Source organism: Nycticebus coucang, chromosome 5 (assembly GCF_027406575.1).
Source record: "Nycticebus coucang isolate mNycCou1 chromosome 5, mNycCou1.pri, whole genome shotgun sequence".
In the NCBI taxonomy this organism is placed as follows: Eukaryota; Metazoa; Chordata; class Mammalia; order Primates; family Lorisidae; genus Nycticebus; species Nycticebus coucang.
In genome coordinates, this window is record NC_069784.1 from 40,207,240 (window position 1) to 40,278,413 (window position 71,174).

A 71,174-nucleotide genomic window follows, 5' to 3' on the forward strand; every position below is an offset into this window, starting at 1 on the left:
AAGCGAGACCGGAAAAACTCTGCATCAGCTGAACGGGATAGGAAGCACCGGACAGCTGCTCCCACTGAGGGAAAAAGCCCTCTGAAAAAAGAAGAGCGGTCTGATGGGAGTGCACCTACCACCAGCACTGCTTCATCGAAGCTGAAGTCCCCTTCCCAGAAGCAGGATGGGGGGACAACCACTGCAGCTGCAGCAGCAGCCTCTCCTAAACTCTGTTTGGCCTGGCAAGGCATGCTTCTACTGAAGAACAGCAACTTTCCTTCTAACATGCATCTGTTGCAGGGTGACCTCCAAGTGGCTAGTAGTCTTCTTGTGGAGGGTTCAACTGGAGGCAAAGTGGCCCAACTCAAGATTACTCAGCGTCTTCGCTTGGACCAGCCCAAGTTAGATGAAGTAACTCGGCGCATCAAAGTGGCAGGGCCCAATGGTTATGCCATTCTTCTAGCTGTGCCTGGAAGTTCTGACGGCCGGTCTTCTTCCTCGGCTACATCAGACACTGCCACCTCTACTCAGAGGCCACTTAGGAACCTTGTGTCCTATTTAAAGCAAAAGCAGGCAGCCGGGGTGATAAGCCTCCCTGTGGGGGGCAACAAAGACAAGGAAAACACCGGGGTTCTTCATGCCTTCCCACCCTGTGAGTTCTCCCAGCAGTTCCTGGATTCCCCTGCCAAGGCACTGGCCAAATCTGAAGAAGATTACCTGGTCATGATCATTGTCCGTGGTGCGTCCTGAAGTCCATGTGTAACTTGTATTTACTACTTTGACGTGGTTTCTGTTTTGTGATATGTAATGGGATACAGCATCAGATGAAATTTTCTTTTCAATTAGTTGTAGCTTTTCCTTTTTTATATTTTTATAAACCTCTTTAAAATAGCAGTCATGACAGTTTAGGTATTAAGTGAAAGGGATGCCCTGAAGGTAGCAGGCAGATGGATTTGGTTTAATTAGGAGCAAATTAATGAGGAATTATCCATCCTTATGAATAACTTTTTTCTTTTTCTTCAGTATTTTTTTAACTTGAGCTTAAAAAAAAATCCTCAAAGATACAGAACTGAAATTTTGAGAACAATTTGGAGAAAAGAGTCCACTGTGTAAAGATGATGATGTCCACCTAAAAATGGCTTAATTGGTGTGTAGGTAAATAATTCTTGTACCAGAAATATGTGACTAAAATTTGATCAGGGATTTCAAAAGTATATACTGGTAAATTGTATAGCAGTGTAATTATTTTAATCAGGTATTTGAGTATTTCTCTTAAGATACACAGTTTATTCCCAGAGAGTTTGCTTTAACATGCATTTTTGTTATCATTAGTTCTTGAGTTCTGTATCCCATATATGCACTTTTGGTTTGTAGCTGTAACTGTTCAGTAAAAATTGAGGATTTTGTTACAAACCATATATGTCTTATGCAAGGAGTAGGTGCTTTCAGAATCCTTTGATCAGTTATTCATGCGTGGTGGTGTTTTTACTGACTTTTTCAGAGAGGTATAGCGGGTACAGTTCTCATTTAATTGTGCATTTTTCAAAACTAAGTGTTCTTTATCAAAGATGAGTTTTTGGTTTTGTATCCATTCAAAACCAAATTTCTGGTTTCAATAATAGAAAGAAGAGTTGTCTGCAGGCACATAAGTCATGTTTTGTTTCAGTGGGCATTAATCAGCCATATCTGGATTGCAGAATGTTTTAAAATTAAAATCATCATAAAAGGCCTTTGATACGCTCTTTTAAAATTTTGTTTGTATTTTTATATCTAAATGGTAATGGTGACATTAGATTATTGGAAACATTTTGAATGTCTTTGAAATCTCATGTTTAGACTGGTGTCCAGACAGAAAATTGAAATGTCAGTATAGGAAAGCCTTTTTTTTAAATTGTTTTCTACAACACCTGGAATTAATAACAAAATCATTTAACCCACCTTCAAAGTTTTTTCCCAAAACTGAGGATGATAATGCCTTTGGTTCTCAGCAAAGGCTTTTGCAGCTTAACAGTGGTGGATGATTTTTACCCTTCTATCCCCACTCTTAGTTTGTCAGTTCATTGGTGTATTTTTTCTTTTTTTTTTTTTTTTTTTTAATTTTTTTATTAAATCATAACTGGGTGTATTTTTTCTTCGTTGGGGTTTCTCTCTCTTTCTCTCTCTGACACACACACACACACACACACACACACACACACCCTACCTTGATCTCCTTGATTTAAATACTGAGGACTTCACCTAAGGCCCTTTGGTATTTAATTATGTTAGGACCTTCTGGATCATGGTCATGTTTCTATTATGTGAAAATGACTTATTCAAAGCCTGGCAGAACCCAACTGTTTTCTTTCTGTTATCAAAGCTGGTAGTTTTGAAATAGCACCAATAATAACCCAGGGAAATGTCATGTAATTTTTATTTTCCATTATGACAGGTGTCTAATGCATGTCAGCACGAAAGCTTCATCACTGCTGTGTCATCCCTTTGTGCTTCCACTGTGCATTTATAAATTTGGAGGTTTTTGTAGGGGTTTTTGGTTTTTTAAACTGGAAAAGCTAGCCATTTTGGGAGAAAGCACTAGGCTGTGAGCACAAAGGTCCTGGATATGCCTGTAAGGGAAAATACCTGATGTCCTATAATTAAGACTTGATGCTTTTTGCTTTCAAAAAGCAGTGCTTGGCGTAGAGACACCTGTTCAGAAACTAATGCAAGTGTTAAGTCTAATATATACATGGGGTCAAAGTACAATTTGTTACTAGATACATTTTTCCAGTTTAAATAATTTTACTAAACATTAACTTTTTAATATCTTGATAAGATGGTTGGACACATGATTTTGCTCTTTTAGAGAGTGAAGTCCATGGCATCTAATTTTACTATAATACAAACTGTGTATGGGTTTTCCTCTTTTTTTTTTTTTTTTTTTAAGTTGGCGTGACAGCTCACTGAAGAGTACTGTGGTTTTTGCTCCATGTTTGTTTGAATCCTTATCTGACATTACTACATTTGTTAATTTGTGCTTCAGTGTTTTTGAAACAATGGCTTGGTACCATTTCTAAATGTATGTATTATAAAAACAACTAATTATGTTCAGTTTGGTGCTTACCTACAGAGCCATCATCCAGCTGAATCTCTTCTTTTGCCCATTCTGTTGTTTGGGTTCATATACTCATAAAGTATCTACTTAAATTGTCAGAATTTGCGTGAAAGCAAAAGTCTAAAACTGGTTCTAAAAAGCCAGAATTTCATAATTCCAGTATTGGGTGTTCTTTGTAACAACCAATTTTTCTGTCTTTTTCCCTTTAATTATTTTGATGTAGTTGATTTTTCTGGAATGTAAAGTGAATGGGTAGAAAATATTTTCAGTCCATCATTTAATGACTTATTAAGTATTACTGATAAAAACAAGATAATTAAGAACACAGCTTGAAAGTTTATGGAAAATTAAACAATTAATCAGCACCTAGCCAATAGTTGTATTTAATTTTTTGGTATTTTTGTTGATTGTAATTATTACTCCTATAAAGAATTTTTCACACAAAATTTTAAATTCCTGGTTTAAGATGTGGACTTTGACCCTCAACTAAAGAGTGGGTAGAGTTTTTCTTTAAGGATTACATCTTAAAATGTCCATCCTCTGACTGGTAAAAGTTTTTGTCACGTTTTGAAGATAAAGTACATTCTGTCCTTTCTTGACTCTTAGATCATTTGAGGTAAGGTAGTGAAAGTCAAATATTTGGTGCATTTAGAGTCAGACATTGTTTAGGTTCATTTAAGAACTATATTATGAGCAGGTTTTCACTGACACAGCTTTTTTTTTTTTTTAATTCCACTTTCTTTAGATAGTGAAATTGCTCATTATGCAGGTACAGCTTGAACTGCAGTTTGGGTCCATATAGGAACCATTCACCAAAAACTCTGTGGTAAACAGAATTAGGAAATCCTCTTGAGAAGAGGGCCTTAATGACCTTTCATGTGAAAAAAAAATCTCTGGAAAGAATTTCTGGACTTTTTTTTTTCTGTCTCTGCCACAGTGTTTGGTTTTGAGATAGGAGTTAGGTATGAGAACAAGAAGAGATGAGAAGAGGAGCTGACCCTGTTATAATGGTTATAGTGATGTCTCTCAAGGGAGAAAATGGTTTCAGGTAACCACAGTGAAATGTTAAGCCTAATGAAGAGTTTTATATGAATCATCTAAATACAGTTGAAAAGTGAGAGTCCTGAAGTGTTCTTTGGGTGTTTAGCAATTGTATGGGTATTTTCTTAAAATAATGGCTGCTGTCTTTGGTAACAGATGAAGGTGGATTTTTAAATGGCTTTGTATCTTGACCTCTTTTTTTATAATATTGGAGTAGTCTGTGTTGCTCTATCTAAATTACAGAATGAAAATAGGTAGGGTAAAAGTTTGACCGAACTTCGCTTTTTTATGGCTTTACTTTTTAAGTTATATTTAGAATACATTGATTACAAACTGATTGTGAACTTGCTTTTTTTCTGAAAATTTTTGACATGTTTTACTCAGTTAAATGAGTATAAAGGATATTTTCAGTCCTATTATCCTCAATTGCAGTCTTAAAAAAAAAAACAACACCCTATTCTACCTGTTGTCTATCATACAGTAAATTCATTTGAAGGTTTGTGCCAGTGGGTATTATTGGTGCTTTTTGAAGTTGAGGTGGACTATCCAGGAAGGTCTTGTTAATGTTATGTTCATCTAAAATGACATAGGGGAAATATATATATTTTTAATATTGTAAACATTTGTACTGAATAACCTTTTTTTCCCCCCCCTGCAAGCAAAACTGGTGAACAGCGGATGAAGATATGGAATTCAAAGCTCTAATGGACCTTTTTGAAGAGAAGTTGTGGCTTATGTGGATTTTACATGGGCCTCTGATGGAAGAAAGCTAATCTGTTTAGTATTTGTGCATTTTACTAAAATGGCAGCTTAAAGTTGTGTATCTGCTATTGTGATGCCAATGCCGGTGTTTTAAGTGGAAAAAAAATGACCTCTTTGCTTTGTGCTGTGTACACAAGATTCTGGAAAGTAAAGAAAAACCCTTTTTATGGCTCACACAGCTTAAAAGTAGCTGTCACTCAAACGTGCGCTCACAGTTGAGCTGCTTTTGTTTTATTCTAAATAAATTGTTTCTTTTGAGGAAAATGTTTTTCTGCCTGGAAGTGAATTGACGGCAAACCTTTGACCCCTTTGTTTGCAGCTGAGGGGGTACTTGCTGCTGCTCAGATCTTGTATGTCTTGAGCAAGAAGCAGGGAGACCATCAATTTCATTTTGACTATCAAGGTGTGTCGATTCTGAAGGATCACTAGTGTTACTGTGTGACCCCCTTTGTTTGCAGTGAAGGGGATCATTTGCTTCTCGGTTCTCAACGTGATGAGGAAGTGGTGCAGTTTGCTGGCACACAAGAAGCCGGGGCAAGCACCCTATGCCTCACCACAGTGCACGAGTCGGGGGCTTTGCTGGTTTGAAGAGCCGGAGTTGCTGAAATTTAAGTTTTGATTTATTTTGTTCACCCATCACGTTTGGCCTTAGTTTCATTTTTAATTTGAAGAAAAGTTTGAAATTGCTTTATCTTGCACTTAACATTTGCACCAAATTGCCAAAAGAAGGAGAAATGCTCCGTTTGCCTTTTAAATGTTAATGATGTTAATAAAGCCTTTCCTGACACATTTGAGGAGCTCCTCCATCTCCAGGGGCTTCTTACCAGAGTTATGCAGTGATGGGTTTAGTTCTGAATGGATGAAGAGTTCCTGAGAGCTAGCGTTTGTAATTAGAACCGTTACTTGGTATCTGTGCCTTATTTGACCTGTGGTTCCACATGCCTTGGATGTGCATGCACCGTGACGGTTTCATAGGTACGAACGCACACTCAGGCCCAGTCACTTCGGTTGGTAGTACAGATTGTGAGGAAAAAAATGGAGGCATCCTTAAGGAGGAAAAGTATTTGCCTTTAGTTCCTGCATTATCCTGTACAGGGGCTCCTGAGCTTTGGAAGCCTGTTCCCAGTACAGGAGAACAACTCCCCTGTTCGCAGCAGGAGACTTCGGTGCACAGTGACAACGCTGGAGTTCAAGAGGAAACCAGCAGTGCTGCACCATTGGCTTCAGACACCATTGTTGTTGTTTGCCAGTTTTAAACTTAACTAGTTGCAGACGAAGACCACCTTGAAATGCAGGCTTGTTGGGCTTGTTTTGAATATTAACCTCGGATGGAAGAGTCCTAGTGCTGTCTGTCTCCATGCGGGATGGCGATTGCTAGGCAACAGGTGATTATCAACAAAGGATGCCACAGTTATACTCTGCAAGGTGGTGTTCCAGTGGCAAACAGCTGTATAAACTCTTGTAAACAGGTAAGAGGGTTTTTAGAGGTCAAAATGCATTATAATTGATAGGGTGAAGGCTTTAATGTTTTGAGTTTTTTTCTCTAGATGGAAGTCCTGTATGTACTCTGCTGCTGTAACTAATTTCCTTCCTTCACCAGTGTCATATTTACAAAATTCTAGGCCAGAACTTTTGTTTTACTTGATATCTTTATTTTTTAAAGATTTTTTTAATTCTAACATTTGAAAAGTTTCTTTTTTCTTTTTTTTTTTTTGAGTCAGAGTCTCACTATGTTGCCCTCACTAGAGTGCTGTGGCATCATCGTTCACAGCAACCTCAAACTCTTGGGCTTAAGCAATTCTCTTGCCTCAGCCTCCCAAGTAGCTGGGACTACATGGGCCCACCACAACGCCTGGCTATTTTTCTGTTGCAGTTGTCGTTGTTTAGCTGGCCCAGCCTGGATTCGAGCCCGCCAGCCTCAGCGTATGTGGCTGGTGCCATAACCATTATGCTATGGGTGCTGAGTCTTAAAATTTCTTTTAATATGGGAGCCAAAGTTTTAAAATCTTGGTTAGGGATTTGGCATATCCTTAAAATTTTGACACTTTCCATTAACCTTGGCTTTTACTCTTAGTTGTGATTTAATGATACAGAAGGACTTACTTCTATAAAAATGTTGATCATTTACAAGCACTGATTTCTAAACTCCAGTGTTAAGAGTTAAAGTGTTTAATAACAACAAAACAAAGTATGCCATCAGATTAGGAATGACATATTTTAGCAACAGTGGTTAGTTTTTTTCTTGTCCCACAAATTATAAAATTAGGTAACGACAACTTTAGGGAAATTAGGTAACCACAACCCAGGCAGTGTCGGGAAAAGTCTGACTTTTGTCTGCTTTTAATATTTTCATTGTCTAGTTTTGCCAGTCTTTTGAGCCCTTTTCTCTCCACCATTAATCAAGTGTGAGGCTTTGGCAACTTATTACAAGCACAACTTTTCCAGTATATAATAGAACTTAGGATTCTTTGCTCTTTTTTTAAGTGAGATAAAAAACTGAATAGAATTTTTTTTTTATCTTTTGAAGACATTTAGTGACTACAATAGCTGATCTGTACTAACTACTTTTTCCACAGGTTTGATTGCGTTCCTTATATTGTTTATTTAGCTGTACAGTTTATATTCACATACTTTTTAGTGAAAGGGAGAAAGCAAAGTACATTGGATTTTTTTCAGGTTCTCAGTGTGTCCTAAGAATTTAAAATAGATTTTGGTTTATGAAGTGGCTGCCATCTGAGGCTTTTCTAAATGATCTCTCTCCCTGCATATCTTTAACATTTTATTTCTGTGGGAAATGTGAATTTCAGTATATTCTCTTTTTCTTGCTAGTCCACACCATAAGCCCATTAAGTAGTTTTTCCAGTTAGTAAGCAAATACTTTAAATCACTGGAGATTTAGGATGATTACATTACACTTTCTATGAATTTCTGCGTCTTTGGTATCTTTCTAAAGTATCAGGTTTTGTGTCTCTAGTAAGAACAAGAAAAAGGTGTTGCGAACAGGTCATTTGTGTATTTGTATGTAAAACCATATCATACAAAGTGGGATGGTACACAGCATGACAGTTATTTGAAATTACTTGTGTATTCCCAGCTGTACCCATGAAGGAAAAGTTAACTGGGTTGAGTGTAAGATCCAGAGTACTGATTTTATAAATTGGAAACTACTCATTTGAAGTATTTGTATGGTTTCCTAGTATCTTTTATATGATCTAAATTTAAGATTCTTTAAGGGAAATAGTTATAAGAACACCTCTGAATTGACTTGGCTCATTTTGAAAAGCTTTGACTGTGCATATTAATATTAAAAATTGTTTTACCTCAGTCAAACAATCCATAAATTGCCACTTTCATAGTTGAAGTCATAGTTATTTTACAAGTTGTTTATCTGATAATGGCTTATGGCTTGTGTAGATAATATCTATTCTTTTTGGTAAGTCGTTAGGGTTCTTTGACCATCACCTTCCTCTCCCATTCCAATTAAGTCTCCTTGAGTTTCTCTCTTTCAAAGATCATTTCACCTAATAACTTGAATTATAATCTAGTTTGAAATTCTTAGTAGAGGAATTTATTTCTTCTGAAAGAAAATTTTTTCAGATCTCATACAAGATTGGTCTTACCAACTATGAAGAGATTCTAACCTTGGTGTGAAATTATTCAACATGCTTCAACCCAGGTGACTGTAATATTAATCTTTCACTTGAGGTTTGGCTGTATGTTAGGATCTAAGATGCAGAGAATATACAGGAAAGTATAGAATAGTCTGTATCCTCTTCAGCAACTTATAAACTAGGAATAAACAGGTAAATATTTAAATATCAGGGGAAATGTTAGGACACTTGAAGGAAAAATGTCACAGGGTGATATTTGATTAATTTCTAATGGTTATATGGGTATGTGTGTGAGTATATGAACAGGTTACTTGAAAATGGAATGGTCAAGAGAGGCTTTACCAAAGAACCTACTTGGAGAAGGACATGGAATGGTGGAGGGAGATTAGGATCAACATGTCAGACAGATAAGCATAAGTAAGAATATAGTAGCTTATTGATCTATGGAAAAGATATGATGCAGACTGAACCCTGGGAAACTAGTAAGAATTGAGTCTGTCAAAATAAGGAATTCTGGAGGGCAGGCCAGTTTGAGGAGAGTGGAAGTAGAGGTGGATGATCATTTGGGGGCATATCGATAGTTGTTTATTGAATAGAATACCCACTTCTGGATAAGCATTCTGCCAAGTACTGTACACACATTGAGTCATTTAATTCTCACCGCAGACCATAATCTTGACAGTATAGTAAGTGATAGAGGCAGGGTTCTAACCAATTCTTTGTCCAGTGAGGGCTCTCTCTTGGTCACTGTACTGTTACACTGTGGGGCAGGTGGGGGAAGGCTAGAGATAGGATTAAAGCTACAAACTTGAGGAAATGTCTCGGCAGTGGATTTCAAACTGTAGGAACATCAACATGTACTTGGGAAACATACAGGTCTTTGGCTCCACCCTCAGACATTGTGAGATTTGTTAGGACCAGCACAGCCCAGGAGTCTCTGTTCTTTTATAGGCTCCTGGGGTAAATTCTTAGTCACTGGGCTACCTGTTGATCATCACTGTTCCATACAGAGTAGAATACTAAAGTGTAAACCTGGGCTAATGTCATAGTTGAGGCATAGTAAGAGAGGATGGTGCTGGCAAAAGTCTAGGTAGGAGAGCAAGAATAGCGTTACCTCAGAAGCTGAAGAGGAACTTTTAGAAAATAACTTGAGGCGACTTCGTGGTGCAATGGTAGCGCAGCTGACTCCAGAAAATAACTTGAAAGATGTTCCAGGAGACAGAACAAAACTGTAAATGCTGTGGAATTTATTACTTACAGTGTCACTTAAGTAACAGTTTTATAGTAATTATTTCTGCAGGGGACTCAGTTATTAAATGCTAAAGGGAAACCAGAAATTTTTGTGACGTGGGTGAGCGATACATAGCCAGTAACTGATTGAAATATCCTTGAATTTTCAGATGTTATCTGAAAATGACGTGACTAGTCAAGTATTTTAAGTTAAAATTGAAAATGATCCTGGGATTGAATGTGTGTTATGTGTGTACACTTGAAAGTTATTTCCATTAATGGACCATCATCTGTATCTGCTACCTCTTAACTTACTAGCAGTATTGAGACAGAAAAGAATTAAAGGTAGAGTACATCCTTGCCCTGTAAATTGAAATATTTCCTAATTTGCATTACAGTACCTATACTGCATTTGTGTTAGATAAATGTAGTTAATTTTTTAGATATTTAGGTACATATTATATATACCAGGTATTATTCTAAATCTTGGAACAGATTGATGAAAAAACCACCCAAGTTTCTTTTCTCATGGAGCTTACGTTCTGGTGGAAGAAGGGAGGTGGTAAAATATAAATTAGGGCCAAGTGGCCCAGGACAAAGGGTTTGGATTGTATGTATTTTAAATTCTGCCTGCCATGTGAAGCCATTGAAGGTGTTAAGCATGGGGTATGATATGATTTGGTCAGGATTTGAGTACCTGTCTGAGAAAAGTAACAAATTTCTTTCAAATGACAAGAGCAATAAATTAGTATTTTAGATTCTCTGCAAGAGTATGTTCATGTTCAGAGATTAGCAGCGTTCTTTTATTTGAATAAAGATTTTATTTCTGAGGACTCGTAATTATCACCTGAGCATTCAAAGAAGTCTTCACATCCTTATTTTCTTAGCATACATACCAATTCGTATTCTTTTCCGCTTTAATAAATTGTCACGACAGTTTCCATTGTAGTCATATGTATTTTCTGATTTAACACTGACCATCCTTTCTATATTTCATAACTTTTGATTTTTCTAGTGGTATCAAGCCAAACTCCCATGCTAAGACTTGAAAGGGTCTTTTTGTGAAATGGCTGTTCTGTGCAAACCAGATACATGTGTGTACAATTTTTAATTGCCAAATTTAATATATGACTTTTTTCAGGTGGCTAGCAGATTTTCTTTTTACGTAGGAAAAGAACTTAATGAAAAATTTGGTGTATAAGTTATTGCATCACTGTCAACAATAGAACAATTGTAAGCAGAATTAACACTTTGAGGTGCTATAACACATTTTTATTACACCTTTTAAGGCATTTTGGGAAAATCGATGTCCCATAAAATTGATTTGCATTTTAGCATACAGAAATCGGTTATCAGTAGTTTTACTTAGCTCCCAAGATAGTATTTTAATATTCTCTAGTTGTGTGTATTCTTACATACAGAAACACTTGGGTAACACTGAACTCCTTAACTGAAATTTTTTTGCATTTTATAAGCAGAGGTCTCAACCCTGGCTGCACAGTGGGATCACCTGAGGAACTTTAGTACCAATAGCTGGGGCTCTCAAGAGATTGATTTAAATTGATCTAGGTCAAGTGGAATTCTGCAGTGGCCCAGGTTTGTTTTTGTTTTAAGTGTCCCAGGTGATTCTGATGTACACCCAGAGTTGAGAACTGCTTTACAGGCAAATTTTATACCTATTCACAATCACATATATACAATTAACCTTTTAAGGATTATTTAAAAAACAAAACCAGAAACTTTCAGAGTGTAATTTTGGTTCAGTACAATATGTATATTACCTAGTATTTTCAACAATAAAAGTAGGAATAAAAGTAGTCCTTAAGGTAGTGACCCTGAAGTGACCAGGAGGTCTCTGTCACCAAGATGGGGAGGGGTTCTTGTCTATCTTAATGGCTGTTTCTTAATTATTCTGTTCTTTTTTTTTTTTCTTCTTCCTCCTGTCTGGGTCACCTCTCTTTGTTGTGAAATAAAAAAAAGTGAGGATATTTGAGACACTGTTTGCTGATAGGTGCTCTAGGATTTATTTGGTAAAGGTAGATGTAGAACTTTATGGGGGAATGGATATAGGCAGGATTGAGGAATGATTTCTAAATGCCCTTGTTTCTCAAGTGTAATATACTAAGTTCATAAACAGGCCAGGTGCCTCAGGCCTGTAATCCCAGCACTCTGGGAGGCCAAGGTGGGTGGATTGCCTGAGCTTAGGAGTTCGAGACCAGCCTGAGCAAGAACGAGATCTCCTCTAAAAACTGGCTGAGGGTTGTGGCCGGTGCCTATAGTCCTGGCTACTTGGGAGGCTGAGGCAAGAGGATCTCTTGAGCTCAAGAGTTGCTGTGAGCTATGACGACTGCAAGGCACTCTACCCAGTGCTCCACAATGAAACTCTCAAAAATAAAATTGGTAACTTCATAAATTGATTTCCCTCACGTGGCTACAATATTAAGAATCTAATTCATATTAAAGTACACAGAAACAAATCATGTAAGATTCATATATGTAAAAGGGAATGGTTCGGTGTGAATGTTCAGATACTCTAAATTGCAATATGTCAATTTAGGTACAGAATATTTTAAATGTAAGCTTTTATAATAAAAGTTGCTAAAATTCATTCACAGAGCAACCATATTGATTTAAAAGAAAAATTACAGCTTTATTCTCACATTTATCCTACAGTTTAAAAATTTTAAATTGGTATGTGTGATTTAAAGGGATTTTTCAATTAAGCATAGTGTTGTCAACATTTCTGTAAAACTATTAAAGGGTTCATTTGTGATTTATAGATTTCTGAGAAAATGAGAGGTTGTTTTTTATGGAGACTTAACCTATGTCATCATTTATTTCTTCTGTCTAATTTGTGAAGTTTACTCTTGGCAGTGTGTCAATCTTACTGAAAATTCATTCTACATAAGGAATCTGAACTTTAAGATTCAGTGATTGGGGCTTGGCGCCTGTAGCTCAAGTGGCTAAGGCACCAGCCATATACACCAGAGCTGGTGGGTTTGAATCTAGCCTGGGCCTGCCAAACAACAACAACTACAACCAAAAGAATAGCCGGGCATTGTGGCAAGAGCCTTTAGTCCCAGCTACTTGGGAGGCTGAGGCAAGAGAATCACTTAAGCCCAGGAGTTGGAGGTTGCTGTGAGCTGTGATGCCAGGGTAATAGCTTGAGGATCTGTCTCAAAAAGAAAAAGAAAAAAAAAGATTCAGTGATTGGAACTACTTTAGTTCCATGATATATGAGTACCATTTAATGTAGTGGTTTAAAGGTATTTTGAACCTTCAAAGACACTCTTTCTTCTGTTTGCTGCCCCTTGACTTTAGTAATGTCTGAAGCCTTAATGTTTTTTTTTAAAACATATGGCTTACTTTTTAATAGCCAAGTTTAAAGGGAACATTTCTAAATACAGTAATTGGTTAAACATCTTTTTTCCTCCTGGGTTTCTTTTTAGGAACTACTGACAAAAACCTATAGCCGACTTTGGGATCTGACTTTATTATTCAGCAACTCAAAGATGAGTTCTAATTGGCAGACTTCTGGCACTGGCACTTGTCCTCCTGTTTCTATAGAAACTGGGTTGGAAGTCAGAGCTGCACAAAGGGAAAGGGTAAGTTTCTTTTAATTCCATATTTATAAACCCATATCTTATTAACTGTGGCATGGTGTCAGTTTTCACATAAAGAATACATGTCAGTGAACCAAAACTCAAATATATATGATTAATTTTCACTTGAGTGGAAACTGACATCAAGTCATTAAAAATAATAGGAGGGTTTAAATATGGATTTATTTTTCTTGTGACTCTGACTTCACATTTCTTAAAGCAGTGAACTCAATATAATTCTCACTTTCAGTTATTTCTAATGTGGGGGGTCATAGAATTGACTTTTATCCTTTTAGATCTTATTCCATTGTACTTTCCTGGTGAGTGAGAATTGGAATATGAAATAAGTACAGGGGACATTTTGAAAGTCTGTATGAGTTTGTAAGTCTCTTTGTAGCAAAAGTCCAATTCTTTCTATTATAAAACATATTCTGTACTACTGACCAGTTTTTTTTAGCCTCTCTCTCTCAGCCAAACAGGATGAGTTCGTCTGTTGGGGCACATACATTTGTTCTCATCCAGGCAGATACCCATTATTCATAAAACCTAAGACACCTGCCATTTGGTGAGTCATCATATTGCTGTGGCTTCAAAGGGCTGGGTAGCTTGGGGCATTTAGGCTTGAAATTGTTTAAGTATGAGAGGCATACTTCTCTGATTTACAGGTTGGTGTACATAAATGACTTACTGAACTATGACTAGCTTTGAGATAAAATTAGAAGGAAGACAGTATTTTCTCGTGTTTTTTAAAAGATGTCTTGCTTATTTCCTTGCTCCTGACATAGTTTTTTTAAGGTTAAGTAAACTTATTTTCCTGCTAAAAGAACAGTAATTAATTTTGTTTGATAAAATCCAAATGGTGCAGCTTGGTGCCTATAACTCAGTGGTTAGGACACCAGCCACATACACTGGGGCTGGCGAGTTTGAACACGGCCTGGGCCTGCTAAACAACAATGACAACTACAATAACAACAACAAAAAAAATAGTTGGGCGTTGGTGGCAAGCGCCTGTAGTCCCAGCTACTCGGGAGGCTGAGGTAAGAGAATCACTTAGGCCCAAGAGTTTGACCCTAAGAGTTTGCTGTGAGCTGTGACACCATGGCTCTCTACCAAGGGCGACATAGTAAGACTGTCTCAAAAAAAAAAGGAAAATGATGGGACACCTTGGCATTATTTCTGCTCAAATTTTCACTTGTAGAAATAGTATAAAAGTTGGAAGTTTACCAAGGAGAAAAGTAAAGTCATGTTTTAAAATTTTACTTTACAAATCCCTAGCCAGTTAATATCCTGAAAGTGGATTCTCATGCCTCTTTTGTTTTTATTTTGTTCACTGGAACTTACATGAACAAGCAATTTGTAAAAACCAGAATTAAATTTGTGATTTTATGGGGGGAATAGCTAGAAAAAATAAACATTAGTCTTTAGCTGTGTGATATCAAGTATCCAGGCGTGTTCTCTACTCCTTAATAAGAGTGGCCAACTTGGCCTCCTACTTTTAAAACTGAAAGTCCTGTGTTTTAAGACTCATTTCTGGCTAAACCCACATAGTTGGTTATCCTAATACTAGTTCTTCTCTGCATCCCTAAAAAGGTGTCACTAAGTTGGATCCATCATCATTTTGGACAGAAGGAGATTTTGCAATATACTAGCTTCTCTCAGAATATACCAGGGATTAGATTCCTTATTTTTATTTTTTTAGAAATCACTTGTTATTTGTTCCAGTGATTTCAGCTAATGCCAGTTTTCCATTCGTAGAAATAAAACATGAAAAAATATTTTTTCTTTTTTTCTTTTTTAGAGTCTCACTTTGTCGCCCTGGGTAGTATGCCATGGTATCATAGCTCACAGCAAACTCAGAACTTCCTAGGCGTGAACAATCCTCTTGCCTCAGCCCCCTCCCGAGTAGCTGAGACTACAGGCACCTGCCACACTACCAGCTAGTTTTTCTACTTTAGTAGAGACAGGGTCTTACTCTTGTTGATCTCAAACTTGTTAGCTCAAGCAATCCACCCGCCTCGGCCTCCCAGGTGCGAGCTACCATGCCCAGCCAAAAATGAAGAAATTTAAGAGAATTTTAAAAGTTGTCTCCAAACACTTTAGTTATTTTTTATTTATGTGTATATGTTGAAGACTATAGGTGATAAATGTGAAATAATTGAGTAGATATTTGTGGAAAGTTAGTAGCTCTGCATATGAGGCAAATATGGAGACTTAAAGCTTTATTCTGGCATGAGAGAAACATTCTAAGCTATTGTAAAGTATTGGGCTTTGGGGCGGCACCTGTGACTCAAAGCGGTAGGGTGCCAGCCCCATATGCCGGAGGTGGCGGGTTCAAACCCAACCCCGGCCAAAAAACTGCAAAAAGAAAAAAAATAATAAAGTATTGGGCTTTGGTTTTATCTGAGTTTTTCTGAGAAACCAGTGTTCAAGTTTTGCGTTATGTCTCTTAAAAACAATTTAAAAATACATGGGGGCAGGCATGGTGGCTTACACATGTAATCTTAGCACTTTGTGAGGCTGAGGGGACATTGCTTAAATTCAGGAGTTCTGAGACCAGCCTGAGCAAGAGTGAGACCTACCCTGTCTCTGCCAAAAATAAGAAAAAATTAGCCCATGTGGTGGCAGGGCCTGTAGTCCTAGCTATTCAAGAGGATCACTTGAGCCCCAGAAAATTGAGGTTACAGTGAACCATGTATGGTGATGCCGCTGTTAGCCTGGGAGATAGCAAGACCCTGTCACAAATAAAAAAATAAATAAATTGGGGTTTGTTCCATATAAGTAAGTTTATGTACTGAGGAGCTAGTTTTTTGCAAGCAAGCATAACAAGCAAGTATCACATATGTTAATATGCCTAGATTTGGGTGAGGGGAATCACAAAATGGTCATTATAGACCATTTAAATATAATTGTTATTTTTAGTAAATTTAAATTAGAGATTTTTTTTTTTTTTTTTTTTTGGTGCGACAGAGTCTCAAGCTGTCACCCTGGGTAGAGTGCTGTGGCATCACAGTTCACAGCAACCTCCAACTCTTGGGCTCAAGCATTCCTTTTGCCTCCATTTTTCTATTTTTTGTAGAGACAGGGTCTCACTTTTTGCTCTGGCTGGTCTTTTTTTTTTTTTTTTTTTTTTTTATTGTTGGGGATTCATTGAAGGTACAATAAGCCAGGTTACACTGATTGCATTTGTTAGGCAAAGTCCCTCTTGCAATCATGTCTTGCCCCCATAAAGTGTGACACATACCAAGGCCCCACCCCCCTCCCTCCGTCCCTCTTTCTGCTTTTCCTCCCTGCTCTGGCTGGTCTTAAACTGGTGAGCTCAAGCAATGCATCGGCCTCGGCCTCCCAGAGTACTAGGATTAAGATGTGAGCCACCACACCGAGCCTATATTAGAGAATTATTAAAGAAGAAAATCCAGGGGTTGTGAACTAATCAGCAACCGTAATTAGGTGTTTTTTTTTTTTTTTTTTATTGTTGGGGATTCATTGAGGGTACAATAACCGTAATTAGGTTTAAGAATTGGCTTTGTAACTTTAGGCCAGTGGTTCTCAACCTGTGGGTCGCGACCTCTTTGGGAGTCAAACAACCTTTTCACAGGGGTCACCTAAATACATCCTTCATATCAGGTATTTACATTACGATTCATAACAGTAGCAAAATTACAGTTATGAAATAGCAATGAAAATAATTTTATGGTGGGGGTCACCACAACATAAGGAACTGTATTAAAGGGTTGCGGCATTAGGAAGGTTGAGAACCACTGCCTTAGACAAATAAGTTGGTCTTAATTTGCTTTTGTTCCTTTTTTTTTTTTTTTTTTAAGGCAGAGTCTCATTCTGTCCCCCCAAGTAGAGTGCTCTGGCATCATAGCTCACAGCAACCTCTAACTCTTGGGCTCAAGCGATTCTCTTGCTTTAGCCTCCTGAGTAGCTGGGACTATAGGCTCCTTCCACAATGCCTGGCTATTTTTAGAGATGGAGTCTCACTCTAGCTCAGGTTAGTCTTGAACTTGTGAGCTCAGGCAGTCTGCCCACCTCGGCCTCCCAAAGTGCGGGGGTTACAGGCATGAGACACCGCATCTAGCCTGCTTTTGTTCCTTATGTATAAAATAGGAATAACAGTACTTATCCATACTTGCTCACAGAATTGATATGATAAGGAGGTAATAGATGGGAGAAAACTCTAAAAAGTTAAAAGTACTATAAGGTAGAGTTTTAGTATTAGAAATTATGTTTTACAATCAACACATGGAAAATTCCTTCTTTTATAGTGATGATGTGGCGTTTTCTTAGAGCATCAAGAAATGCTACCTTGCAGGCATGATGGCTCACACCTGTAATCCTAGCACTCTGGGAGGCCAAGGTGGGTGGATTGCTTGAACTCAGAGTTCAAGACCAGCCTGAGCAAGAGCAAGACCCATCTCTAAAAAAATAGCCAGGTCTTGTGGTGGGAGGCTGAGGCAAGTGAATCCCTTGAACCCAAGAGTTAGAGGTTGCTGTGAGCTGTGACACCATGGCATTCTTCCCAGGCCGACAAAGTGAAACTGTCTCAAAAAAAAAAGAAGCAATGTTATCTTAATAGTTTTAAATATAACCCAAGAAGTAGCTGAGATGATAGTATACTGAACTTCAAATTACTATAGCTCTACTAGATACAGTATTTTTATCTATATATAGAGATAAATTTATATATATTTTAGAGCAATTACCATAGCTCTACTAGATACAGTATTTATATATATATATATGTATTTTTTTAAGGCTTGTGATTTATAAATATTCTAACTAATTCCATATTAAGGAATTATAAGTGACCTATACTCTGGCATTATCTTCTTATTTATTTATTTATTTATTTTGAGGCAGAGTCTCACTATGTCGCCCTTGGTAGAGTGCCGTGGCGTCACAGCTCATAGCAACCTCAAACTCTTGGGCTTACGTGATTCTCTTGCCTCAGCCTCCCAAGTAGCTGGGACTACAACTATTTTTTGTTATTGTCGTAGTTATTGTTTTAGCAGGCCCCAGCCGGGTTCAAACCCACTAGCCCTGGTGTATGTGGCCAGTGCTCTAACCACTGAGCTACAGGAGCTGAGCCCAGGAATTTAATTTCTTTGACCTTCAGTTTGTTCGTTTGTAAAATGGGCATCATAGTACAGTATTTGTATCTGCTTCTGAAGGTTATTGTGAAGATTAAGCAAATATATATAATGTGCCTCAGTCACATTATAACTAGTGACTGTCATATTATTAGGTGTTGAAATAAAGTTATTCACCATCCTACCATCTCAAGTACACTTACTTAGGTAAGTCTAATACTTGTTTCCTCTTTATCTCAGAGTGATTTCTTGAAGTGGGAGGAAAAGGAGAATCAGTGGCTTGTGTTCTTCTTGAAACTTCATATGATATGTCTACATTATGGATTCCTAGAAAATACACTGAACACATTAGTTATTTCAAATGATTAGTTCCTTATAGTCTCACAGAGGTATCCAACCTACAGCTCACAGGCCACCTGCAGATTATTTGGGGGCTGTCTTATCTGTGGTGTCAGATATCATGAAAAGTATGCTTAGTCCTTTTGCTCATTATCTTTCATTAGTGTTTGTGTATTTAATATGGGGCCCAAAACAACTCTTACTCTTTCCTTGGACAAGAGGAAAGGAAAAATGTTGGACAACCCTGGCTAGGGATTCAGGTTTTCTTATTTACACCACCCAGGTTTAGAGCACTATTATCAGTGAGTAGAATGAAGAACTTCTCTGCAGGATAAGATCCATAGTGCCTGTCTAAGAATTTGGAGTTCTTTAAGTTAGTCCTACCTAAAATGTATGGTTTGCTTAGATAATCGGAAGGAATCTAGTTGTTCTAGGTAAAGTCTCTTTTGAAAATAGTTACTGCTCATGGGAGAATACCGATGAAATAGTTTGGTTCTGCCCGAAGCACCTGCATATTAAAAGAATTCCTTCCCTAAAAAAAAAAAAAATACTGCTCAAAAGGGAAGGAGAGCCTAGGTGCAGTGGCTCATGCTTGTAATCCAGCACTTTGGAAGGCCAAGGTGGGTTGATTCCCTGAACTCAGGAGTTCAAAATCAGCCTGAGCAAGCTGGAGACCCTGTCTGTAAAAATAGCTGAGTATTGTGGTGGGCGCCTGTAGTCTGAGCTATTTGGGAGGCTGAGGCAAGATGATTACTCGAGCCCAAGAGTTTGAGGTTGCTGTGAGCTATGGCTCCACAGCACTCTACACAGGGTGACAAAGTGAGACTATCTCCCCCCAAAAAAAGGGCGGGGGGAGAAAGAGAGGCTGGGCATGGTAGCTCACACCTGTAACCCTAGCATTCTGGGATGCTGAGGCAGAAGGATTAGTCTAAGTAAGAACAAGACCCAGTCTCTACTAAAAATAGAAAAAATGAGCTGGATATTGTGGCGGGCTCCCAGCTGCTCCAGAGGCTGAGGCAGGAGAATGATTTTAACATGGGAGTCTGGGGTTGCTGATGCCATAACGCTTTAGACTGAGCAACAGTGTGAGACTCCTGTCTTAAAGAAGGAGAGGAAAGGGGAAATTAATGAGTAGATCCTAGTAAGTCATTGATTTCTTTTATCTTTTTTTTTTTTTTTTTTTTGAGATAGAGTTTCATTTTGTCGCCCTCAGAAGAGTACTGTACATTACAGCTCACAACAACCTCAAACTCCTTGAGCTATTCTGCCTCAGCCTCCCAGGTAGCTGGGACTACAGGCACCTGCCACAATGCACAGCTATTTTTTGTTGCAATTGTCATTGTTGTTTAGCTGGCCTGGGCTGGATTAGAACTTGCCAGCCTCGGTGTATATGGCTGGAGCCATAACCACTGTGCTACGGCACTGACTGAACCTGATTTCTTTTATCTTTGTTTTGACATAACAGAACAATGGAAAGTAGGGGCTACTTTGTATGAAGGGTATTTTCCTTAATACAAGTATGTGTTCACTACTGTAGCTCCTACCTACTCAGGAGTTGATAGTATTATCCTCGTTTTCTTTTACTTACTTATTTTTTTTTGAGATAGAGTCTGATTTGTCGCCCATGGTAGAGTGCTGTGGCGTCATAGCTCACAAGCAACCTCAAACTCCAGGAACTTAAATGATTCTTTTGCCTCAGCTTCCCAACTACCTGGGACCACAGTGCCCAGCTATTTTTAGAGACAAGGTCTTGCTCTGGCTCAGGCTGGTCTTGAACCTGTAAGCTCAGGAAATCCACCCGCCTTAGCCTCCTAAATGCTAGGATTACAGGCATGAGACACTGTATCTGGCATTTATCCTCATTTTATAAAGGAAAAAATTGAGGCTGTTTTCACTGCTTGAATGTATGAGAGAGATGGGGTGGTATTTTTGGTTTTTTCATACTGTCTTACATGTAAAATGTAAAAAGAATGTTAAACATTTACAATTTTTTTTTTTTTCAGTCAGAAAAGACACCGTAAATATCACCGTAAAGACATTTTAAATAGGACCAACTAAGATTTGAACCCAGATTAATTTGGTACCAAAGCTTATGCTGGGCCTTGGAGAATACAAAGATGAATCAACCAACATCTTGTTGATCATATAGACTAGATCTTGCAGACTAATGGGAAAGATTGCCGTGTGAGGTCATATAGTACTCTGTAAAAGTCAAATGGGATTCCAAATGAGAGAATGACAATGCTGCGGAAGGTTTTCCAGAGTAGCCTTTGAGTGAGTCAGATTGTGAATGATAAGTGAAACAGTGCCTGGTGGAAAAGGGCAGGTGGTTGGTTGCAGGCATGGTGGTGGTGGCGGCTCATACCTATAATCCTAGCACTCTGGATGGCTGAGGTGGGTGGATTGTTTGAGCTCAGGAGTTAGAGACCAGCCTGAGCAAGAGTGAGACTCTATCTCTAAAAATAGCCAGGCATTGTGGCTGGCGCCTGTAGTCCCAGCTGCTTAGGAGACTGAGGGAAGAGGATCTCTTGAGCCCAAGAGTTTGAAGTTTCTGTTAGCAACTCCATGGCACTCTTCCGAGGGGTGTAAACTCTGTGAGTCTGTCTTAGAAAAAAAAAGCAAAGGATGGGAGGCGCCTGTGGCTCAGTGAGTAGGGCGCCGGCCCCATATGCCGAGGGTGGCAGGTTCAAACCCAGCCCCGGCCAAACTGCAACAAAAAATAGCTGGGCGTTGTGGCGGGCGCCTATAGTCCCAGCTGTTTGGGAGGCTGAGGCAGGAGAATCGTGTAAGCCCAAGAGTTAGAGATTGCTGTGAGCCGTGTGACGCCACGGCACTCTACCCAAGGGTGGTACAGTGAGACTCTGTCTCTACAAAAAAAAAAAAAAAAAAGCAAAGGGCAGGTGATTGGGATTGTAGCAGATGGCAAAGCTTGCACAAAGGCTTACTTACTTACATAGGCAGTGACAGAGTATGATAGGTTATGATCTTTTAATCAGGCTTTCACCCTAGGTAGGGTGTCGAGGCATCATCTAGCTCACAGCAGGTTAGGATTTTCTCTATGGGGAATCAATAAGACATATTAAAATGGAGAGGATGGAAGGGCAGAATGATGACAACAGTTTAAGGAACATTCTCAGATTTAAAGGAAGATTGGTGTTGCAGAGAACTATAACTAGGTTTTTTCCTATTAAATATCACCCAAATAATGAAAGGCTCTCTCTTCACTTGTAGATGCTTAGTCTAAGTGACATTATTAATTAGTCAACATAATTATTACATACATAAGAAATGCCCTTCAAATGTATTTCCCGCTGAAAGTACTGATTCAACTTTTTTTTTTTTTTGGCTGGGGCTGGGTTTGAACCCGCCACCTCTGGCATATGGGACTGGCGTCCTACTCCTTGAGCCACAGGCGTCGCCCTGATTCAACTTTCATATAAAACTTGTCATTCTAAAGAGATATCTAGATATTTAATGTGAATATTTTAGATTATTAAATGTAGTAAAAAAAGTAATGTTGATCAGCAGAAATGTTGTTCAAATGATCTTGAAATAAAGGACTTTTAACAATTTTTGTTCAGTTTTTATTATATAGCAATTCATATTTATCATAGAAATTTAAGAAACAAAGTAATAAAATGGATTGTCTCTGATCAATAAAATTTTGGGGTGTGTGCCATTCCAGTCACTAAGCAAAGTTTTAATATTCAGAGTCCAGAGTTCTGGTCAACCAATGACCGTATTTATTATTTCCTTAAGAAAAAATTTTCCAGCCAGGAGTAGTGGTTCACACCTATAATCCTAGCACTCTGCAAGATGGAGGCAGATGCACTGCTTGAGTTTAGAAGTTGGAGAACAGCCTGAGCTAGGGTGAGATTCCATCTCTACTAAAAGTAGGAAAACTAGCTGTGTGTTGTGGTGGGCCCCTATACTCCCAACTACCTGGGAGACTGAAGCAAAAGTATCTTTTTAGCCAAGGAGTTTGAGGTTGCAACAAGCTACAGCCTCAGCACCCTACCCCCGTGACAGTTGAGAGACTACCCCCACCCCACCCCCCAAAAAAAAGAGAAAGAAAGAAAAACGGTTTTCCATCTTCATATATATTAGTGAGTACCTTGCTAAGTTACAATTGAGAGTTCAGGTTAATTTATTGTATAGTACACTCTGATTTTCTTTTAGTACCTAAGCTCCTTCAACTGATTAAAATTTTAGCCTGTTTGATTAAATATTAACAATTTGAGTAATATTACTTTTATCTTACTACCAATTAAACATTCATTGAAATGCCAAAGCAAGAAGGAACCTTAAAAACTTAATTTGATTTACCCTCTCATTTTACAAATGAGGAAACTTTTCTTCCAAGCTTTTATTTCCAGTGACTTAATTGTTTAGTGTTTCTTTTGTTAAAGTCTCTTGATTGTAGTGCTCTTTCTTTCAGGTCAGACTGTTTTTCCATCTGTTAGCCAGTGGTAAAAACAAAAAGGAAACTGAAGAGAGGAGATAGCATATGCCAGAGAAGTAGAAAGAGCAAGCATATGTCTGGGTATAATCATATAACCAGCCTGGAAGGGAAGAATGATTTCTGTTAGTGAAGCAAATATTTTCATGAATCATTCTCAGTTATGAACTGCTCTTCAAAGGAAGGAGCCTCTTATACTTGCCTATGTGTAGTGTGACCTATTAAAAAGGTGATCAGACTTCTTACTGGTCTTAATTTTTCATTGATAAAGAACAATCGGTTCCACCTGAGTTAGAGACTTAACCCCATGGAAAAGTTATTGTGGACTCGAATTCATCTCCAATCTTACAATGGAAGTTGGAGAAAATTAGGGATGTATACTATTTCATTTTACAATGAATCTTATTAGAAGACCACTAATCTTACAAAGAAAATAATTATGATTTACCATTTTCCAAAGAAAAAGGTAAGAGAACTGATTATTTTCTTTTTTTTTTTTTTTAAGAAAGAGTCTCACTTTATCACCCTTGGTAGAGTACTATGACATCACAGCTCACAGCAACCTCCAACTCCTGGGTTTAGGCGATTCTCTTGCTTCAGCCTCCCCGGTAGCTGGGACTACAGGTGCCTGCCACAACACCCGGCTATTTTTTGTTGTTGTTGTTGCAGTTTTGGCCGGGGCTGGGTTTGAACCCACCAACATCAGTATATGGGGCCGGCGCCCTGCTCACTGAGCCACAGGCGCCACCCAGAACTGATTATTTTCTTTCCTTCACTGAACAAACAAATATTTAAGTACTTAGTGTGTTCTTGCAATATGTTAGATGCTGAGGATACAATAAGGAACCAAAACAGACATGGTCCTGCCCTCACGGAACTTAAGGTTGAACGGGGAGATACTGAGTGCTGTGATGGGAAGGTGTAGGGGGGCTCCAGACTGTATAAGAAGGAACTGACTAATCAGGTGCATTGAACAATAATTAGTTCTCTCTGAAATCTAAATGCTTTCTTACAGGAGCAGTAAGAGTGCTCAAAGTCTTTTGGCTAATGGCACATATTAGAACTGGAGTGAAACTTTTTTTTTTTTTTTAACTGTAAGTGTGTGGTGGTAAAAGTCAACACTGAAAAAGGCAAATAACATTTTAGTATTATTGTGACAATGGTTTTGGTCTGTGGGCTTCTTACAGAGTCTCAGGGACCTTTGGAGTTCCGCTCATCTCACTTGTAAAAAATATTATCTAAAATGTTTATTTTATTTATTTATTTATTTTTAGATACCAGAGTCTGCTCTGTTGCCCAGACTGGAGTACAGTGACATAATTATAGCTCATTCTAGCTTCCAACCCTTAGGCTCCTTCTACCTCAGTGTCCTGAGTAGAGGAGAGTGCACACATGCACCACCATGCTTAGCTATTTTTTTTTTATTTTTGTAAAGGTGGCCCCTTCTGATGTTGCCCAGGCTGGTCTCAAACTCCTGGCCTTGCATCATCCTCCTTCCTTGGATTCCAAAAATGACAGGATTAGAGGCATAAGTCACCCTTCTCAGCCCCAAATCTGAAATTTAAAAATACTCATCATTACAGTTTGCAGTTTTGAATATCATATATACTAATTCTAATAGATGTAACATATACAAGGTTAAATGCAAATAGCCTCTAGGCAATGCCAGGTGTCTTTATGGAGAGGGAACCCTGACTCAGCACTGTGGCCTACGCCTATAATCCTAGCACTCTGGGAGGCCCAGGCGGGTAGACTGCTTGAGCTCAGGAGTTCAAGACCAGCCTGACCAGGAGTGAGACCCTGTCTCTAAAAATAACTGGGTATGTGGTGGGCACCTGCAGTCCCAGCTACTTGGGAAGCTGAGGCAAGAGGATCACTTGAACCCAAGAGCTTAAGGTTGCTGTGAGCTATGGCGCCTTGGCACTCTACTGAGGGTGACTGAGTGAGATGCTGTCTAAATAAATAAATAAATTACTGTTGATGTAACAGAACCCACTGTATTCTTACCATTTTATGTAGAAGCTCAAATATTAGTTGATATTCAAAAAACTGGGTTCCTTTGTGGTCATAGCTAAAGCATTATGAGCATCAGAGAAAATGAGATGATATACTATCTACAATTCAGAATAATAATAATAATATGCAAGTATCTGAGTGTTCACTCCATGCTGAGTATTACTGTATGTAGCGAGTACTCTGAGAAGTACTGGCAACTGATGCAGGCTAATTAAGCTCAAGACCTCTAAGCATTTCCTCAGTGTCTCCAAGTACCTCAGATTCCCTTGAGATGGATGTTAATGGTGAAGATACCTTGGCTTCCCTGAAGCATTCATCCTGGTGTCACTCAGTTGATTCTTAAGCACAGTACAATTTTTATTAATTATTACTATGTTTTTTAAATCATCAAATTCTTTTTTTTTTTTTTTTGAGACAGTTTCACCTTGTCCTCGGTAGAATGCTGTGGCATCGTAAGCTACTGCACTCGGCCCTAAATTATTTTCTTAAATGTTTGCCTGTAAGAGGCCATAGTTGGTAAAAGGTAGAGCATGAAACAGATGGAGTTTTTGTTTAATATTATCTAAAGGCTGTGCAGTGGCTCACGCCTGTAATACCAGCACTCTGGGAGGCCAAGGTGGGTGGATTGCCTAAGCTCAGGAGTTTAAGACTAGCCTGAGCAAGCATGAAACCCTGACTCTAAAAATAGCTCTGTAGTGGCTCACACCTGTAATCCTAGCACTCTGGGAGGCCAAAGCAGGTGGATTGCCTGAGCTCACAGGTTTGAGCCAGAGTGAGACTGTGTCTCTATTAAAAAACAAAACAAAACAAAACAAAAAATTAGCCAGACATTGTGGCAGGCACCTCTAGTCCTAGCTACCTAGGAGGCTGAGGGAAGAGAATCACTTAAGCCCAAGAGTTTGAGTTTGCTATGAGCTGTGACACCACCGCTCTCTACTGAGGGTGACAAAATAAGACACTATCTAAATAAGTAAATAAATAAAAACAGCATTGTGGTGGGCACCTATAGTCACAACTACTTGGGAGGCTGAGGCAGGAGAATCGCTTGAGTCCAAAAGTTTGAGGTTGCTATGAGCTATGGCATTGTGGCACTCTACCAAGGGTGACAAAGTGACACTGACTCAGAAAACAGAAAAAATTGTATCTAAGTGAAGGTGGAAAAAACAAAGTGAAGATGGAATAAAGAATGACCCATCATTTAATGAGATGTCTTATCTGTGTTGGTGGGATAGACAAATTTAGATGGCTGAATTTCCATCTTAGCCATTGTCTTTTTCTATAAAGCACAAATAGATTTGGTACAAAATTACCAATTTCACCCCATGGTATTTCTGATGAGATGTGAGTTTGGTTAATAATGATGAGAGAGGTACTACTTGAGGAGCTAGTTAACTTATGCTGGAGTACAGTTGACTTACAGCTTTGAAGCTTACAGAATTGGAAATGGTTTTCTTAGGATCTGTTGCGGGGGGAGGAGGGGTGTCACTTTTTGTGAAATACTTGCTTAATTTAGTTAAATTGCAGCATATTTAAGGTTATCATCCCATAGCTTAGAATGTCTTCAATTAAAGGTAAGAAAATGGAGTGATAGGATACAGCAGCTTAATTAAATTTTTAATTAATGAACTGAAAAAAATGTAGATTCTAATAATTCTTAGTTTTAGAGATTCTAGACTGTTGTCCCCGAATGACGTCTGGCAGTGTATGTGACAGAGTGAGTGCCATGTTGTGGCCTGTAATATGGCTTAACTTCTGTCTTTTCTTTGTCCCAGACAGCATCTAACAATGCTGTGCTATTGATAGGTTGCTTGATAGTTACTGAATAAATACTGAGTTATATATAATGAAATAATTATTTCTGGCATTTTAATGGATTTTTCAGAAGATACTTGTGATTTATTTGATATATAATTTGTGTGTGTGTATTAGAATGATAAATGCATTTCATTGATTGCGAATGGGGAGCATAGGGAAAAAAGAGGGGAGCTGAATTCAGTTTTGTTTCATTTTTATAGGCAGCTAATATGGGCCCTTGGTAGTTTTTTTATTTTTTTTTATTTTTTAGAGACAGAGTCTCACTCTGTTGCCCTCAGTAGAGTGCTGTGATGTCACAGCTCACAGCAACCTCCAGCTCTTGGGCTTAGGCACTTCTCTTGCCTCAGCCTTCCAAGTAGCTGGGACTACAGGCACCCACCACAACGCCCGGCTATTTTTTTGTTGCAGTTTGGCCAGGGCTGGGTTTGAACCTGCCACTGTTGGTATATGGGGCTGGCGCCCTACTCACTGAGCCACAGGCGGCCGCCCAGTAGTTTTGTTTTTAAATAAAACTGAGTCTTTAGCATTTTGTCAAATGCCTTGGATACAAGGTTAGGAATTGCATGTAAGTAGCTTACATCTGAGAAGAATGTGGTTGTATGTACTTTCCTGCTGAAGACACTGTTTTTATATTTATGTTGCTCTTTGCATGTTTACTTTTGTTAACAGAGGTCTACTAGAAAAGATAATAATGTGTTAAAATATCAGCACTTTTTATATTTCCACATCCTTCCCAGTCTTCCATCTTGGTGCCAGTGTATAGTTTTGGATTCAGTCTTCCAACAAAAAACCCCCCAGCATTTAGGTTTAGAGGAGCTATGACGTTTGGCTTACACTTGGGTCTACTGCCTACCCTGGTCAGGGAACCTAGAACAACACTAAAGCAGACCTACTCTAATGGGGCTACATTATTACCTAAAATTGAATTTGTCACTGAGTATTGGAAAGTGAGGGATAGAAGGAACTGCGGGGTGGAGTGGTGCTTTGAGGGTGACTGATGGGAGTGGGGCTAAGTTTTAACCTTCATTCTTTCAATCCCTGTCATTTTCAGCAAAGTTTTAATAAAGAATGTTGCTACCATATTTCTTTTATTCATGATTGAGAAAGGTATATAAGTAATTTTATTGCCCATATGCTCTATTTACAATTAAAAAATAAAAGTAGCATATTTAAAAAAATAATTATGTGATTTCTATGGATTTCCTGTGCTTTTTTCTTTCCTTCAATTACTAAAATATGTTGATAGAACTAACTTTTTCTGTTTCATTTTCATACAGGATGGAGAGAAATATTGTTCATGTTACCAGCGTTATCATTTTTAACTAGTGTTTTGACTGAGGATTATTGTGAAAAGTTTACTGTTTATTACATTCCTAATTTAAAATGCCTATAATCTTTCATAGGAATTTCAGCTTTGAAATTTGGTAATAACACATCTGGGTAAGTAAAAAAGAATCTCATACAGTTCTAAAGACCTAAGTTTGGTTGAGAATTTAATATTTTATTACCAGTAAGCCTTTGTATTTAAAGTTAAAGACAGTAACTGCCCACACCTGGTGAGAATTGAGTTGCTCTGTAAATGAGCATTTGTGATGATTTGGGGTTAGTTGCTGCAAGAGTTAGAAGTTAGGAACAAACCTAATGGCCTTCATAAAGTCCTATTTGCTATTTCACAGAGAAAGCTTTTCTGAAATTTCCTTCTTCAACAGGATACTTAGCAGCACAATATTGTAGTCAGTGAGAGATTACAGAGAATGAAATTAAACTGAATTGTATATTATTATAATCTTGTTTAAGCTACTAGTATCACCTCCCAGACTAAAAATTTATACATAAGCTTTCAGTAACAGCCTTATTACTTCCTTTAACTTCTTTGTAGAACTTATAAAATTTATGATTGCCTAAGTAATATTCTCAGAATTAGTGGGTAAAAAACATTATCATGAGTTTTCTTTATTCTCACATGTAGTGCTTGGGTATTTTGGATTTAGGCAATAAAGGCTTATAAACTTTTTTTTAATTGATTGAGGGAAATATGTCTCATATTTTACATTACACAGGGGTGTGTGTGTATGAAACAAAACCTTCACAATAAAGTGATATATTCCATTTTCTAATCTGTATTGTAGTCTGTCCTTTTTATTAAAAAAAAATAAAAAAGATCATGCTCCCAAAAATTGATTTACAGAACTTACAGAACTTACATACACAGCTATAGTTTTATCTTTTCAGGTAATGGTCCTTACAAAAATTGCCTGTATTCTCATATATTGAACTCTTTAAATATTTTAAGAAGTATACAAAAACATAAAGAACATTAAACATGTTATAGTTTTGTTATTTGTCATCATTTGAATAACATTTTGTGCTCTAGTATTCGTTACTTAACTCTTTGTGGGGGGGGGGAGAGGGGACTAATAGGTTTGAAAAGTGCCAAGGCACCATTGGGACAGCTAATAAAGAAGAATCAGATTGAAAAAAATGCATCAGCAAATTATATTTGAGCTCTTTTGTATCTCATTGTCGTGGGTACTCTGCTAGTTCCCTCTGGTATTCGACCTCCTTTTCCCAGTCCCCATGTAACAATTCTGGGCTTGACTTTAAAATTATATTTTGCTTTCCACAGCTCTGAAGTGTAGGCTAAGAGACAACTTAAGACAACATGGGAAGAACATATAAGTGGATTGGATATTTGTATAAATCTTTCCTTCAGAATAAGTATATCTAAATTGAATCTCAGGATTGGCACCCCTACTCAGCGGTTAGGGCACCAGCCCCATACACTGAGGCTGGCGGGTTGGAACACAGCCTGGGCCTGCTAAACAACTGCAACAAAAAAATTGTTGGGCGTTGTGCAAGGCGTCTGTAGCCTCAGCTACTTGGGAGGCTGAGGCAAGAGAATCACTTAAGCCCGAGAGTTGAGGTTGCTGTGAGCTGCGACGCCACTCTACCGAGGAGCGACATAGTAAAACTCTGTCTCTAAAAATAGGCTCGGCGCCAGCCACATACACCAAGGGTGGAGAGTTTGAACCTGGCCCAGGCCAGCAATGACAGTGACAACTGCAACAAAAAATAGTCGGGCGTTGTGGCAGGCGCTTGATGTCCCAGCTACTTGGAAGGCTGAGGGAAGAGAATCACTTAAGCCCAAGAGTTGGAGGTTGCTGTGAGCTGTGCCACCACGGTACTCTACCCAGGGTGACAGCTTGAGACTCTGTCTCAAAAAAAAAAAAAAAAAGGAGTTATAAATTTAACATTATAAACCTTAGCTTGTAAAAAATGATAGAGGGGCAAGATCAGATCCCTTTTCTGTCCCACTTCAAGACTAAAAGGAGCAAAAGTATGTTTTAGGCTAATTTCCCATTTGTGGATGATTAGAAATGCTGTAGTAATTTGTACATTTAAATATATTGAGAACCTATGCTGTGTAGGAAATTAAAAATCATGCCTGTTCTCTAGAAATATTTCTGTGTTGGGTAGCAAGTTTTTAATAGTATTGGATTAAATGTTTAGCAGGGACAAAGTATCCAGTTAGGTAAAAGGTGAATGTAAAACTACACTCCGGTCTTAAGGTTAACTTACATAATAAGGACTCCCCATATACATTTCTGTACTTGTATATGATGATTTCCAGTAACCCCAAATATCCCCTCCACAGAAAGTCTAGCCTTTAGGTCAAATATCCTCCCACCATTAGCTCAGATAGAAAGTGAAGGGCCTCTATTCCTCTTGGAAAAGAACAGATACTGGACAGCTGCGTGGCACATGAGAAGAACAAAGGCACCAGGCTTGCAGCTTTCAAACTCTTTAAAAGTAGTTCCTGTTTAGGTAAAAAATGCTAGTGGGTTTTTTTTTTCTTTTCCTTTTTTAAAGCATAATGGGTCTTTGAGATTCTAATAAAACTGGCACAACCATTGAATTAAATTTCACATCTTCCTGTATTGGTGATGAAATGAAAGTCGGTACAGGAAAGGCAGAAATACCAATTTCTTTTAGCCTGATACTGTTACCACACGTTACCATTAACCCTGGATCATTACCTTCTTTTTTTGATATTAAAATTTGCTTAGAATATGGCAAAGCTGTTACCTGCTATAGGTGGTCCAGCAAGGACAGCCATCCCAGTAAAGAAACCAGCAACTCCAAAAAACCTATGTAGTGTAGAATGCATACAGAAATCAACCTGTAGGAATTAGAATTCAGAATTATCTATATTAAGGGTGAAACTGTATAGAGACTTAAGCCTAAAAAGGATAAATACTGTTATGTCATTTCAAACTGTGAATAGTTTGACTTTTAAGGTGATTTGGATGACCTTTGCCTCCAATATGATAAAAGAGAGCTGAGGCCTAATAGGAAACAATAGCTTTCCTAGGCAGGCAGTATTTTCAGTTTATAAGAAACACATTTTTGGTTTAAAAAAAAAAAACAAAACTTATAGGTGGTTCAGGAGTATTTTCCAGGTGGCAGTGCCTGTGGCTCAGTGAGTAGGGCGCCAGCCCCATACACTGAGGGTGGTGGGTTCGAACCCAGCCCCAGGCAGCTAAAACAGCAATGACAACTGCAACAAAAAAAAGTATTTTCCTCCCCAAACCTTGCTGATTTTTATTATTAAAAAATGGTATTTACAATATGAGCTAACGGTGATGTTTTTGAATATTTTGGAGCTATTGGTTTATAATCAATTATCACAGGAGTTGATTTCAGCTTTAGGAAGCTTAATTTTTTTGCCTAAGCCTTGTAAGGTAATCCTGTAGCACTTAGGCTACTATTGGTATGAGACCAGTAGTGAGCCAGGGATTCTTTTCCAGTGTGTTAAGGACCTGGGTCTAAGAAGAATCCATGGGGCTCCAAGGTGTTTGTATGAGTATTTCAGTTCTGTTTGGATCTAGGACGTTAAGTGAATTTGTGGTAAAACTGGAGAGGAGATGAAAAACAATGTCTCTACTAAAGTTCACAGGACCAAGGCAATAACTTCAAGAGAGAAGCCACCCTGTTCAGGAAACCTGTTTTTGTCTTGAGTTCTCAGAGAGCTCTGCGTGATAGTGTCTTCGAAGGAGCCATTTCTGGAGTGAACCACAAGCCTTGCCTTTTGGGAAACTAATGAGCAAAATGGAATCCTGCTGATCCCTTTTTTGCTTTCACTTCTTTCCTGTCCATATGACATTTTTCCCCTGGGGTAAGACAAATAGCTATAGGGTTCTTAAGGCTGTCGGTATGATTTTTAAGTTAATAAAATTATTATGAAGTATGTCTTCTTTTGGGGGGAGATTGCTTTTACTAAGTGTTTTAACAACATTAATGAGTGCGTCTACTTACCAGTACAGGGAGTATCAATGCCAGGTAACCACCAGCAAAAATGGCAAAGAAGATGGTGTAGGTCATAAGTAGTGGGAATGTGGTGGCTAAAGGAGCAAGCAGGTTAGTGATGCCACAGAGGATGAGGTAAGACTTGTAGTAATGGTACTTCTTGATCCAGTTTTGATCAGCAACCCATCCAGAAATAATCTGACTGACTGCCTCAGTAATACCTGGAAAAATAATGAAAGAGTATTTTCCTAGCTCCTTTGAAAAATGTGAATGCATAAGACATCTTTTCCAGGCTGGGTGCGATGGCTCACGCCTTTAATCCTGGCACTTTGGGAGCCCAAGGCAGGTGAACTGCCTGAGCTCACAGGTTCAAGACCAGCCTGAGCCAGAGCAAGAACCCTGTCTCTAAAAAGTAGCTGGGCGTTGTGGCAGGCACCTGCTGGCTACTCAGGAGGCTTAGGCTAGAGAATCGCTTGCCGAAGAGTATGAGGTTGCTATGAGCTGGGACGCCTACTGAGGGCTACTAAGTGAGACTATCTCAAAAAAAAAAAAAGACGTCTTTTCTTTAGTATTATAACCTCAACCTGAGCCCAGGATATGTGAGGAAAAAAAGGTTTCATTTGTCTGTCAGTAGGCTCTATCATTTACTTACCTACTCTAAACATATTGAATAAAATACCCAAAAAGGCTCTTCTAGGGTTGGGTAGAAGACCCATCAAATTGCCACGTGTTTTTTTCTGATAATGTTTGAAGAGCTCATACCACCAAATTGGGAATCCCTGGTTACAGAGGGTCTTGAGCTCTGGAGGCCATGCAGTCTCTTCTTAGAGTCTAAAGGATTGTAGACCCTCGAGTCAGTGTCTTAAGGAAGCCATATGGTGGAAGATAGATGTGTAAATAATGAAGTCATATGTTTAAAAAATAGATTTGGAATTCATAATTTCATATGAAGTTTTAGGAATTAAGTCTTCCTCCAAAGGTCATTATGCTTAATTTGAAAATATAGCTTGAGTAAAATTTAAGAACCACATTTTTCACTTGGTTTCATGGTAACAGAGCATTCTACCTTTTATCCTATTATAAGCTAATATAGCAATTAAATACCAAAATATTTTCACCAAGGACAGCATGAGTTCAGTTACTCTTCAAATTCTTTATGTGGCTCAAATATAAATTGCTTTATTAAAAAGAATAAAAAATGCATACTGTCATGTCTATGTCTATTTTTACAGTTACCTCGCAGGATACATATTAAAACTTTTTTTTTTGGTTGTTGTTCCCATTTTATAGCCCTAATCTGATCTAAATGGATACTGCCATACATTTTAGTGAAAAACATGGGTTTAACCCTGTATCTTTCTCTTCTGCATGTAGCCTTCATTTGATTGAAGCAGATTATCTTTACAATTGGAACAGCTGGAACTAGGTGCAGTGTTTTGCAAGAGCTTGATAAATTCATTTTTTTCCTCCAAGAAATTAAGAGAAAAGTTAATGTCGAGCTTCTGAGAATTTCTAGATAATTAGAATAAACCAGTTCCATCTTATCTCTGTTTTTTTTAGACTCCCTATCTTGTCAATTGAGAGATTCATGTTTTCTCAAGCACTCTATATCTCCAAACATTTTTAAGACTATTCAACTAAAATGGTTTTTTTTTTAATTTGCCTTCTAACTTATTTTAAATACCAGCCATGAAGGAAGGAAGAGTGGGGGGAGGTAAGGAAAGGAGGGAGGTCAGATTGAGGGAGGGTGAATGGTGGGATCACACCTATGGTGCACAGTCCAAGGGTACATGTCAGATCTACTAGTATAGAGTATAAATGTCTTAACACAATAACTAAGTAAATGAGATGAGGTATATATTAAAACCAGTGTGGGCTTGGCACCTGTGGCTCCAGCAGCTAAGGCACCAGCCACATACACTTGAGCTGGTGGGTTCGAATCCTGCCCGAGCCCATCAAATAACAATGACGGCTGCAAACAAAAAATAGCCGGGCGTTGTGGCGGGCGCCTGTAGTCCCAGCTACTCGGGAGGCAGAGGCAAGAGAATCGCCTAAGCCCAGGAGTTGGAGGGCTCACAGCACTCCCAGGGCGACAGCTTGAGGCTCTGGCTCAAAAAAAACAACAGTGTGATGTAAGTGTTCCTAGTTCTATATGAAATCAGCACTTTGTATCCCATAAATGCATTAATGTATACATGATCTATGTGTTTATGATTTAATAACAAAAAAAACTGAAAAATAAATACCAGCCAATCCATGAGTGACTAGTCTTATTTACCTGTCTTAGTATTAGTTTAGGGAGGAAAACTCTTAGCTACAGATATTAATAGAATATTATTGAAAGTCCATATGCTTTTAAAAAGAAATCCTGAGGATTTTATGAGGGTAGATAACTATTATCCCTATATTACGGATGAAATTGAGGCAAAGAAGGAAAATCACTTGTTGAAGGTCACACAAGTAGGACATACAGAGCAGGAACTTTAGGAAAGTCTAGTTCCAGAATTAATCCTTTTTAAAATTCAGCATTTATCCAACAAATAATTAATGTCTACTGTGTCAGACCCCGAAACAAAGATGAATAAGACTTGGTTTAGGCTCCACACTGTCCAGTAAGGGAGCCTGTATGCAAGGTGTAGTCAGAGATCTGTGCAGGGAAATGCCCAGGTGCTCCATGTAGCTTCAAAAACTTTGCCCTCCACAAGTCCCCTTTTCCTGTTTTTCTTCAGCTTTTTCTTTTTTAGATAGACTCCCACTTTGTTGCCCAGGCTAGAGTGCCATGGCATCAACCTCGCTCACAGCAACCTCAAACTCCTCTGCTTTAAGCGATCTTCCTGCCTCAGCCTTCCCAGTAACTGGGACTACAGGTGCCCACCACAGATCCCAGCTAATTTTTCTGTTTTTAGTAGAGACAGGGTCTCTGGTGCTTAGGCTAGTCTCAAATTCCTGAGCCGAAGAGATCCTCCTGCCTTGGCATCCCAGAGTGCTAGTTTCTTTAGCTTTCTAATAAAATGTTGATTTTTCCTTTTGGATAGGAGGTTAAAGTACAGGTTTTCTTACCAGCTATAGCAACAAGGTAAGAGGCATCCATGACGTTAATTCCCAGTGTTTTGGCTCTGGCTACCAGGTGAAAGGTGGGGACAAAATATGCTAACTGGCTGAGAAGAAAAGACCAGGCAAATATATAAAAGAAAGGATTTCTAAAGAGAGAAGTATCAAACAATTTTTGCTTGCAGCTCCACAAAATAGCCTTTTTCTCATAACTTTCTTCATTACTTATTAACAGTCTGTTCTTGCTAGGCCCATTGTTCACCTCTTCACCTTGGTTTTGTGAGGCTATTAAACTTTTACCAGGTTGTCCAGCCTTGTGTTTAGTACTGTCTTTGGTGGGAGATTCTTGTGTCTCATTACGGTAGGTTGCTTCTGTTCCATACTGTGGTTCTGGATCACTTGCAGACAGATTACTACCTTTATCTTTGATGTCAGAGTTGTTCTCACTTTTTATATGGATAGGTCTTAAGAGCATACTAGATGGCACCAAATTCAATGTGATAGCTCCAAATAATATAAGGGCACCTAAACAGAGGAGAGAAGTTAAAAATAACCTTTCAGTTCACACTACTATTTTTGTATTAGTCGTAGAAGAGGCCCCACCACATAATCCAATAATTTTTTTTTTTTTTTTTTTTGAGACGAGGTCTCTCTGTGTTGCCCTGGATAGAGTGCAGTGGCATGATCATAGCTCACTGCAACCTCAGACTCCTGGGCTCAAGTGATCCTCCTGCCTCAGCCTCCTGAGTAGCTGGGACTATAGGTGTGTCACTATGCTCAGCTTATTTTTCTGTTTTTTGTAAGGACGGGGGTTTTGTTCTTGCTCGAACTCCTGATCTCAAGCAATGGTCCTGCCTTGGCCTTCCAAAGTATTAGGATTACAGGAATGACTCACCATGTGCAGCCCAAATAATTCTGAAAACCTTGGTCCCTGAATTTGATGTAATTGTTAGTTATGTACACTTATAGTGTGGTATACCTATAAAAACAGAGTACTTTGGAGACAGAAAACCAGTAAGATGCACCAAGAAAACATGATGGAAGGAGAGGTTATTTGTGCTAAAGGGAAAAAAAATAAAACATTTTTTTTAGGGAGAGTGTATTTCACATACTAAAAATTACAGTTGGGCTTGGCGCCCGTAGCGAAGTGGTTACAGCGTCAGCCACCTACACTGAGGGTGGCGGGTTTGAACCCAGCCTGGGCCAGCTAAACAACAATGACAATTGCAACGACAACACCCCCGCCCCCCCCCAAAAAAAAATAGCCGGGCGTTATAGGGCCTGTAGTTCCAGCTACTTGGGGGTCTGGGGCAAGAGAATCACTTAAGTCCAGGAGTTTGAGGTTGCTGTGAACTATGATGCCACTGCACTCTACCAAGGGTGACATAATGAGACTCTGTCTCAAAAAATAAATAAAAATTAGCAGTGTGTAAAAGATTGACTATTAAGGAACATTATTCCATTTTCACCAAAAAAAATTTTTTTTTTAAGGAAAAATGTGGAAAGTAAATGCTTTCTTGAGGGAGTGGAGAGTCTTGTTTCCCTAGAATTGTCACTTTCCCGGCAAGGTTCACAGAATGCCTTTCATCTACATTGAACCCTATGGTGTTTCTGAGTTGCTTGTGTGAGCTGGCAAAGCCTGCAGGTAGTTTAGATTTCTAATGTTGTGTATTCTTTTTATTTATTTATTTGCAGTTTTGGCTGGGATGGGGTTTGAACCTGCCACCCTCAGTATATGGGGCTGGCTCCCTACTCTTTGAGCCACAGGCACCCCCCTCTGCTGTGTATTCTTTTTTTTTTTTTTTTTTGTAGAGACAGAGTCTCACTTTATGTCCCTCGGTAGAGTGCCGTGGCCTCACACAGCTCACAGCAACCTCCAACTCCTGGGCTTAAGCGATTCTCTTGCCTCAGCCTCCCGAGTAGCTGGGACTACAGGCGCCCGCCACAACGCCCGGCTATTTTTTGGTTGCAGTTAAGCCGGGGCTGGGTTTGAACCCGCCACCTTCAGTATACGGGGCCGCTGCCCTACCGACTGAGCTACAGGCGCCACCCTGCTGTGTATTCTTTAAGGAGGAAGGAAGAGCGTGGTTACTTTTAGAAATCATGCTCTTTTCCTCCCTGGCAATACTTTGGAAAATCAATTGCTCTAAAAGTTTAGTTTTCAGTCATCACAGGGTAAGAGCTGAACATTACATCTTGCAGAATTGATAGTTCAGAAACTTAAAATGACCTACCTGTCCAGTCATATAGATCTATTAGGAGTTTTGTAAAGGGTGCCAAGAGAAATGTCAGTCCCATCCCAGAACGGGCAATAGCTGTAGAAAGAGCCAATCGTTTTTTGAAATATTTGGTACTAATTACAGCAGCTGCTTGGTACAGGAAAGCAGAACCCAAACCTAAAAGAGAAACATAATAGTTTGGAATCACTTTCACATTAAGTGGTTTGGCACACAGACGAGATACACTCCTGAATCTAAGGTAATACAGCTAGGCCTTTGGACCCAAGAACAGGAGAAGGGAAGGTTCCTGTTCCATCTTTTATAACCATACTTAAGGTGAACTCACCAGGTAAAAGTCCCATAGTCACACACAGAAAGGGAATGCTTGTAGCCCAGCTGCTGATCAGATATCCACCAGTAATAAGGAAAGTCCCAATAATGGAGGAAGTTTTCTCACTAAATATGTCGCAGGTAATGGCAACCAGAGGACCTTGGGAGAAGAAAGAAAGGTAACTCCTAGGTAAATAGGCTCTGGCTCCCTTCTGATAATTTAAATGAACGACTGACATGGATTCTCTACTTTGGAGTATTGTGTATCCTTCAGAAAAAGGTGGTTTGCATTTCTTATTAATACCAGGTCCTAAACTTTCCTTTTTGGAAGAAGAGTTAAAAATAAGTGGATTGTAAATAAGGTTTGAAGGGAGATGCATATTGAAATGCATTATAAAACCTTCACAAAATGTGATAGCATCTACAGACCAATGACTGGAGGATGGCTGAATCACTAATTTGCTGTTCCACTATATTACAGTTCCAAATAAATCAAAGGAGGAGGAATTGGTTCTATATGTTGTTTTAAGGATACTCAGATGACTAGAACTTCATGGTCTGACTTCCAGGTTGAGGGCCTGGCTCACTAAACCTGTTGTGAGACATTACCACACTGTGGAAATAAATAAGGCATGAAAAATTGAATCATGGAATTTAACTGAATTCTTCAACTCTTTTTGTTGGAACTCCAATTTTCCCAACTTAGTTACCAAGTCAAGTGGAGGCTAAACACTGTAATTCCTTTCTCAGAATTACATATTAATAAATGAACTGAATTTTAGCAACTCTTTAGTCTTAAATGACTGAGGAGTTGTCTTGGAATCACCTCTTGTGGTTCTCCATGAACATCAAGCTTAACACCAGCTTTATACCTGCAGAAAAACGAAGTGAAGACATGATGGATCCAATCCAACCAGTTTGCTCTGCGGTGGCTTCAAACTCTTCTTGAAAGACCACAAAAAAAATCGCGAAAGTCTTGGTCATCCCCATCACAAACACATTGACCTAAATCAAAGTAGACTAGAGTCAAGTCAGGTGGTGAATGAACCATCTGAACCAGCTACAAGAAGTTATCTCCCCAGATCACTAGTATTTACTTTTGCTTTGTTGGTTGATCCTCATTTTAGGTGGGCACTGTTCCTTTCGGAGTGGCTAAGCACTTCAATCGAAAGCATCTCATTGAATCCTCATTTCAAGGCTTCAGAATAGGCCCGTTAACATTATATTAGAGATTAGGAAATGGAAGTTTAGGGAGGTAAAAAGTTATGACCAACTACTACTCTAGTGTTAGGATAACATCTGCTAAAGATAGCTATTAATAATTCCAATTACCTTTGTGGGAGAATTAGTCTTATCAGTGTTTTTTGCCTGTGGCTCTGCACTCTATTCACTTAATACCTGCTCCTGAGCAATCATTCACTCAGAGTTTTAATTACTGCCTGCACATACTCACTGTGATGCCCCCGAGTATGGTTATGCAATCAATCTGCCTTGGCTTATGTCCTGGCTTTGCTTCTTACAGGGGTTGTGACCTTGAGCAAATGACTTCTCAGGAGTGGTAAAGTGAGGAGAATGAAAATGCTACCTAGGCTCGGCGCTTGTGGCTCAAGCGGCTAAGGCACCAGCCACATAACCCTGAGCTGGTGGGTTCGAATCCAGCCTGGGCCCTCCCAAACATCAATGACTGTTGCAACCAAAAAATGTGGCGGGCGCCTGTGGTCTCAGCTACTTGGGAGGCAGAAGCAGGAGAATCGTTTCAGCCCAGGAGTTGGAGGTTGCTGTGAGCTGTGATACCATGGCACTCTACCCAGGGTGACAGCTTGAGGCTCTGTCTCAAAAAAAAAAAAAAAAAAGAAAGAAAGAAAGAAAAAAGAAAAGAAAAGAAAAGAAAATGCTACCTAGCTTGGAGGACTGTGAAGATTGATTTAAAAAACAAATTATAAATGAGACACAATCTCATTCTGTCATCTGAGCTAGAGTGTAGTGGTTCTGCCACAACTCACTGCAATCTCAAACTCCAAGACTCAAGCCATCCTCCTGACTCAGCCTTCTAAGTAGCTGGGACTACAGGCATATACCATCTTACCTGGCTAATTTTTCAAATTCTTGTAGTGATAGCATCTCACTGTGTTGCTTGGGCTGGTCTCCTAATCAGCCTCCCAAAGTGCTGGGATTGCAGGTATGAGCTACTGTGCCTAGCTTGCGAAGATCAATTGAGAAATTCTTATAAGGTACTCAATACATGTGCTCAAACAATTAACTGGTTTTGTTATGTTACCATTCTGCCCTTCCAAGAGCTTTAGACTCATGTAACTGTCTATTATGTTCTAATTGTGGTCAATTTGCCCAAACCCAAACTTGACTTTCCTTTACCCTTACTCTTCAATTTTTTTTTTTTTTATTAAATCATAGCTGTGTACATTAATGTGATCATGGGGCACCATACCCTGGTTTCACAGACCGTTTGACACATTTTCATCACACTGGTTAACATAGTCTTCCTGGCATTTTCTTAGTTATTATGCTAAGACATTCACATTCCACATTTACTAAGTTTCACATATACCCTTGTAAGATGCACCGCAGGTGTAATCTCACCAATCTCCCTCCCTCTGCCCACCTCTCCTCTCCCTCCCCTCCCTTTCCCCCTTCCCCCTATTCTTTACTCTTTAATTTTTTGATTGGTACCATCCACCCACTCACCTGAGTTAGAAAGATGCTTTCTCGTAGACACCTCCTTTCCTTGGCCCCTACCTTCTGAATAAACATTAAGACCTTCCCCTCTTCATCCCTATCATCAGACTCTTATTCCAGACTAGTATTATCTTTTTTTTTGGAGACAGAGTCTCACTATGTTGCCCTTAGTAGAGTGCTGTGGCATCACAGCTCACAGCAACCTCAAACACTTGGGCTTAAGAGATTCTCTTGTCTCAGCCTCCCAAGTAGCTGGGACTATAGGCACCTGCCGCAATGCTTGGCTATTTTTTGGTTGCAGTTGTCATTGTTATTTAGCTGGCCCAGGCTGGGTTTGAACCTGCCAGCCTCAGTGTATGTGGCCAGCGCCCTACTCACTGAGCTACGGGCACTGCCCTTTTTTTTTTTTATTGAGACAGAACCTCATGCTGTCACCCTGGGTAGGGTGCTATGCCATCATAGCTCACAGTAACCTCCAACTCTTGGGCTCAAGCGATCCTCTTGCCTCAGTTTTTCTATTTTTAGTAGAGACAGGGTCTCACTTTTGCTCAGGTTGGTCTTGAACTCGTAAGCTCAAGCAATCCACCTGCCTCGACCTCTCAGAGTGTTAGTAGTATTATTCTTGTCTGGAGTCAGGGGACTAAGAATTGGTGATGATGTTCAGAGGTTGCAAAGTGGGAGCGGTGAGGAAGTAGGTCCCTTGTATTTTTTCCCATTCTGATTTGATGGAAGGTACAGAACATTTAGAATGAACAATGCAATGGACCCTAGGACTATATATTCAAAAGCAAAAAAGACATTTTATGAGACCCTTCAGGTGTTTTGTAACCATAATTTTCCTCCAATGCATTTTCTAGCAGGAAATCAGGCTAGATAATCACATGCAAATCTCAAATGACTTAGACTGATTTCTCTTAGTACAAGATAAACAGAGAGATGATTGTGTCCTCGCATGAGCAAGAAACACTAAAATGTGCCATTCTGTCAAATCAGCTCCCCCCACCTCCGGTAGACATGAGTTCTGTGCTGGTGTCCAGAGGGTGCTGATCTCTATATTCTTTTTTTTTTTTTTTGGAGTTTTTGGCCAGGGCTGGGTTTGAACCCGCCACCTCTGGCACATGGGGCTAGCGCCCTACTCTTTTGAGCCACAGGCGCCACCCAGATCTCTATATTCTTAATGGCCTGAATTTAGCTAGCAGCTGCTCCCCCACTTCAGAACCTTTCCTTCTGGTCTGTCTTTGATGTCTGGGGTGCAGCAGAAGTGAGTGGTTGATTTGTCGCTAATAACTGCGTCTATGTGTTCCCAGTGTGTCAAGAATGCCAAGGGCAGAGCCATTCTATCTAGCAACCTCCCCTCCCTTAACTTAAAAGCTTCTAATTTTGTTTCTGTTTGACTCAAAGATATAAAAATCTCTCCCCAGGTCTAAGTTTCCCTCTAATTTAGCAGACTACATAAATCTAAGTTATCCTCCCTAATCCCATGCCTTGGACCAAATGTGGTGAGGTGGGTTTCAGTGTCTTCACTAGAGTCCACAGCAGACATTTTACATGGCGCATCCCAAAATAAAACACCCTAGAATTTCTCCAGTTCCCTCATTTCTTTTTTGTCTTTAAGAGTAGTTAATTGGTTTGAACCTGGTAGGAAGCAGGCCTTCCCCTACCCATCAGTAAGAGCCTCCTCACCAGACCATTCTAATTCTCTTGGTAAAGGGGACTAGATCAGCCTCAGCAGCCCATTTTGAACTTTGCCAGATATTCTTACTTAATAACAGTTTCTACTTGCATCCCTCTTTAGTATCTAGCTCTTCCTGATCTTTATAGACAAGCTTCTTTATTATTTTTTTATTTTTATTTTTGTGGAGACAGAGTCTCACTTTACCACCCTCGGTAGAGTGCCATGACGTCACAGGACTCACAGCAACCTCCAGCTCTTGGTCTTCCGTGATTCTCCTGCCTCAGCCTCCCGAGCAGATGGGACTACAGGCGCTCGCCATAATACCCGGCTATCTTTTCGTTGCAGTTTGGCGGGGCTGGGTTTGAACCCGCCACCCTCGGCATATGGGGCTGGCGCCCTACTCACTGAGCCACAGGTGCCGGCCTAGACAAGCTTCTTTAAAGAATTACCTATAAGTGTGAAGAATTAGAGGCAAGAATGACGGGGGGAAATAGTCTATTAGGTATCTCTACTTCCTCTTATCCCCCTATACTGAAAAAGCCTCCCCTTCACTGTGCCAGCTCTTATCAAGGTCACAGAGACTTCTTTGTTGGTAGACTGTTGTTATTTCTATCATATAGACCTACCAGTAGTATCTGCTTATCATTTTCTCCTGGAATTTGTTCTAAATGTTATCATTTTCTCCTTTCCTTAAGGCTTCTGTGACTCTACATTTCTGTATTGCCACTTACTTCTCTGACTGCTGCTCCATTTTCTTTGTGGGCTCCCATTCCCTAGACGTTGGTTTTTCCCAGTGTTATGTTCTAGTCCTCCCTTTCCACCTCTCCCTGGTGATTTCACTGATCCTGCCTTAAAGTCCAAACTATTGCTCTATAGTGATGACACACATTTCAGTATGCAGATCCTGTGCTCCAAATGCACAGGCTGTATGCTGAACACATTATTGGTTCTTTTGTAAGACTTTAGACTCAGGCCGGGCACAGTGGCTCACGCCTGTAATCCTAGCACTCTGAGAAGCCCAGGTTCACAGGTTCAAGACCAGTCTGAGCCAGAGCGAGACCTTGTCTCTAAAAATAGCTGGGTGTTGGGGTGGATGCCTGTAGTCCCAGCTACTCAGGAGGCTGAGGCAAGAGAATCGCTTGAACTCAAAAGTTTGAGGTTGCTGTGAGCTATGATGTCACAGCACTCTACTGAGAGTGACAAAGAGAGACTCTGTCTCAAAAAAAAAAAGAAAAAAAGACATCAGACTCAGAATGTTAACATTAAACTATTCATGCCATCTTCATATTTTCTCCCCATCCTCCTATGTCCTCCAACTCAGTGAATGGTATTCATTATCCTCCAAGTTGCCCAAACCCAAACCCCAAGACTGTTTGACACTCTTTCCCTCACACCTTACTCCTTTCTTTCTTTTTTTTTGAGACAGAGCCTCAAGCTGTGGCCCTGGGTAGAGTACCGTGGCATCACAGCTCACAGTAACCTCCAACTCCTGGGCTCAAGCGAGTCTCCTGCCTCTGCCTCCCAAGTAGCTGGGACTGCAGGCGCCCGCCACAACTCATGGCTATTTTTTGGTTGCAGCTATCATTGTTGTTTGGTGGCCCCGAGCTGAATTCGCACCTGCCAGCTCAGGTGTATGTGACTGGTGCCTTAGCTGCTTGAGCCACAAGCGCCGAGCCACCTAACTCCTTTCTGTCTTTTTTTTTTTTTTTTTTTTATGGCCCTCCGTAGAGTGCCGTGGCATCACACAGCTCATAGCAACCTCCAACTCCTGGGCTTAAGCGATTCTCTTGCCTCAGCCTCCCGAGCAGCTGGGACTACAGGCGCCCGCCACAACGCCCGGCTATTTTTTGGTTGCAGTTTGGCCGGGGCCGGGTTTGAACCCGCCACCCTCGGTATATGGGGCCGGCGCCTTACCGACTGAGCCATAGGCGCCGCCCAATTCCTTTCTGTCTTAAAAGTCTACCTCCTTGACATTGCTCAGATCTGTGTATCCTCTATGTGCTCATTGTTACTGCCTTAATTTAGGCTTCACTGTTTTTGCAACATCCCTCCAATGGATCTCCATGCTTCCAGGCATAAAACCCATTAATCCATTATTCATCCTACAGTCAGAGCTCTATTTCTGAAATGCAAAGCTGATCCCATCACCCCCTTGCTTAATTTTTCTCATTAGCTCCTCACAGCCTCAAGAAAACCAGTGTTCTTAGCATGTTTTACAAGGCTGCTTCCTATCTCCTATTTCATCACCTATCCCCTTCTTGTTTATTTACTAATGTGTCCATCAGTTCATTTATCCACTCATCAATAGGTATTTATTGAGTGTCTACTATGTTCCAGGCCACATTTGTAGAGTTGGGATGGAATGTATACTGGTGAGCAGTGCAGACATGGTACCTCTCCTCATGGCACATTCAGTCTGCTTAGACAGTACAGAAAACAGTCAGAAATAATGTAGTTATAAAGCATGGTAAGTTGTTTAGAAAGAATCTTTTTTTATTTTTTAAGTAGGGATCTTCCCAAGAACAGTTCAGTTATTATTCACCATCTTTTTAGGAGCTCAGCCATTATAGAAAAGAACATTCACAATTCTTAGAGAAACAAAAGCACCAGGCCAGAAACAAAAGTCATCTAAATTACAACTGTGTGCGATCAGCCCCTGAGCTCATTGTTAACATTTTGAGGATCCAGTATCATATGTGTTTTTATAAGCAGCATCACAAAATGGGACATTGTTTATTAATCTTGTTATTAGGTAGTTTACCAGCAACTAAATTGGTCAATATCATCCTATCCTATGGATAATATGGGAAAGAAAAGTGAGCGTGGTTACTTGGGGAAAATGCAAGAGAACTGGAGACCCCACCTGCAGCGCCAGTTCTGCAAAGCTTATGATTTGGGGAGGTCGCCCAACTGCGGGAAGGGCTCTCAGATTTAGGGCATTCTTTGTTTCCCTCTTAATAGTATCTGGAGGGAGAGGAGTGGGAATGAAATTCTACATTCTTTGATAATGAAGCTAATGTTTAGCAAATGGTGCTCTATTAAGAGTTTTATGTTATCCTGGCTTAGGACCTCTGCCCCTACTTTATTCTCTGTCACTAGAGAAGAGGCATGATGTTTTCTCACCATCTTATTTGTAGAGGTCTTAGTTGTCCACATCATGAACTAGAGCAGTGGTCCCCAACATTTTTGGCACCAGGAACTGTTTTCATGGAAGACAATTTTTCCATAGCCTGGGGTGGTGGTGGTGGGGATTGTTCAAGCATATTACATTTATCGGAGATAAATCAGGTATCAGATTATCGTAGGAGCACGTACCCAGTTGCACGTGCAGTTTACAGTAGGGATTGGGTTCCTATAGAATCTAATGCAACCGCTGATCTGACAGGAGGCAGAGCTCAGGTGTGATGTGAGCAATGAGGGGTTCACTTGCTCACCCCCTGCTCATCTACTGTGTGGGTCACTTCCTAACTGGCCATGGACCTATCTGTACTGGCCTGGAGGTTAAAGACTACGGGACAAAAGAATTATTAGTAGTCCGGTACCCTTCCCTGTGAACTGTTTACTCTAGAGCTGAGCAGGGGAGAAGAAACATCAGGAGGAAAAGGATGTTTTTGTGAGTGCATTTCAAAGTTAATAGAACCTATCTGGGAACACTTAAGAAAAATTGTGGCTGGCTGGCTTGGCACCTGTACACAGTGGTTACGGTCCCAGCCACATACACTGAGGCTGGAGGGTTTGAACCCAGTCTGGGACAGCTAAACAACAGTGACAACTGCAACAAAAAATTGCAGGGCATTGTGGCAGGCACCTGTAGTCCCAGCTACTTGGAGGCTGAGGCAAGAGAATCGCTTAAGCCCAAGAGTTTGAGGTGGCTGTGAACTATCATGCCATGGCACTCTACTGAGGGTGACGTAGTAAGACTCTGTCTAAAAAAAAGAACAGAACAAGAAAAATTGTGGCTGGCACCACTCTGTGTAGAGCTATTTCAGGCACAGCTGTGATGGGACTCACCAGCATTCTAGAATGGGCATGCTGACGAGCAGATCACCACTGTCTCACATAGAACCCAGGAGCTTCCGGAAGATGCGGTAAAAAAGTTAATTTCACAAAAAACAATGGCCTGGTCTGGTGGCTCATACCTGTAATCCTAGTACTTTGAGAGGCCAAGGCAGGAGGATATACTTGAGGCCAGGAGTTGGGAACCAGCCTGAGCAACATAGCAAGACTGCATCTCTGCCAAATAGGAAACTAGCTGGATATGGCGGTACATTTATGTAGGCCCAGTTACTTGGGAGACTGAGACAGAAGGATCACCTGAGCACAGGAGTTTGAGGTTGCAGTGAGCTATGATAATATTAGCAAGACCCTGTTTCAAAAAAACAAAGACAAGACAGAATGCCACCAGCAACACAGCAAGACCCATCTCTAAAAAAATTTTTTTAAGGCCGGGCACAGTGGCTCACGCCTGTAATCCTAGCACTCTGGGATGCGGAGGCGGGTGAATTGCCTGAGCTCACAAGTTCAAGACCAACCTGAGCTAGAGCAAGACCCCATCTCTAAAAAATAGCAGGGCATTGTGGTGGGTGCCTGTAGTCCCAGCTACTCAGGAGTCTGAGACAAGAGAATCACTTGAGCCCAAGAGTTTGAGGTTGCTGTGAGCTATGACACCACAGCACTCTACTGAGGGCTACAAAGTGAGAATCTGTCTCAAAAAAAAATTTTTTTTTTAATTGGGTATGGTGGCAAATGCTGGTAGTGTTACCTACTCAGGAAGCTGAGGCAGGGGGACTGCTCCAGCCTAGGAGTTTGAGCTATAACTCTGATCATACCACTGCATTCCAGCCTGGGCAGTAGAGTGAGACCTTGTCTTAAAAAAAAGTAAATATAGGGGGCAGCACCTGTGGCTCAGTGGGTAGGGTGTCGGCCCCATATACCGAGGGTGGTGGGCTCAAACCCAGCCCTGGCCAAACTGCAACAAAAAAATAGCCGGGTGTTGTGGCGGATGCCTATAGTTGTAGCTACTCGGGAGGCTGAGGCAAGAGAATTGCCTAAACCCAGGAGTTGGAGGTTGCTGTGAGCTGTGTGATGCCACGGCACTACGGAGGGTGATAAAGTGAGACTCTGTCTCTACAAAAAATAAATAAATAAATAAATAAATAAATATAGGCGTGGTGCCTGTGGCTCAGGCGGCTAAGGCTCCAGCCACATACACTTGAATTGGCGGGTTCAAATCCAGCCTGGGCCTGCCAAACAATGACAACTACAACTAAAAAATGGCCAGGTGTTGTGGCTGGTGCTCGTAGTCCCAGCTATAAGGTGAGACTCTGTCTCTACAAAAAAATAAATAAATATAGGTGTGGCTCCTGTGGCTCAAGCAGCTAAGGCGCCAGCCACATACACTTGAGTTGGCGGGTTTGAATCCAGCCTGGGCCTGTCAAATAATGACAACTGCAAGTAAAAAATAGCCGCGTGTTGTGGCTGGTGCCTGTAGTTCCAGCTACTCAGGAGGCTGAGGCAGGAGACTTGCCTGAGCCCAGGAGTTGGAGGTTGCTGTGAACTGTGAGCTGTGATGCCATGGCATTCTACCAAGGGTGACAGCTTGAGGCTCTGTCTAAAAAAAAAAAAAATATATATATATATATATATATATATCTTGAATGCTTAATCTAGACGCTTATGGATGAAGGAGAAAAATCAGCCTCCCATTTCAAAATCCACAGACTTCTCCCTTTGCAGACACACCAGAAACAATACTGTAAGTTATAGTTAGTGGGGATGAGTTGGAGGTAGACATCGGGCTAAACCCAGAGGAAACATCCTCATTCCCTTCAGGGAAGAGGGTTGCTGCTTTCACTTGGGAAACAGTTTTAGCTTTCTCCTAGGGTCAGCATGGGCCTCTGACTTTAGCAGTTATTGATAATTGCTAGCCTTGTTCTGGCCCCTGATCACTCAAAGGCCAAGGATCTCCCAAGTGATCATATTTATAGGCAGCCCTGAGCCTTTCCCCAAACAGCCTTTTTTCAGAAGGTAGGAAGGGGAAAGAAAGCACATTCTTACCAAAAAAAAATGAAACACAATTATCCATCCCCATCCTCCATCCAGGGGTTTAGTGTAGGGTTGGGTCTTCTCCTTCCTCTTCAGCATGATGCGTCCTCTGTTTTAAATGCAGAAGATCCCTGTGACAAAGCCATAGTTGACAAGAAACTGGTTTTTAAACTTCATTTTTCTATATAGTATAAAACCACTTGTACTGTCATTTCTCCCCTGACCCTCTTAGTTACATATGAACTCTGCCTGAGTAAGGACCTGGCTAACTGCAAAGCCTGACCTCTACGGCTGTGGAGTGGCCACTCCTAGACCTATGCTGGATGTCCTCCCCCCAGGTCTGCAAGCCAGTTTCTTGGGATAGCTATGCACCACCCTCCTGGCCTCTGGGTGAGCTCTTGACTTGAGAGGAATGGAAAGGGAGGGAGAGCCTTGAGTTTAGGAATTCCCTTTACAAAGCGCATGCTAAATGTAAATATTCTAGGAGCCAAATAGAAATGACATGAAAATGCAATCGCTTTTCCTCGAATAATGGATCCTGGATCAGAAAAAAAAAAAGTTGTAAAGGACAGTTGGAAATTTGAATATGCAGTGTGTAACAGAGGATACTATGTCAAGAATAAATCTCTTGGGTAGACAGGGTTGTCTTGTGGTTCTGCATGAGAACATCTTGTTCTTATGCATGCTAATGTATTCAGGAGCGAAATATCACTATGTTGCCAGTAAAATAAATAGGTATGTATAGAGAGAGAACAGAAAGGAAATGTGAGCGTCTGAGGAAGGGTGGCGCAGCACTCATTATTTCTCCTGTCAGTTGGAAGGCAGGCTGTTTCTCACTGGGGAGGAGAAGGAGCTGGCAGGGTCAAAGAGTGGCCGTCTGGTGGGCAGGCTGGCCCGGAAGAAAGGTGCTGGTCATCCAAGACGCTGTCAAAAACCAACCCCACACACAATCTCATTTCCATCTTACCTTTGATGTGATGTTTCAGCAAAGGAATCTTCCACAGATGAGACAATTTAGGAAGAAAAAGAAATTATACTACTTTCTAGAATGTTACTCTTTCTAAAGCATTTTGTCCTGCTGCCCTGTGGGAACAAGTGAGCCTTGTGAGAGCCAAGCTGGTTTAGGTACTCCTGCCAGTGGACTTTACTTCCTGAGGGGAGGAGGAACTGCCGTGATTTGATGTCAGTGCAAGCCCTTCCTCCACCCACTCTTACTCAGAAAGAAGAATTTTTCACCCTGGGCTCAAAACAAGCAGCAAAGTCAACCAAGGGGAAAGTCCTTTTGGTGACTATGCTCAAGGTAGGGGGATGGGGTCCCCAAATCTCAGTATGTTATCTGTGAAGTTCCTCAGGGAACTTGAGACATGCCTTTTTTTCTTGTAGAGACAGAGTCTCACTTTATCGCCCTGGGTAGAGTGCCGTGGCCTCACACAGCTCAGAGCAACCTCCAACTCCTGGGCTTAAGCGATCCTCTTGCCTCAGCCTCCCGAGTAGCTGGGACTACAGGCGGCTGCCACGATGCCTGGCTATTTTTTTGTTGCAGTTTGGCCGGGGCAGGGTTCAAACCCACCACCCTCTGTATATGGGGCCGGCGCCCTACCCACCGAGCCACAGGTGCTGCCCCCCGCCCCTTTTTTTCTTTTTAAAAGTCTCATTCTGTTGCAACAGGCAACCTAGCTCACAGCAACCTCAAACTCCTGGGTTCAGGCAATCCTCTTGCCTCGGCCTCCTGAATAGCTGGAAGGACAGGTGCCCGACACAATGCCCAGATAATTTTTCTGTTTTTAGTAGAGATGGGGGTCTTTTTAGGCTGGTGTCTAATTCCTGAATTCCAGGGATCCTCCCTCCTTGGCCTTGCAGAGTGCTAGGATTACAGGCATGAGCCACTGTGCTTGACCTAAAACATGCTTATTTTGTAGGAGAAATACATGACTCTCCCAGAAGTAGGAGAGACAGATGTTTTCTGGGCCACAAATGGCAATCTTCAGTAAGTTTAGCCCATTGGCATGGATTTTTGTGTATCTACTAAAGATTCTGGTTATTAATTTGGGGTTCTAGTGAGAGAGGATACCCAAGAAAGGTGAGGTCTAGGAGCAGAGGTCTTCTCAAGGAGACCACAAGCATACACCTGCAGGGTCCTCTCCATGGTGACTCAGTTCTTGGGAATTTGTAGACTTAACTTCCTGGAACTTGAAAATTTCCAAGTTCTGGGAAATCCTGTAGTTCTGTAGGGGCTGGAATAGCATCTCCCACTTGATTCAAACTGGCCAGTGAGAAGGGTACCTGTGGGGTGGAACTTTTTGACTATCGATAAAAAGGGAAAGACCAAGGCAGTTGGGGAGCGTGGCCATTTGGAATTCTATGCCGTGAGCTCCCGGCTGGTGAATAAAGCCCTTCCTCTTATAAACGTGGTATTTGGGTGCTCTTTCTCGCCATTGAGCCTTGTCTTCCTGCAACATTTTTGGTTTCCTGACCAGGAAGTGAGATCACCCTTGGAGAGAACACGCACCCGGTAGTTGCCGCCAATCCTCTGGACACCCACGTGGGGGCCTCTGATTGGCCTGGGTGACGTGAATCACTGAGCGCCGGGGAGGCAGTTTGGCCTCCCTGTATGGATGCCTAAGCTGTGCAGAGAAAGGACCCCCTTGGCGGGTCTTCAAGGAGTCAAACACTGGGAAGAACTGGCATGCAGGAACGGGTACCTACACAGGGAGACGTCTAAGGCACGGTATGATCCATCTGGGCGTCCCACTACAGTTTTAGTGGAAGAAGGAGCCTATCAACACCTTGGGCATTAGATTCCTGGCAGGTCTGTTGAGAGGTATGACTGAGAGAACTCTGAGGGTGGAGTTGGACCTCCTTTCACAGGGCCTAAGGGAGTGTTGTTTGCCTCCTATGGCTAGGTGGCAACTCGAGTGGGAAATCAAGGCTGCCCAGGGTAAGAAATGGGTTGGAGTTGTGTGCATGTGACTGCTTGGAGGATGACTGAGATGGGTAACAATAGGTGGAGTTTCGCACCCCCCCACATTCACAGGATGAAATGAATGTGTGAATGTTCCCTTCTTATCTGCTCCAAATTTGTCCCCTGGCTATTTTGAGAGAAACTAGAAGTTCCGGGTTTTCCACTTTCTGTCTTTGACGGCAGCCACATGGCCATGTAGGACTTGGGGGAAAATGAAAAGACATTAGAAAGGATGACTATGTTGTGGTTTTGTTACTGAAATTTCTTCGATGAGTCTTTGGTCTCAGGAATTTGAGAATTGAGCCCATGGGATTTGATCAGTGACAAAATGGGATTTTGTTGGCCTGAGGGGCATGCAGAGGGAGTGGAGAGTGCCAGAACTATTGGCAGAGGGGCCATGCCTTGGAAAGTGTTGCGGTTCAGGCAGTCCGGTGAGCTCTGGATGACCCTTGACAATCTGGGGGAGAGAATGTAAGTCTCATGCTGGGCAGGGCTTTATCCACATCAGCAACAGGTCTCCAAGGTGAACAGCCTCTGGAAGTGGGGAGGAGGCCCAGGTCAGAGGTTTCCTGCATGAGCCCTTCGTCTAGGAGTAAATAACTGGCCCTGAGAGAGATTTTGGCCAGGACTTGGTAGATGTAAAAATACCTTTACAAGCTGAATGGGTATTCTAGCAAATGAATGAATGCAGTCCCTCCCCTTGGACAAGGTTATTAGGTCTTTGCAGTGGTTTTTGTCTGGGGAGGGGATTAGGGTGTGTGCTCCTTAGTCAGGATGGAGGTATCCAAAAGGTTTTGGGCTGCTTTGTTCATGACCTTGCTAGGGCTCAGAGGATTTGTGCCTGGAGATGGGAGTCTGATGTCTGAGCTTACCTAAGTCTGAAAAATGGGAGTTTTCTGTCTAGCACTGAGTGGGAAAATCCTGTTATCAATGTTATATTTCATAAAATGTTTCTCATTTGTAAAATGTAATAATTTGGTTGTTTAAATTATTGGGGAAACTGAGTCTTTGTCAAAGGATAAGATTCTTGGCTTTTAAACCTTCTAATTATCAGTTTGGCCGAATGAATGGGTGACTTCATAGTAAACTGAGATCCTGTTTTGTGGGAAGTGAGTTTTTGAGAGTACGAGAAATTAGACAGAAAGGAGAATGGCATTGTGTAAAGAAAGAATCTTGTATGATAAATTTTTTCCTGAAACAGAATGGTTGTGGAAGAAAGTGAAAGGCAGGGCAAAGTTAAAGAAAGTTTAGAATGTTTGTAGATTGTCTGTGCAGGTTAAATGAAGCTCATAAAAGAGAATTTGTTTAAGAATTTACATGTGATCCAGTTGACTGTGTATTTCCTTTAAAATCTTTTGGCTTGTGGCTCGGTGCCTGTGGCTCAAGCGGCTAAGGTGCCAGCCACATGCACCTGAGCTGGCAGGTTTGAATCCAGCCTGGGGGCCCGCCAAACAATAATGACTGGCTATTTTTTAGCCAGGTGTTGTGGCAGGTGCCTGTAGTCCCAGCTACTTGGGAGGCAGAGGCAGGAGACTTTCTTGAGCCCAGGAGTTGGAGGTTGCTGGGAGCTGTAATGCCACGGCATTCTACCCAGGGCAACAGCTTGAGGCTCTGTCTCAAAAAAAAAAAAAATCTTTTGGCTTGTAATTTTATTTAAACAAATGTTTTAAGCCTTGATATTTGATAAAACTTCTAAAATCAAAATTCTAAATTTGGGGCTTGGTGCCTGTAGCACAGTGGTTGTGGCACTGGCCACATGCACCGAGGCTGGCAGATTTGAACTCGGCCTGGGCCAACTAAACAACAAAAAACACAACTCTAAATTTGGTCTTCTTGAAATATTAAGATCACTGAAAAAGAAATTAAACTTACTTGATTTATTAAAAATGTATAGGAAACATTGTCAAATATGACTGGTGATTAATTTTGTATGGTTATGGTTATATATATGTTCCAATATTATAAAGCATTGGTCTGTCCTCACCTATAAAGCATTGGTCTGTCCTAAAGTATAAGATTGGTCTGACCTAACATATATTGTCAATAATAATTTTAATTCATCTAAAAAAAGAAAGTATTTTTTATGTAACTGGCTGAGTCCAAAGTTTATCCTAAGAAGAAAAAGAAATATTAAGATAGGCTGACAAATTCTCTCAAATTCAAATTCCTGATGTCTTTGGAAATTGAGTACCTTTGGACTAAAAGCAGACTTTTAGAACTTTCATTGGAAAGTTAACATGTCTATGAGTATAGCTAACCTAACTTCAAACAGAACAGAAATCAGTTACGTGGAACTGGGCTAGTTTGTTATGACTTTTTGCTTGAAATATTGTTGATTCTTTCTATGTTCTGTTTTCCAGAAGTCAAGAAAATAATTTTCTGTCTTTTGAGCTATTTGTAGCTTTTCAAGCAATTTATGTACTTATGAGCAGAATTTAAAACATGTATTTTTTCTCTCTCCTTGATTTCTCTGGAATTTGAAAGCCATTTGTAAGTATTCTAATTTCTGACAATACAGTTATTTGCATAAGTTCAATAAGAATCTGTTTTGTTCTACAGGACATGAGGAAGCCAAGGCTTTGGCTGGAATAGCATTTCCAGAGGAGTCCAGATTGCATTAAGAAATTCAGGTTGCGGCAGCACCTGTGGCTCAAAGGAATAGGGTGCCAGCTCCATATGCCAGAGGTGGCAGGTTCAAACTCAACTCCGGCCAAAAACTGCAAAAAAAAAAAAAAGAAAAAGAAAAAGAAATTCAGGTTGACTTTATAAGGCCAATGAAAAAAGCCCTTTGAAAAACTGGCCACATACCCATCAGTAACATTTCCTGATCTGTGGTAAGTAATGAAGGTCACTCGCTGACGGGTCCGGGAATTGAAATGTGCTTGGGGACCTCAAGAGAAGAGGAATTTACCCAATGCATACAGGTATCTAATGGCACAGATTAAACCTGGCTCATGAAAGGCTTTCAAGAAAGTCCAGCCTGAACCTTTGGCTCAGTGAGTAGGGTGCCGGCCCCATATACCAAGGATAGTGGGTTCAAACTTAGCCCTGGCCAAACTGCAACAAAAAAAAATAGCCAGGTGTAGTGGCAGGTGCCTATAATCCCAGCTACTTAGGAGGCTGAGGCAAGAGAATTGCCTAAGTCCAAGAGCTGGAGGTTGCTGTGAGTTGTGATGCCACAGCACTCTACTGAGGGTGACAAAGTGAGACACTGTCTCTTAAAAAAAAAAAAGAAAAGTCCCGCCTGGGATTCCTTATAAAAGGTTCCAGTAAAGCCAATTTTAAAGGAAAGAAGACTCTAGATGGCTAGTGATTAATTATTCTTATCAGACCCAGCATACTGAAGGTACAGTTTATTTTGGCAACTGAGTTAGTTCTGCTATGATTTGTCTTTAGTAAAGAGTAAAATTGGAGAAAAATGATTCAAAGATAAAAGAGGCTGTGGCCCACCTGTATTAAATCCCAGCCTTGTCTGTACTGTCAACTCATAAAATGAGACTGTGTGTGATTTTTTTTTCTTTTAATTTCAACTGGCTTTCCCTCATCTTAGTTTGAAGTTTTTTTTGTTTTTTTTTTTTTTCTTTTCGTCCTTTAGCAATTCTCTTGCTCTTTGCCTCCCAAGTAGCTAGGACTTCAGGCACCCACCACAATGCCTGGCAATTTTTTGGTGTCTTAGCCGCCTGAGCCCAACCCTTGATGATCTTTTAAAGCAAGGCTATTTATGATTCTAATCACAAGGCTAGGCTGTGTACTGATACTGATCTCTGATGCTAAGGCCTGGGTCAGATTTGAAATGTGACAGAACAGCGAGTCATTCATAGGGCTAAGAGGGCTGCAGAGTCCTTACAGATGAACTTCAAATATATCTTTCATACAGGTACATTCACAAGAAACTTTGAGATGTAGTGGAAAACGTAGATTTTGTTAGAATCTCAATTTTGCCATTTTTTAAGCCTGGACACTCTGGGCAAGTTACCATCTCTAAGTCAGTTTCTAAAACTGTAAAATGTTTATTTTGCAAGGTTGTGAGGATTAACAAACATGTTTAAGGTGACTGCATATTAGACCTACTATTGATACTCAGCTTATTAAAAATCATTCTTTGTAGGCTTGGCATTGTAGCTCAGTGGTTAGGGTGCTGACCACATACACCCAGGCTGGCAAGTTCAAACCTGGCCTGGGACTGCTAAAACAACAATGACAACTGCAACAACAACAACAACAAAAATAGCCCGGCATTGTGGCGGGTGCCTGTAATCCCAGCTACTTGGGAAGCTGAGGCAAGAGAATCACTTACGCCCAAGAGTTTGAGGTTGCTGTGAGCTGTGATGCCAGAGTACTCTACCAAGGGCGACATAGTGAGACTATCTCAAAAAAAAAAAAAATTCTTTGTAATCAGATAGGGCCTAATAACAAGAACAAAAAATTCTTAAGCCAAAAGTACATTAAAAAGTATTTATATTTATTTATAAAATAAAATAAATAAAAAAATTCTTAAGCCACCTTTGGGATATTATTTAACATTTTGGCATCTCTACCTAACTGACTTAATAAAGGTTATAGAATCTTTAAATATATATAATTTCCTCAACCTCTAACCTTCTAACTCTGGCCCTAAAGCTATTTAATAAGAATGCAGTATGATTTCCTTCATCACTGCTATTACCCTCATTCCACTGTCAAAAATAGCCCATAAATAATTTTTAACATGTAGGGACTTAGAGTTTAATACAACACTACCATCTAGAACTAAGAGATTTTATTTTTAGCTGAATTCTTCCCCGTCCTTATTCAGTCCATGTACAGAAGAGTTAACATAGCTTTGCTGAGACTCCTTTTCTTTGAAAGACCTGCTTACATGGTTGACCCCTGATAAATGAGACCTTAGCTTTCAGGAGGGTTCCCACCATTCCCTAAATGATAAGAGTGGATCGGTGTGCTTAAACTGTGAAAAGAATATAGTTTATGCAGAGCAATTGCCTTCCTTCTTGGGAGCGTGGGATTTTGATATATGCCATGCAGAGGGCATTTGTATGACCAGCCCCCTTGGGCGCTGAGTGTCCCTGGTTGGCAATATTTCACAACTCATTGCTGGAGGAATGAAGGGCATCCTGTGTGGCTCTAATAGAGAATTACTGGAAGCTTGCATCTGGTTTCTTCTGGACTTGGCCCCATCCTTCTTTTTCCTTGGCTGATTCTCCTTTGTATTCTTTCATTGTAATAAACTAATGAGTACACCTAAATGCTCAGTCATGAGTTCACCTAATGAATCATGAGGGGGTGTGTTAGTGTGCGTTCTTCAGAGAAAGAATTCTCCAGAGCAAGAAACAGTGGTGGCTGAGGTGAGATCATGAGACTGATTTAAGATCGTCAGCTAAAGAATTGATGAGATTCGTAAATTTGGAAAGGAGATCGTTATTTCTCAGAAAGGTTTGCAGCCGCAGGGTGGCCTGTCTGACAGGCTGGGCAGCATAGCCTTGGGCAGAAGCCAAGACCTTGTACTTTGAGGGAGGAACAATAGGAATAGGAATTTACACGGAGTTAAATATTAAACATTCTAACAAAATTTAGGAGGAATCAGGACAAATTTAACTAAATTTTTAAAAATTTAACAAATTTTAGGAGGAAAGTAAAAACATGAGTATGCACAAGTGAGCTTCATGCTCCTTTATGGGGTCCATGTGCAGCAAACGGCAGCCTTAGCATGATCCCAGGGTGGAGTTCTTGGCCCTCTGATACCAAAAGGTGTGGCAGAGGACATGAAACAATATAAAAAGGCGTGGCAGAGGACATGAAACCCTTTGTGTAGGGCAGTGCCTGTGGCTCAGTGAGTAGGGCGTTGGCCCCATATACTGAGAGTGGTGGGTTTGAACCCAGCCCCAGCCACACTGTAACAAAAAAATAGCCAGGCATTGTGGCGGGCGCCTGTAGCCTCAGCAACTCGGGAGGCTGAAGCAAGAGTATGCCTAAGCCCAAGAGGTGGAGGTTGCTGTGAGCTGTGACGCCATCGCACTCTACTGAGGGTGACAAAGTGAGACTCTGCCTTTAAAAAAAAAAAAGAAGAAACCCTTTGTGTATACTCTGTAGACTGGTTAGAGCCACTCCATGGTTGGTGGTCTCTTATCAGGAGAAAATGCTGGTCAGTGCAATGCTGAGACCACAGAAAGGGAGAAAGGGGTCATGAGATAGGTTTCTGTTTAGCCCTTAGGGAAGCAAGCCCGCTGGTTGTTAGTGAGGGAGGAGGTATAATGACGCATATCTGACCTTCCATCCCATCATGGCTGGGAACTCAGTTTTAAGTCTCTGTGGTTTGGTCTCCTTGCCAAAGACGGGTCTGTTCAGTTGGTGGGGACTTAGGATTTTATGTTAGTTCACACTATGTGGAATTGGCTCACCTGAGTGAGCTAGAGACCCAGGAGAGTCCGTGGTGTAGATCCAGTCTGAGTCAATGGCCTGAAAAGCTGATAGTATAAGTTTTAGCGGGAGAAAGAGGGCCTGAGAACCAGGAGAGCCAATGGTGTAAGTTTCATTCAGAGTCCCAAAGCAGGAGAAGACTGATGTCTGTCTTGAAGCTACACAGAAAGAAAGAATTCTTTCTTAGCCTTTTATTCTATTCAGGCTTTTAATACTGTGGCTCCCAATCCCCAGGTCACTAATATCCACCCATGGCCTGATGGGAACAAGCAAGAGGTGAGTGGTAGGCCACAGAGTGAAGCTTCATTTTTTTTTTTTTAATTTGAGACAGAATCTCACTCTGTCACCCTGGAGTTGAATGCTGTGGCATCATCATACCTCATAGCAACCTAAAACTCTTGTGCTGAAGTGATCCTCCTGCCTCAGCTTCCCAAGTAGTTGGGACTACTTGTACCTGCCACAACCCCCCACTAATTTTTCTACTTTAGAAGAGACAGGGTCTCACTCTTGCTCAGCCTGGTCTTGAACCCTCAGCTCAAGCAATCTACCTGCGGTGGCCTCCCAGAGTGCTAGGATTACAGGCATGAACTACCATACCTCGCCTGCTTCGTTGGTATTTACAGTCTCTCCCCATGGCTCACATCACTGCCTGACCTCTGCCTCCTGTTAGATCAGTGGCAGCATGAGATTCTCATGGGAGTGCAAACCCTACTTACTGTAAAACTGTACACGCAAGGGATCTAGCTCAGGGCTCCCAGTGATTCTGCATTACTGAGAGTTGTAGGATTATTTCATTATAGATTACATTGTAGTAATAGTAGAAATAAAGTGCATACTACATGTAATGAGCTGGAATCACTCTGTAATGAGGGGAATCCCCTTCCCCTCTGGCCCATGGAGAAATTGTCTTCCATGAAACCGGTTCCTGGTGCCAAAAAAATTGGGGACAACTGCTTTAATGGATTGTATGAGGCCCACTCATATTGGTGAGGACAATCTTCTTCACTCAGTCTACTGATTCAAATGTTGACCTCATCCAGAAACACCATCATAGACACATCTAGAAATAATGTTTAACCAAATACCTGGTACCTCGTGTCATGTTGACTGTCACAGGAGTGGGTCTTAAGAAACCCTTGTACAAGCATGCTTTAGCTCTGAAGAGACTGAAAAATCAGCCATCTCCAGCCCTCAATTATAATACCAGTTGAGTCGGTTCTTGGTATGGGCCACTGGCCTGGGTGGGTCAGCTGTTCCACTGGAACGCAAGGCCTGGAAGGTATCTCAAAAACTAGCCTTAGGTTTCACAAGGGTGTTGTTAATGGGGCAGGTTAAGAATATGACCATCAGCTATGTGACTCCTGAGTAGCAATTACAGGAAAGCAAACTAGGGAATGGCTGGTTATTATCATTATTTTTAGTTATGCCTGTACCTTTGCAAAGTTTAGGCCCTTACACAGTTCTCACCTTGGCCCTTTATCAATTTGTAAAGGGCAGTTTCAATTGGAAATATAGATGAACAAGAGGAAGTTTTTCTCCTTAAAAATCTCTGTCTATACATTGTTCTCAAAGTTCCACCTTTACTCTTCCCTGCTCTCAAACACATTCTGTTAATAGAATAAGCCTAGGATTCTTTTTCTTTTTCTTTCTTTTTTTTTTTTTTTTTTGAGACAGAGTCTCACTTTGCCCTCCGTAGAGTGCTGTAGTGTCACTGCTCACAGCAACCTCAAACTCCTGGTCTCAAGTGATTGTCTTGCCTCAAACCCCCAAGTAGCTGGGACTACAGGTGCCCACCACAACACCTGGCTATTTTTAGAAATGGGGTCTCCCTCTTCCTTAGGCTGGTCTTGAACCCAGGAGCTCAGGCAATCCACCCGCCTTGGCCTCCCAGAGTGCTAGGATTACAGGAATGAGCCATCTCGCCCGGCTTAAGCCTAGGATTTTTTTTTTTTTTTTTTTGTAGAGACAGAGTCTCACTTTATGGCCCTCGGTAGAGTGCTGTGGCCTCACATAGCTCACAGCAACCTCCAACTCCTGGGCTTAGGCAATTCTCCTGCCTCAGCCTCCTGAGTAGCTGAGACTACAGGCACCCGCCACAACGCCCGGCTATTTTTTGGTTGCAGTTTGGCCGGGGCTGGGTTCGAACTTGTCACCCTCGGTATATGGGGCTGGCGCCCTACCGATTGAGCCACAGGCACCGCCCCCTAGGATTCTTAATAAGCAGATAGTCAAGCTCCTTGAGTTAGACAACACTTCTTTCCAGCTTTTCCATCTCCTACTTCATGGACCAAACTAGAGCATTTGCTATTAACTTACTTCTTTTTGTTTATCCTATCTTTGTCATTGCCATTTCCTTTGCCTGTAAACCCCTTATTCCTCTTTTTGAAGTGTCATTCTACCTTAGGAGGCCCAGGTCATACTATAAAATTCTTGTATTAGCTTTAGCTCTAAAGAGCTCATCTATTAAGCCCCAATTATGTTGTCTACTGTGTACTAGGAACTATGTTCTAGGTGCTTATAATACATCTATAAATAAGATAATGCTCCTAGCCTCAAAATGTGTAAGCTAGTGGGGAAGACAGGCAATAAAACCTGCACCGGCGCTGTGCCTATAGCTCAGTGGCTAGGGTGCCAGCCACATATACCGGAGTTGGCGAGTTCGAATCCAGCCCAGGCCTGCCAAACAACGACAACTACAAACAAACAAAAAAAATAGCCAGGTGTGGCAAATGCCCTGTAGTCCCAGCTACTTGGGAGGCTGAGGCAAGAGAATCGCTTAAGCCCAAGAGTTTGAGGTTGTTGTGAGTTGTGATAACATGACACTCTACCCAGGGCAACATAGTGAGACTGTCTCAAAAAACAAAACAAAATAAAATAAAACCTGTACCATCAGCCACTATTGTTAAATACGGTGAAGACATGCACATCTCTATTAAAGTACAGGCTTGGGGCTCAGCGCCCATAGCACAGTGGTTACGGTGCCAGCCACATACACCAAGGCTGGTGGGTTCCAAACCGGCCCAGGCCAGCTAAAAACAACAATGACAACTGCAACAAAAAACAGCCGGGCATTATGGCGGGCACCTGTAGTCCCAGCTACTTGGGAGGCTGAGGCAAAAGAATCGCTTAAGCCCAAGGGGGCTTAAAGTTGCTGTCATGGCACTCTACCGAGGGTGATAAAATGAGACTCTGTCTCTACCAAAAAAAAAAAAAGACCTTATCTCTAAAAATAGCTAGGCATCATGGCAGGTGCTTATAGTCCCAGCTACTGGGGAGGCTAAGGCAAGAGAATCACTTGAACCCAAGAATTTGAGGTTGCTGTGAGCTATGATACCATAGCACTCTACTGAGGGTGATAAACTGAAACCCTGTCTCAAAAAAAAGTACAAGCTCAAGGACTAGACCCATGTCTTACTCAAAAATCTTTGCTGTCCTCACATAGCACCTTATACTTGTAGATACTTCATATTTCTTTCTTTTTTTTGTTTTTTGTGGTTTTTGGCCGAGGCTGGGTTTGAACCCTCCACCTCCAGCATATGGGACTGGCGCCCTATCCCTTTGAGCCACAGGCGCCGCCCGATACTTCATATTTCGTGCAGAATTCTCTCATTGAGAAACGAAGGTTGAAGAGAACGTTGCCCTATGTTTTCAAATGGTTTTCTGACAAGCCAACTTACTTGGGGGAGAGGGTGTTAAGAGCACAGGCTCTAAGTTGGAATCTAAGTCTGAATGGTGAGTCTGTTGGTCCCTATTCACTTATATTTGGTTTTTCTTCCACCTCTGCCACCCATGAGACAGCAAGACCTCTCCTCTTCAGCCTTCTCAACGTCAAGATGACAAAGATGATCTACTTCTACTTAATGAATAGAAAATGTTTCTCTTTCTTACCATGTTTTTATTATTTTGAGACAGTCTTACTTTGTTGCCCTTGGTAGAATGCCGTGGCATCACAACTCATAGCAACCTCAAACTCTTGGGCTCAAGCAATTCTTTTGCCTTAGGGTCCCAAGTAGCTGGACTACAGGTCCCCCTCCACAATGCCTGGCTATTTTTTGAGACAAGAGTCTCACTTGGACACCCTTGGCAGAATACCGTGGTATCATAGCTCACAGCAACCTCAAATTCTTGGGTTCAAGTGATCCTCTTGCTTTAGTCTCCCAAGTAGCTGGGACTACAGGAACTCACAACACCTGGCTATTTTTATTTTTTGAGACAGACTCTTAAGCTGTCACCCTGGGTAGAGTGACTTGGTGTTAAGCTCACAGCAACCTCAAACTCTTGGACTTAAGCGATTCTCTTGCCTCAGCTTCCCAAGTAGCTGGGACTACAGGTGCCCATCACAACGCCTGGCTTCACCTGGCTATTTTTTAGAGATAGGGTTTCGCTCTGGCTCAGGCTGGTCTCAAACCTATGAGCTCAGGCAATCCACACTTCTTGGTCTCCCAAGTGCTGAGATTACAGGAGTGAGCCACTACACCCAGCCTTCTGGCTATTTTTTTTTTTTTTTTTAAGAGAGGTCTCACTCTTTTTTTTTGTAGAGACAGAGTCTCACTTTATAGCCCTCAGTAGAGTGTCGTGGCATCACACAGCTCACAGCAACCTCCAACTCCTGGGCTTCAGCGATTCTCTTGCCTCAGCCTCCTGAGTAGCTGGGACTACAGGCGCCCGCCACAACGCCTGGCTATTTTTTGGTTGCAGTTCAGCAGGGGCCGGGTTTGAACCCGCCACCCTCGGTATATGGGGCCAGCGCCTTACCGACTGAGCCACAGGCGCCGCCTGAGAGGTCTCACTCTTGTTCAGGCTGGTCTCGAACTTCTGAGCTCAAGCAATCCACTGGCCTTGGTCTCCCAGAGTGCTAGGATTACAGGCATTGAGCCACTGCACCTAGCTCTTGTGTTTTTAATATTTTTTCCCTCTAGCTTACTTTAAGAATACAGAATACATGTAACATACAAGGTATGTGTCAAGTGGCTTTTTTTTTAACATTTTATTTATTTATTTATTTTTGGCCGGGGCTGGGTTTGAACCCGCCACCTCCGGCATATGGGACCGGCACCCTACTCCTTGAGCCACAGGCGCCGCCCCTCAAGTGGCTTTTTTATTTATGCTATTGGTAAGGCTTCAAGTTAGCTATAGCTATTAGAAGTTTTTTTTTTTTTTTTGTGGTTTTTGGCCAGGGCTAGGTTTGAACCTGCCACCTCTGGCATATGGGACCGGTGCCCTACTCCTTGAGCCACAGGCGCCACCCAGCTATTAGAAGTTTTTAAGGAGTCAAAAGTTGTATATAGATTTTCAACTGTACAGGGGGCAGAGTGGTTAGCACTCTAAACCCCATGTAGTTCAAGGGTCAACTGTAAGTGCTTAATAGTATTAGTTATTATGTTGTTATCATGAGGTAGGAGTATGTTTGATTTAAATATCCATGGACACTTCTGAGAATATAGGCATTTTGGGAAGCTTTTGAAATACAAGTAGTTTAGAACACAGACCTTTTTGATAAAAAATGCAATTTGATAATTAAAAAAGAATGAACATATGATAAGAGTTTCAAGAATCCACGAACAATTCAAGTTTTCTTCCAAACAGATTTATTAAACATAACAAAATTCTATATACAAAGTGACCTGGACCTGCTGCTTAAAAACATGATCCTTTCTTACTAATATTTAGTATCTTGATAGGTTAGTCGGTCCATATAGTTAAGAAGCAACTTTCTCTAAAATAAATAGAAAAGTGCCCAATGTCCATTAAATGAATAGCCTAACTGCTGAAACTTAAGGAATTCTATAAGATCATCAACATAGTTAGCATTGAGTCCCTATGAAAGGCTGATATGAGATGTCAGGAGGCCATTTTATGCACTGCCACTGTGATGCCATCATGTTTCTGGATCATAATGTTCCTGAAAGGCAAAGAGGAAAATATTCAGTGAAACATTATAAGCAAGATTTCAGTGTAAGATTAAAAATGTTCAGGAGGGGAGGGAGGGTGATTGGCAAGATTTCACCTAATGTGCACAATTGTGAGGGTGTTCAGCAGGCCCCCCTGGGTGAAGGGCTCAACTAAAACTTGAACTTTACCTTAAAAAAGAAAACAATGTAACTTAAACATTTATACCCTTACATTAATCTGAAATAAAAAAAAATGTTTGGGCTTGGTGCCTGTGGCTCAAGTGGCTAAGGTGCCAGCCACATGTACCTGAGCTGGCGGGTCCGAATCCAGCCCGGGCCTGCCAAAAAACAATGACGTCTGCAACCAAAAAATAGCTGGGTGTTGTGGCGGGTGCCTGTAGTCCCACCTACTTGGGAGGCAGAGGCAGGAGAATTGCCTGAGCCCAAGAGCTGGAGGTTGCTGTGAGCTGTGATGCCAAGCACTCTACCCAGGGCAACAGCTTGAGGCTCTGTTTAACAAAAAAAAAAAAAAAAAAAAAAAAGTTTGGTTTAGGATACAACTGAAAAAAACAGGATTATTTTTTCTTTTTATACGAGCACTATATGAACACAACAAAACATGTGGGAAAAGTACAAAATATAAAAATGAGATGAATCCCTCATCCTAGTACTCAAAGACAAACTATGTTAATATTTTCCTGATTTTGGTGATGCCCGTAGCCACAGTGGTTATGGCACCATACCAAGGCTGGTGGGTTCGAACCCAGCCTGGGCCAGCTAAACAACGACAACTGCAACCAAAAAAATAGGAAGGTGTTGTGGTGGGTGCCTGTAGTCTCAGCTACTTGGGAGGCTGAGACAAGAGATTCACTTAAGCCCAAACTTGGAGGTTGCTGTGAACTGTGACGCCACCGTACTCTACTGAAGGCAACTCTGTCTCAAAAAAAAAAAAAAAAAAAAATTTTCCTATTTGCATATATACTATATAGCCATACAATACCTAACAATGTTGGCCAAAGACAGACCATATATATGATGGTCACTCCATAACATTACCATGGAGCCAAAAAATTCCTATTGCCCAGCGATTTTGGAGCCATCAGCACACTGTAGTATTAACACATTACTCATGTTTGTGGTGATGCTCGTGTAAACAAACCTGCATTGCCAGTTGTACAAAAGCAAAGCATATACAATTATGTGCAATTCATAACACTTTATAATAACTGAGTGTTACTGGTTTGTGTATTTACTACATTTTGTCATTATTTGACAGTGGACCCCTAGTTGTTACAAACTTTAGGCAGGTCCGTCAGGAGGTGTGCTAGAAGGCACTGTCATGATAGAAAACAGCTCCACACCTCTGAAGACCTTTCAGAGACAAGATGTGGAGGCTAAAGACAGTTGTGTTCATGATTTTGACCTTGCATAGGCATAGGTGTGTGTTTATGTTTCAGTTTTTAACAAAAAAGTTTAAGAAGAAAAAAAAATTGGCTTGGTGCCTATAGCTCAAGCAGCTAAGGCACCAGCCACATACATCAGAGCTGGCGGGTTTGAATCCAGCCCAGGCCTGCCAAACAATGACAACTATAACCAAAAAATAGCTGGGTGTTGTGGCGGATGCCTATAGTCTCAACTACTTGGGAGGCAGAGGCAAGAGAATTGCTTTAGCCTAGGAGCTGGAGGTTGCTGTGAGCTATGATGCCACAGCATTCTACCCTGGGCAACAGCTTGAGGCTCTGTCCCTCAAAAAAAAAAAAAAAGAAAAAAAAGAAAAGAAAAGAAATTAAAATAGATAAAAGCTTATAGAGTAAGAATATAAAGAAAATAGTTTTTATACAGCTGTACAATGTGTCTGTTATAAGCTAAGTGTTACTACAAGAGTAAAAAAGTAAAAAAAGTTTATAAAGTCTAAAAAGTTACAGTAAAGGCTAATTTATTATTACTATCATTATTTTTGAGACAGAGTCTCAAGCTGTCACCCTGGGTAAAGTGCTGTGGCATCATTGCTCACAGCAACCTCCAACTCAGGCTCAAGTGATCCTCTTAACTCAGTTTTTCTATTTTTGGTAGAGATGGGGGTCTCACTTTTACTCAGGCTGGTCTTGAACTTGTGAGCTCAAGCAATCTACCCACTTTGGCCTCCCAGAGTGCTAGGATTACAGATATGAGCCTCTGTGCCACACCTAAGACTAATTTATTATTGAAGATAACAGCCTAAGCACATACTGTTTATAAAGTTTACAGTACTGTACGGTAACATGCTTAGCCTTCACACACACTCACTGACTCGCCCAGATCAACTTCTAGTCCTATAAGCTCTCTTCATGGTTAAGTGCCCTATTCAGATGTACCTTTTTTTTTTTTTTCAAGACAGAGACTCACTTTGTCACCCCTGGCAGAGTGCTGTGGCATCACAGCTCACGGCAACCTCAAACTTTTGGGCTTAAGTGATTCTCTTGGCTCAGCCTCCCAAGTAGCTGGGACTACAGGTGCCTGCCACAACACCCAGCTATTTTTACAGACGGGGTCTCACTCTGGCTCAGGTGGTCTCGAACTTGTGAGCCCGCCTGCCTTGGCCTCCAAGAAAGCTGGGATTATAGGTGTGAGTCACTGTGCCTGGCTCAGATGTACCTTTTAAAAAATTCCTTTATACTGAATTTTTACTGTACCTTTTCTATGTTTAGATACACAAATACCACTGTGGTACCATGGCCTTTGGAATTCAGTACAGTAACATGCTGTACAGGTTTGTAGCCTAGAAGAGGACACCCCACAGTCTGTGCAGTAGGCTATCTACCAGATGTATGTAAGTAGACTCTATGATGTTTGCATAATGACATATGCAAACATATCCTCATCCTCAAGAAATGCATGACTGGGGTGGCACCTGTCGCTCAGAGGGTAGGACGTTGGCCACATACACCGAGGCTGGCAGGTTAGAATCTGGCCTGGGCCAGCTAAAACGACAACTGCAACAAAAAGATAGCTGGGTATTATGGCGGGCACCTGTAGTCCCAGCTACTTGGGAAGCTGAGGCAAAAGAATCGCTTGAGCCCAAGAGTTTGAGGTTGCTGTAAGCTGTGACACCACAGCACTCTACCCAAGGTGACAGCTTGAGACTCTGTCTCAAAAACAAAGAAAAAAAGAAATACATTACTGCTGTACATACGTTTTCCTTTTTATAAAACTGTGTACACATTAAACATATTGTATATGCACAGCTTTGTATTCTGATTTTTTAACTTTATATTATTCTGAACACCCTCATTTGGAAAATTTTAGTATTTCTCTTACTTTAGAAGTAATTTTTATTCTCTGATTAGTTCCCTTTATGCTCTTTTATTATTTTCGTTGGTAGACTGATAGTTCATGACAATTTTTACTCTTCATTTAATGTCATTGTTAGTCAGTGTGGTGGCTCATGCCTGTAATCCTAGCACTCTGGGAGGCCGAGGTGGGTGGATTGCTTGAGCTCAGGAGTTTTAAGACCAGCCTAAGCAAGAGCAAGATCCCATCTCTACTAAAAATAGAAAAACTAGCTAGGTAGTGGTGGGCGCCTGTAGTCCCAGCTACTCTGGAGGCTGAGGCAAGAAAACAACTTGATTCCAAGATCAAGGTTTGAGGTTGTTGTAAGCTATGATGCGATAGCACTCTACCCAGGGCAACAGAGTGAGACTTGGTCTCTAAAAAAAAGTCCCTGTCGCCAAAAGTACATTAGAGATCAATATTTCTGCCCCTGTCATCCAAAACCTCCCCCAAAGTACTTTGGATAAGAAATCAGTGATGGGGCAGCAACTATGGCTCAGTGAGTAGGGTGCCGACCCCATATACCGAGGGTGGGGGGTTCGAACCTGGCTCCAGCTAAACTGCAACAAAAAGCAGCTGGGCATTGCGATGGGTGCCTGTAGTCCCAGATACTGGGGAGGCTGAGGCAAGAGAATAGCCTAAGCCCAAGAGCTGGAGGTAGCTGTGAGCTATGATGCCATAGCACTCTATCGAGGGTGACAAAGTGAGACTCTGTCTCAAAAAAAAAAAAAGGAAATCAGTGATGAACACAGGGCAGACTTAATTCAGGTTTATTAGAGATTTTTCTGAGCAAAAATCAAAGGCAGGGGTCTGTTGGATCTACTCACCCATTATCTGATTCTAGGCACACCACAGGAATATCAGTGGGATCAGAGGTTAGCTTAGCTGCTTGCTGGGCTAGAACAGATATCACACCAGCATGTTCATCTGACAGGGTCCCACGGCCTGGAAAAGAGATCATAATCATGTCACCTAATTGTGCAGAAATGAATATATATAGCTAAACTGTATCTGTCATTGAATTATTCACAAAAGTAAGGTTCAGTTCAGTCTCTTAGGTACTGGCACGAAACAATTTTTCCCTGATACTCAAGTGGTTTCATTGGAGACAAAGGCAGACAACAGTTCTCAAATCAGTAGCACCATAACTGACATTCAACATTCGAAGTCATTCTCATCACCATCTCTAACTACCTTCTCAAGCATATCAGGAACCTATAATTCAAGTCAATCTAAAAATTATAAATTCACTCTATAGGGACCTTACTGAAATCAATGAGCAATTAAGAGGTGAGATTGACAGAAAGCAGTCAATAAAGAGGAGACTTGAAACTAATTCCTCACAGGAAACAGGAAATCTAATTTTCTCTTACTGAGCTTAAAGAATTAATTATTTACGGGCGGCGCCTGTGGCTCAAGGAGTAGGGCGCGGGTCCCATATGCCGGAGGTGGCGGGTTCAAACCCAGCCCTGGCCAAAAACCAAAAAAAAAAAAAAAGAATTAATTATTTACTTATATATATATTTTGAGACAGAGTCTCACTATGTCACCCTGGGTAGAGTGCCATGGTGTTAGAGCTCACAGCAACCTCAAACTCTTGGGCTTAAGTGATTCTCTTGCCTCAGTCTCCAAAGTAGCTGGGACTACAGGGTGCCCAGCACAACACGGGCTATATATATATATTTTATTGCAGTTGTCGTTGTTGTTTTAGCAGGCCTGAGCTGGGCTCGAACCCGTCAGCTTTGGAGTATGTGGCTGGCGCCCTACTCACTGAGCTAGGCTCAAAGAATTTAAACATTTTTACTCAGGAGTTTAGCTGTAAGATCAACTTGACAGCTTACCTGAATATTCTGTGAATAATTATTTATGCTTAAATAAGCTAGCTGGCTATTTTCAAATGTCAACAAAATTGGCCATTTATTTCTTTTTGAGATGAAGTCTTACTCTGTGGCTCTGGGTAGAGTGCCATGGCGTCATCATAACTCACAGCAACCTTAAACTCTTGGGCTCAACTGATCCTTTTTTTTTTTGAGACAGAGTTTCACTATGTTGCCCTCAGTAGAGTGTTGTGGTGTCACAGCTCACAGCAACCTCAAACTCTTGGGCTTAGGAGATTCTCTTGCCTCAGCCTCCCAAGTAGCTGGGACCACAGGTGCCTGCCATAACGCTCAGCTGTTTTTGGTTATATTTGTCGTTGTTTGGTAGGCCCGGGCTGGGTTGGAACCCGCTAGCTCCAGTGTATGTGCCTGACACCCCAGCTGCTGAGCTATAAGCACCAAACTCCGATTATTTTTAACAGAGCCAGGGTCTTGCTCAAGCTGGTCATGAACTCCTGAGCTTAAGCAATCCTCCTGCCTTGGCCCCCCAGAGTGCTAGGATTACAGGCGTGAGCCACCACACCCAAATGAACTGGCCATTTATTAATGTTTGTGTTAATCTGCATATAGTAATAAATTGTTGGTACAAAAAGTTTACTTTACAACATACTTCTGTATATAAAGGCAACACAAACTTAATTGTGCTGGGAACTAAGTCAGGTAAAAGAAATGACACTATAGCAGAGCCCACAGATTTACTATTATTATATAAAATATTAACTGGCCAAACATGGTACAGTCTCTTGGGCCCTGAAGGAACTCATGGAATTTTAGATTATAACACCTGAATTTCATTCTTTCCATTAGTGAGGTTGGCAAACAATTTTTTCTCCCAAATGACTCATCTGCATGTTAAACATAACCCAGTTAAACAGATTAACTCTTTCAGTTATGTTTCCAGCAAAAATTCACAGCTTTAGGCTCAGAGCCTGTAGCTGAAGTGGCTAGTGGCTAAGGTGCCAGCCACATACACCAGAGCTCGCAGGTTTGAATCCAGCCCGGGCCTGCCAAACAACAATGACAACTACAACCAAAAAATAGCTGGGTGTTTTGGTGGGTGCCTGTAGTCTGGGAGGCTGAGGCAAGAGAATCTTTTAAGCCCAGGAGTTGGAGGTTGCTGTGAGCTGTGATGCCACAGCCCAGGGCCACAGCTTGAGGCTCTATCTCAAAAACAAACAAACAAACAAAATTTACAGCTTTAAATTTTTAAAATCTTACTCCATTAGGAGTAAGATGCCTTGAGGCTCAGAAAAGTTCTTTTTAGTCCAAGTTCACACTGCTTGCGCACAGGCTGTTAAAACCAAGTATGCCCAACTCTGAAACCGTTTTATTGCCCATTCACTTACTGATAAGTGTTGTTGGACACTTGGAGAGTTGCTGTAAAAATTTAGAGACAGGTATAGAAAGGTCAGCAGCCCCAGCATATGGCATACATTCAATAAACTGTAATAGATGTCATTATCTGAAGTCTCTTCTACATTCAATTTAACATTATGAAAATATTATTTTAAGAGAGACAACTATATAGTGCTAGAACTGCAAAGAACATTTCTACCTTCATAAATAACAACTGAAAAAAGTTTTAGTTTTCTGGGGCAACGCCTGTGGCTCAGTGAGTAGGGGGCCGGCCCCATATACCAAGGGTGGCGGGTTCAAACACAGCCCCAGCCAAACTTCAACAACAATAACAACAAAGAATAAAAATAATAAAATAAAATAAATACCTTTAAAAAAAAGTTTTAGTTTTCTGATGTTTTTACTTGGAGATAATGTCTACTCTCACGAAAGTACCCAAAAAGTGGTAAGGTAACAGGAAATAAAAACTGGAGAGTGATAGTGTACTAGGCTCTTACTTGACATAAGAATCTGTGCGATACACCAAAAAGATGGTATGAGGTATACTTACAGCCCAGATTAAGTCCTTGTGAATCTGTGCACAGGACTCCAACAATGGACGGATTCTTCATTCTAATTCCAGGAAGCCAGGGGAGATGAAGCAGATGTGAGAAAATGGATTTAAATAAATATAATACATATAGGTTTTCTACCTGCTAAGCATTAAGTGCTTTAAGCAATGTTTCTCAACCCTTTTCGTTATCAACTCCCAAGACCAAAATTCAGGTATAACCAATTAATTTAAATAATGAAACTGGTTTCTCTCTAATGAAAAAAAAATTGTTAGGTACTGTTGAGCTTTGCAGAGTCACAAGCACTGCAATATCTAGGATGTTTCATCCTTGTTAAAAATGCATGTTTTCTTATACTAACTCATTTAAAACAACTTGAAAACTATGAATTTAGGTTGCCTGGGAGGGTTGTACGAAGCTCAGGGACACTAGGTGGGTGGGACGTGTCT

General features: G+C 40.9%; 3 protein-coding genes across 16 annotated transcripts in view; 1 reads left to right on the top strand and 2 right to left on the bottom strand.

Annotated features, from left to right (window-relative positions):
- Positions 1–5,143, top strand: part of RBM15 (RNA binding motif protein 15) — a 7,723-nt gene extending 2,580 nt beyond the window's left edge. Inside the window, exons 1-2 of the mRNA XM_053590858.1 lie at positions 1–721; positions 4,777–5,143. The exon at positions 1–721 is cut by the window's left edge and continues 2,580 nt beyond it. Coding sequence (XP_053446833.1) covers positions 1–721; positions 4,777–4,799 — 744 coding nt within the window. The 3' untranslated portion in view covers positions 4,800–5,143. The remainder of the gene's footprint in view (positions 722–4,776) is intronic.
- Positions 5,144–10,207: 5,064 nt separating this feature from the next.
- SLC16A4 (solute carrier family 16 member 4) lies at positions 10,208–49,532 on the bottom strand. Of its 14 annotated transcripts, none has more exons than XM_053590870.1 (10): positions 49,333–49,484; positions 48,378–48,496; positions 38,824–38,956; positions 37,968–38,111; positions 37,637–37,798; positions 35,412–35,927; positions 32,361–32,572; positions 31,131–31,192; positions 21,626–23,316; positions 19,908–21,354 (listed from the first exon to the last, which is right to left on the bottom strand). In XM_053590870.1, the coding sequence occupies exons 2-9, from the start codon at positions 48,462–48,464 to the stop codon at positions 23,304–23,306; spliced, it is 1,329 nt and encodes a 442-aa protein (XP_053446845.1). In that variant the 5' UTR covers positions 48,465–48,496; positions 49,333–49,484; the 3' UTR covers positions 19,908–21,354; positions 21,626–23,303. The 14 variants fall into 14 exon arrangements, with proteins under 14 accessions (XP_053446837.1, XP_053446839.1, XP_053446845.1 ...); XM_053590861.1 differs by having other exon boundaries at positions 31,131–31,224; XM_053590862.1 differs by lacking the exons at positions 19,908–21,354; positions 21,626–23,316 and adding an exon at positions 10,208–12,892.
- A 13,780-nt stretch (positions 49,533–63,312) lies between these two features.
- Positions 63,313–71,174, bottom strand: part of LAMTOR5 (late endosomal/lysosomal adaptor, MAPK and MTOR activator 5) — an 8,585-nt gene continuing 723 nt past the window's right edge. Inside the window, exons 2-4 of the mRNA XM_053590873.1 lie at positions 70,725–70,786; positions 67,769–67,886; positions 63,313–63,643 (exon numbers count right to left, since the gene is read on the bottom strand). Coding sequence (XP_053446848.1) covers positions 63,583–63,643; positions 67,769–67,886; positions 70,725–70,786 — 241 coding nt within the window. The 3' untranslated portion in view covers positions 63,313–63,582. The remainder of the gene's footprint in view (positions 63,644–67,768; positions 67,887–70,724; positions 70,787–71,174) is intronic.

Excerpts from the sequence above, each read along its gene's own strand:
- SLC16A4 (XM_053590859.1), bottom strand. The coding sequence starts at position 48,464 with ATGCTGAAGAGGAAGGAGAAGACCCAACCCTACACTAAACCCCTGGAT. Across the intron at positions 35,928-37,636 it reads AGATCTATATGACTGGACAG|GTGCCCTTATATTATTTGGA; the intron begins GTAGGTCATTTT and ends TCCTCTGTTTAG. Across the intron at positions 32,573-35,411 it reads TTACCTTGTTGCTATAGCTG|GTATTACTGAGGCAGTCAGT; the intron begins GTAAGAAAACCT and ends TTATTTTTCCAG.